The following is a 72,089-nucleotide window of genomic DNA, read 5'->3' on the forward strand; positions in this document are numbered from 1 at the left end:
CAAAACATGAAAGAACCGAAAGGAAAGGGGAACTGGACAAAGCGAAAGGCATGGTTCAATCTTGGAAGGCCAGCTATGAAGGAAATTATTTTGTGGGTGAAAATGCAGTTGATGTTCCCCGATGGGTATGCAGCAAATCTAAAGAGGGGAGCGAGTCTTCAAAAATTGAAAAAAAATTGGTCTAAAAAGTCATGATTGGCACATATGGATTGAGCGGATAATGTCGGTGATGTTGCGTGGCTTCATCCCTAGGGATGAATGGCTAGTACTGGCAGAGCTAAGCTATTTCTTCCGTGTTCTTTGTGCGAAAGAACTATCGCCTAGCCTCCTAGAAGAAATGGAACAGTTGGCATCGGAGTTGATCTGCAAGTTAGAGATGATCTTTCCGCCAAGCTTCTTTAATCCAATGCAACACTTGATTTTGCATCTCCCGACCGAGGCACGATTGGGGGGGCCACGCAAAATCGTTGGTGCTACTCAACTGAGAGGATGCAGAAGACGCTTCGAGCAAAATGTAAAAATAAACATAGAATAGAAGCATCGATGGCGGAGGCATTCATCACAGAGGAGGCAACAAACTTCGTGACAGCACACTACGAAGCCAAAAAACATCATTTGCATAATCCGGAGCCTCGGTACAATGCTGACGAACCTCAAAAGGGTCAATCCAACCTCAGCCTATCTAAAGGGAATCTCGCACCAGCCAGTGGTTGGAAACCAGTAAGGTTGGATGTTGAAGAATGGCGGACCATTTCGTTGTATCTCTTCAACAACCTAACAGAAGTGCGGCCGTACATCGAGTAAGATCTCGGTACATTGTTTCACAACTTCTAATTCCTTTGAACTTCCCTTATTCCTGGATATTTGATGCAGTCGATAAGTCGCCATATTCTCGTATGGAGCATTGATCCAAAAGGATTCCGTCAAAGAGTATGAGCTTCTGGAAAAACAAGGAGCCGAATATCCCGGTTTCATCTCTTGGTTCAAAAAATGGCAATTTCCATTTGACCCTTTCATTTCTTTGGCTAATTTGCAAGTAATGCAACAATCCTTTCGTATTAAACTTGTAGGCTAATTTAGAGATTATGGATGCCGAATTGAGACAAGTAGCTAATGGTTTTGACTATAAGGTCCGTTCATTTGACAAATACGACATCAACGGGCATCGCTTTCGTACCTATGGCGAAGAGCTATCTATGGCTGACCGAAGGTCTACAAATTGTTGTGTCTCTGCTATTAGTGAAGGAGGTATCGAGTATTATGGAAGAGTTGAAGCCATTTATGAACTTGAATTCTATGGTGAAAACCCACCAAACGTCGTAGTCCTCAGATGTTATTGGTTCCAGCCGAGGGAGACTAGAAGGACTCATGAACATATAGGGCTGGTCGAAATCAAACAAAGCACCCATTTGGATGTTCCCGATGTCTATATTACGGCTCAACAGGCAACCCAAGTTTTCTATCCACCGTGGGCCTGTCAAAGTGATCCAAATCTCGGTGGTTGGGACATCGTTTATGAAGTGCCGCCACGTGTTAGACCACCTTCCCCCAATGAAAAGGATTATGAACCTCACATTAACCAAGACACATATGACGAAGGAGAATTCTTCCAAGAAACACGTCTTTCCAAAAAACGTTTCAATAGCCGCTCTACTCCACCCCAGGACATTGAAGTAGACAACGATAGTGAATCCGACTTCACCCCTGAGCCGGAACAAGAAGAGCCAGAAGAAGAAGAAGTTACTGCTGCACATGATGATGGCGTGCTCTTCCACATGATGATGCATTTATTAATGATGATGAGCACGTCATTACCGATAGTGATGATGATGAGCACGTCATTACCGATAGTGATTATTAGGTATTTAAATTTTTACATTGTACTTGATTTATATAGTTATTTGTATGATTGTATGATTTATATAGTTTGTATTTATAATTTTCTTACTTTGTATGATTGTTTCTTATACATAGTGCCATGGTCTTGATGTCCGTGCCGGTCGGCCCTCGCCCGCTTTATGATTCGGATGTGGTAAATTCTCTTTCATAACTATTTGTTGCATTTCGCATTTATGACAATTATGGCCATCAAGTTGACATAGAGATATTTTAATCTAGGAGATATGTGAACCGGAATTTGAAACAGACCCTCTTGCCGAGAAGTTAAATTTAGTTGAAAAAGAAAATGAGTATTTGAAAGAAAAAAATAAAAGAATTGAAGAAGAGAAGATGACATTGGAGTTGTATGTTGCCGATGTCATCGATGATCACAAGATGAAGATGAATGCAATGCGCTTGAAGATAGATGCAATGCGCCTGAAGCTTAAGAAGATTAGAAAATATGGAGCAATTTGAAAAAATGCCACACCTTTCCCAGGACTTTGCTCCTATAGCACATCTTTTTTTTTATTGGATTAAATAGCACACATTTGATTGATTGCTACACAAAATACCACAAACCGATAATTTTCCTCCTTTTCCACATCCAAGCCCACACCTTATATTTGTTAGGACGAATTTGCCCTCAGATCGAAACGATCAACGCAAGGAGACAGAGTGACGAAGCAGTGCGCCGCTGCGGCACCGTGCCTCCTTCCCCAACGCTGCCGCCTCGCCGTGTCTCGTCCGGATAAGCCGCCGCCCCGCCGTGCCTCCTTCCCTGCACCACCACCTCACGATTCCTCCTCCCCCACTTGCCGCCTGTTTGGTTGTTCCAATCCGACCGTCCAGGCGTAGCCGCTCATTGCTCTGCTAGCTGGAGAAGTACTCGCGGTACACGTCCGATGGAGCCTGGTGTAGCTGCTCGTTCCTCTAGCTGCTAGCTTTGTTAGTATATGTCTCAAATACTAGTGACACACACCAGCTTTGTTACTTCTTGATGGCTGTAGTAACTGGTACAAGAAGACATGGATGCTTCTTCATAAGTTCATATGGACGTGATCAAAATTCAGATTGGATGAATGAAACATGTATTGATGTATAGTTGGACGAGGGGACACACGGGATGGATGTATCATGTACATGGCAGAACATACGTATGTGTGGATGCGTCAGGGGAGGAGAAGAAGAAGGACGACTGGACGACGGAATTAAGCACGGTAAGGCGGCGGTGCGCCAGGGAGGAAGCACGGCAAGGTGGTGGTGCTGGGAAGAAGGCATGGCGAGGCGGCAGCGGCGGCGGCTGGGAGGAGGCACATCACTGCGGCAGCGCGGTGCTCTTGTGTCCTGTGTTGTCATTTCATTTTTTGAGAGAAGTTGATCGTTTCATATAAGCTGAGGTAAAATTCGTCCTAACAAATATCAGGAGTGGGCTGGACGTGGAAAGAAAGGAAAAGATATCAATTTGTGATATTTTGTCTAGCTATCAATCAAAGGTGTGCTATTTAATCCAAAAAAAAATGAAAGATGTGCTATAGGAGCAAAGTCTCAGGAAAGGTGTGGCATTTCCTCAAATTGCCCAAAAATATGCCATTGATAATGAGGCTTGGTATCATTATGCCGTTGGATCAATTGTTACCTTAGTTGCGATCTTCATCACATTTGTTGTGATTAGGGTAAGTTTTCTCTAGTGTTTTGCTTTACAAATGGATACTTGGCTTATTTCCTCCTAAATGGCATAATTACCTAAGTTAGATAAAAAAATGAGCTATACTTAGCTTATTCAGTTCATTTATGACATACTTAACATACTTAGGTAAAAAATGGCATGATAATCGTTGTTAGCTCCAAAATGATATAGACTTAGCTTATTTTCCTCGAAAATGACATAATAACCTAACTAAGCTCCAAAATGACCTATTTACCTAGCTTAGCTCTAAAATGACCTACACTTAACATTTTTACCTAACTTAGCAATAAAATGACATTTTTACCTACCTTAGTTAGAAGAAGAAGAAGATAAAGAAGAGGAGAGGAGAAAAAGAAAGAGAAGAAAAAAAACTTTTTCTTCTTCTAAATAGTCTTCTTCTTCTTCTTCTAACTTTCATCTTTCCCAATTTGCAGATTTGCTTTACATGAGGAAGCTTGGATTCATGGAGTGTACTATTCTTCTGGTGCTTCCTTGTTGTTTATGAAAACTTGTTTTGATATGTTGTTGGAAACTTGTTTCTGGTTATGTATATATGGATATATTGGACTTTGTTGACCTATGTTGTTGGATTTGATTAAATATGTTGTTGGACATGCTGTTGGATATGTATGCATGTATATCTGTGTTTGAAACCATGTCTAATTAATGGGATTTAAAAAAACAGGGGATATATAGCCTCTTTGCCGTCCACTAGCAGACGGCAAAGAGATATGTCGTTCGTTAGCAAATGGCAAAGAGGACACGTGGCAGTCACCTGTGCAAACTAGGAACACTGGCTGCCTATTTGGTCAGTTTGTCATCCGCTGGCAGACGGCAAAGTGACCAGCTATGCCGTCTGCCGGCAAACGACAAAGATTCAAACTTCTTTGCCGTCTGCTGGCGGACGGCATATCTGGACACGTGGCGGCTTCCCAGTGCTGCCTAGCTGGGCTCTTTGCCATCTGTCAGTGGACGGCAAAGAGCTTTGACTCTTTGCCATCCACTGGCGGACGGCAAAGAGCGTCGTTAACCCCCTAACAGCTCTCACGCCACCGCACTGCCATCTGCTGTCTTTGCCGTCTGCCGGCCTCGGATGGCGGACGACATAATCCTTTGCTGGCACATGTTCATCCGGATATTTTGCCGTCCGCTAGCGGATGACAAAGAAGTTTGCCGTTCGTGATCTATGCCTTTGCCGTCCGCCATGGCGGACGGGAAAGAAGCTGATTCCGGTAGTGTAAGTCTATGGAGACGACACCGTATGAACTATGGTTTGGCAAGAAACCTAAGTTGTTGTTTCTTAAGATTTGGGGCTACGATGCTTATGTCGATAGGCTTCGGCCAGAAAAGCTTGTACCCAAAGCGGAAAATTGTGTCTTCATAGAATAACAAAAGAAGACGATTGAGTATACCTTCTATATCAGATCTGAGGGCAAAGTTTTTGTCACTATGAACAGGTCCTTTCTCGAGAAAGAGTTTCTCTCGAAAGAATTGAGTGGGAGGAAGATAGAACTTGATGAGGTTGTTGAACCATCACTTCAACCAAAGAGTAGCGCAGCACAGAAAGATGTTTCTGTGGCAACTACGCTAGTTGAAGAGAAAGCTAATGATGATGACCATGAAGCTTCAGATCAAATTACTATCAAACCTCGTAGGTCGACAAGGGTGTGTACAACTTCTGAGTGGTAACCCTGTCTTAAAGGTCATGTTGTTGGACAATGATGAACCTATGAGCTATGGAGAAGCGATGGTGGGCCCGGATTCCAACAAATGGCTAGGAGCCATGAAATCCGAGATAGGATCCATGTATGAGAACAAAATATGGACTTGCCCGATGATCGATAAGCCATTGAGAATAAATGGATCTTTAAGAAGAAGACAGACGTTGATGGTAATATCACCATTTGTGAAGCTTGACTTGTCTCAAAGAAGTTTTCGACAAGTTCAAGGAGTTGACTATGATGAGATTCTCTCAATCATAGCAATGCTAAAGTCTGTTAGAATTATGCTAGCAGTTGCTACATTTTCATTTACAAAATCAAGCAGATGGATGTCAAAACAAAGTTTCCTTAAGGCTGTATGTGATACAACCAGAAGGTTTTGTCAATCCTAAGGATGCTAAAAGGTATGCAAACTCCAGCGGTCCTTCTATGGACTGGAGCAAGCATCTCAGAGTTGGATCATACACTTTGATGAAGGTGATCAAAGCTTTTTGGGTTTATACAAAGTTTGCAAGAAATTTGTATTTACAAGAAAGTGAGTGGGAGCACTACAAAATTTCTGATAGGTATATGTGGATGACATATTGTTGATCGTAAATGATGTAGAATTTATGGAGAGCATAAAGGGTTGTTTGAATGGAGTTTTTCAAAGGAAGACATGTGTAAAACTGCTTACATGTTGGGTATCAAGATCTATAGAGATAGATCAAGACGCCTGATAAGACTTTCATAGAGCACATACCTTGACATGATCTTGAAGGAGTTCAAGATGGATCAATCAAAGGAGTTCTTGCCTGAGTTGTAAGGTGTGAAGTTAAGACTAGAAGCTCGACCATGGCAGAAGAAAGAGAAAGGACGAAAGTCGTCCCCTATGCCTTAGCCATAGGCTCTATACGATATGCCATGCTATGTACCGCGATGTGCCTTGCCATGTGTCTGGCAAGGGGGTATAAGAGTGATCCAGGAGTGGATCATTGGACAACGGTCAAAATTGTCCTTAGGAATTAGGAAATGTTTCTCGATTATGGAGGTGATGAAGAGTTTGACGTAAAGGGTTACGTCGATGCAAGCTTTAACACCTATCTAGATGACTCTGAGTAGCAAACCGGATACGTATAGTGGAGCAACCATTTGTAATAGCTCCAAGTGGAGCATAGTAGCAACATCTACAATATGAAATAGAGATTTGCGAAGAACACACGGATCTGAATGTTGCAGACCCGTTGACTAAAACCTCTCTCGTAAGCATGACATGATCAAACCCTAGAACTCATTGAGTGTTAATCACATGGTGTTGTGAACTAGATTATTGACTCTAGTAAACTCTTCGGGTGTTAGTCACATGGCGATGTGAACTATGAGTGTTGATCACATGGCGATGTGAACTAGATTATTGACTCTAGTGCAAGTGGGAGACTATTGGAAATATGCCCTAGAGGTAATAATAAAATGGTTATTATTATATTTCCTTGTTCATGATAATTGTCTATTGTTCATGCTATAATTGTATTAATCGGAAACCATAATACATGTGTGAATACATAGACCACAACACGTCCCTAGTAAGCCTCTAGTTGACTAGCTCGTTGATCAATAGATGGATATGGTTTCCTGACCATGGACATTGGATGTCGTTGATAACGGGATCACATCATTAGGAGAATGATGTGATGGACAAGACCCAATCCTAAGCATAGCACAAGATCGTGTAGTTCATTTGCTAGAGCTTTTCTAATGTCAAGTATCATTTCCTTAGACCATGAGATTGTGCAACTCCCGGATACCGTAGGAATGCTTTGGGTGTATCAAACGTCACAGCGTAACTAGGTGGCTATAAAGGTGCACTACAGGTATCTCCGAAAGTGTCTGTTCGGTTGGCACGAATCGAGACTGGGATTTGTCGCTCCATATGACGGAGAGGTATCTCTGGGCCCAATCGGTAATGCATCATCATAATGAGCTCAATGTGACTAAGGAGTTAGCCACAGGATCATGCGTTACGGAACGAGTAAAGAGACTCGCCGGTAACGAGATTGAATGAGGTATGGGGATATCGACGATCGAATCTCGGGCAAGTAACATACTGATGGACAAAGGGAATTGTATACGGGATTGATTGAATCCCCGACATCGTGGTTCATTCGATGAGATCATCGTTGAATATGTGGGAGCCAATATGGGTATCCAGATCCCGCTATTGGTTATTGGCCGGAGAGGTGTCTTGGTCATGTCTGCATGGTTCCCGAACTCGTAGGGTCTACACACTTAACATTCGGTGATGCTATAGTTGTTATGGGAAATAGTATGTGGTTACCGAAGGTTGTTCGGAGTCCCGGATGAGATCACGAATGTGACGAGGAACTCTGGAATGGTCCGGAGGTGAAGATCGATATATTGGACGAACGATATTGGAGCCCGGAATTGTTCTGGGAGTACCGGGTGACGACCAGCGTGACCGAAAGGTGTTTCGGAGGCCCCGACAAGCGTTGGGGGGCCTTATGGGCCAAGGGGAGGGCTGTGCGCCCCTCCCACCCCCTCTCACGTAACCTAGAGAGGTGGGGACGCTTCCCCTAGGGCAAGCGCCCCTCCCGGCTTGGGGGGCTAGTTTCCTAGGGGTGGGGGCGCCCAAACCCACCTAGGGTTTCCCATGTGGCCGCCGCCCCTCCCCTAGGGAAACCCTAGGGCGCCTCCTCCTCCCCCTTCCCCCTATATATAGTGAGGGAGAGAGACGGCAGCCGCAACCCCTTTCCTGGCGCAACCCCTCCCTCTTCCAACACCTCCTCCTCCGTAGTGCTTAGCGAAGCTCTGCCGGAGAACCACGAGCCCCACCACCAGCACCACGCCGTCGTGCTGCCGGAGCTCTCCCTCAACTTCTCCTCTCCCCTTGCTAGATCAAGAAGGAGGAGGAGACGTCCCCGGGCTGTACGTGTGTTGAACGCGGAGGCGCCGTCCGTTCGGCGCTTGATCGGATCTTCCGCGATTTGAATCGCCGCAAGTACGACTCCATCAACCGCGTTCTTGTAACGCTTCCGCTTAGCGATCTTCAAGGGTATGAAGATGCACTCCCTCTCTCTCTTTGCTAGCATCTCCTAGATTGATCTTGATGACACGTAGGAAAATTTTGAATTATTACTACGTTCCCCAATAGTAGAACCTCCCCGGCAACGACACCAGAAATTCTTCCTGCTACTTTTCGAGCTTGCATTGATTTTTTCCTTGAAGAGTAAAGGGTGATGCAGCAAAGTAGAGATAAGTATTTCCCTCAGTTTGAGAACCAAGGTATCAATCCAGTAGGAGGTACATGAAAGTCTCCAATCTATGCACCTACACAAATAATCAAACACTTGAACCCAACGCGATAAAGGGGTTGTCAATCCCTTCACGATCACTTGCAAAGGATGAGATCTGATAGAGATGGATATAATAGATTACTAAAACGTAAAACAAAGTAAAAACAAATAAATTGCGGCAAGGTATTTTTTGGTTTATAGATCTGAAAATATATAATGGAAAATAGACCCGGGGGCCATATGTTTCACTAGAGGCTTCTCTCTTGAAAGAAAGCATACGGTGGGTAAACAAATTACTGTCGAGCAATTGACAGAGAAGCGCAAAGTTATGACGATATCCAAGGCAATGATCATGAATATAGGCATCACGTCTGTGTCAAGTAGACCGACTCCCGCCTGCATCTACTACTATTACTCCACACATCGACCGCTATCCAGCATGCATCTAGAGTACTAAGTTCATAAGAACGGAATAACGCCTTAAGATGACATGATGTAGAGGGATAAACTCAAGCAATATGATGAAAACCCCATCTTTTTACCCTTGATAGCAACAATACAATACGTGCCTCGCTACCCTACCATGTCACTGGGTGAGGACACCGCAAGATTGAACCCAAAACTAAGCACCTCTTCCATTGCAAGAAGAACCAATCTAGTTGGCCATACCAAACCGATAATTCGAAGAGAAATACAAAGATACTTGATCATGCATACAAGAATTCATAAAAGACTTAAATAATATTCATAGATAAATCTGATCATAAATCCACAATTCATCGGATCTCGACAAACACACCGCAAAAGAGGATTACATCGGATAGAACTCCAAGAACATCGAGGAGAACATGGGATTGAAGATCATAGAGAGAGAAGAAGCCATCTATCTACTAGCTATAGACCCGTAGGTCTGTGGTAAACTACTCACGCTTCATCGGAAGGGCAATAGAGTTGATGTAGATGCCCTCCGTAATCGAATCCCCCTCCGGCAGGGTGCCGAAAAAAGCCCCAAGATGGGATCTCATGGGAACAGAGGCTTGCGACAGTGGAAACGTTTTTTGGTGGATGCTTTTGGTTGTCTGGGAATATTTGGGAATTTATAGAGCAAAAATTAGGGTTGGAGTAGTCCTGTGGGACCCACAAGCCAAGGGGCGCGCCCTGAGGGCTTGTGGAGCCCTCGGGACTTTTCCGGCCCTCTCTCCAAGCTCCGTGGATGTCTTCTGGTCCAAGAAAAATCATCGCAAAAGTTTTATTCCGTTTGGACTTCGTTTGATATTCCTTTCCTGTAGAACTCAAAAGCAAGAAAAAAACAGAAACTGACATTGGGCTTGAGGTTAATAAGTTAGTCCAAAAAAATATAAAATAACATATTAATGCATATAAAACATCCAAAATAGATAATATACTAGCATGGAACAATAAAGAATTATAGATACGTTGGAGACATATCATGGCCAACGCAATCACGCTGCCGCCCAACGATGTGGAGAACCGGGTCGGAGCATGCTGCCGCGCTGGATGAAAACCGACCCTCTCCGGTGTTATGGACGATCTCGACAACTGGTAGTACGGAGGGCGAACGACCGACGAGCCTGTGCTCGCCGCTGCCATGGTGGCGGCGAAGAGAATGGCCGGCGTGGGTCGGCTAAACCCTAGCATGAGGAGGGCGTGCGTCGTCACTGCCTCTCTGGCCTTGGCGACGATGGCCTTGTTTTCCTTGACGCCGGCCTTGCGCTGCGCGGCCGCGACCTCGAGGGCGAAGTCGGCAACGGCTTTCTTCTCCGCCTGAACGGTCCGCCGGGACCTCCTCTTGGCCGATTCTTTGTCGAGCCACGTGATCTCCGCCGGCGTGAGCTTCGACCGCACTTTCTTCTTCTTCTTCATTGTGGGGTAGGCGGTGGTGGCAGCTGGGTCAACGGGTTTCTTCGGGGCGTCGGCCATGGAGGTGGGAGTGGAGGGGGAGCGCGGGAGGGTTTTTGGGAATGAGAGAGAAAGTAGAAGCGTTGTGTCCCAGACGGGCGAGCCGGTGGAGGACAAGGGCGCGTGTCCCGTCTGTCCGTTTCGACAACTTCTCTCTTCCAACCACCTGATGCCACAAGCCATCCGTAAAGTATAATCTGTATAATCTATCCGTAAGTGTAGCATTATTGCTCATCACACACGCCACTTTCCCCCGAAAGAGCTTCCCATCTGATAAAAGGGGCTGGCTCCACCACCACATATATATTCTTAATTTTACCAAAAACAGCTTAAAGCATCTAAGCATCACATACTGTTGCCAAGATGCAAAGGTGATGTATTTTTGGGACATTAGAGATTCAGTTTCTCACCTTTATGCCACCAAGAGGGCATACATATATAGGACAAAGACTCTTGTCGAGACCAGATCCCTCTTGTTCTCCATCCATCATCGTCGTCACAATCTAGAGAGAGAGAGAGTGACCAGCAGTAGAGAACTAGAGATAGAGAGAGAGCCCATCCGACCATCGACTCCAGTCCTAGAGAGAGAAAAATCCATCGGAGGGGAAGGAAGCAACGAGGGAGGGAGGGAGGGAGGGAGGAAGGAAAGGAAGCAGCTTTAAAAAAGAGTCAAACTCCGTCCGGCTCCCCCACTTTCTCTCTCTACATCGCCCAATCCCCCCGCACCAATCGCCGTCGCGTCACTGCCCCGTCCCCCCCTCCGCGCTCGCTCCTGCTCCCCTCCCCTCCACTCCGCGCCGCTGCCCCGCCTAGGGTTCCGGCCGCCCGATTGGGAAACCCTAGCTCCTCCTCCGGCGCCGGAAGCCGGCGCCTTTCTTCCCTTTTCCGGAAAAATTCTCCGCGGATTCCCGACTTCCGGCCGCCAAAACCCTAGCTTTGGGGTTGGGATCGGGGAATCCGGGCGGCGCGCGCGCGGATCCCGCCCGAATCGGCGGGGAGGCGCCCTGATCCGCCCCTAGGGTTTCGCGGGGGACCCGGCCCATGTTCGCGGCGGCGGCAGCGGCATGCTGCTGCTGACTCGCTGGGCGAGATGCAGAGGTACGCGGGCGCCGGCAACAGCAACAGCTCTGGGTTTAGCGGCGGCCCGGCGTCGGCCGGCGGCAGGGACAGCTCCAGGCTCGATGTCTCGCCCTACGCTCCGCCCAATTACCCCCTGAACCCGAGGTATTAACACGTCCCTGTTCTGCTCTGCCCGTGCAAATTTAGTTGCTTAATCAAACTGGTATCGACAATCGCCTAGTGTTAGCGAGCCGAGGCGCGCCAGTTAGTCTGTGTTCAGTTAGCAGTAGTCTCTCATGGATCACTAATTACTCAGTAAGCTAAAAGGTATGGCGCCGTAGTAATGGCGTTCCGTTAGAGGCATTACTGCGTTCCGTTACTACGCCACGTGTACGCTCGAACTTCCAATAATGAACCCACTGTATGCTATACTTGGAATTTTCAGCGTATGGAAAGAAATGAATAGCTACCCTTTATATGAACTATTATTCTGTCACAACCTAGTGCTGTACAGGCGAAGCTATTTTAATTGAACCAAGTGCAAGCTAAGCCATCGTATTTACTGTCATTTGTCTTTAAGTTGGACTAGCTAGCTCATATTTTGAATAACACTTCACAGTTTCGCGGTATCATTCATTATCTATGGCATTACATTATACTTCAATCTATATTGTTGAACAAAAAAGGAACTGCAGACTCTGTTTGTTGCAAAATGGAGATTTTTGTTTTGCATTGGGGTGAAATAAACCCCCAACCTTCACAGCTAATTTAACTCGAGGAATAAAAAAATGCATCTTTTCCCCCCTAAAAAGGAGAGTCTTTTGTCACTTTTATCCTATACCATAAATTCACATTTTCTAATATAACTACTACCTACGTTCCAAAATCAATTAATTGTTGCCAAAACGTCATATATTTTGGAACGGAGGTAGTAGAACATAGGGTTCTTGATGGCTAGAAAAACAATATGCTGGTGCCAAAATCAATTAATTGTTGCCATGTTTCCGGTGAAGTAAGTTGACACTATTATCCAAATCTGTCATTTGCATTTTCCTGTGCCAGTAATAGATTGTGACCTGTGTTTCCTAATACTACTGTTTTTCAGGCGACAACAACAGCTAGCTCCGTACAGGCTAAAGTGTGACAGGGAACCACTTAACAACAAGTATGTATTAACTTCTGAACCAAAAGCACTTCACTGAAAGAGCCAGAGTATGCTTATTAATTTATTGTCCGCCTCACAGTGGTTGTATTTTGGTTACTTTCTTTGCCCTTAGTTTCAGCATTGACTCATTGTTTGCATATGTGAACACATCTCCATTGCTCTTTTCGGCAACAGATACTAGTTGTTTTGTCTTGTGATATGACTTCACTTAGTCTCACTCAGCAGTCCTCTTCGATATGGCTCTTTTGTAGGCTTGGACCACCTGACTTCTATCCTCAAACACCAAACTGTCCTGAAGAGACGTTAACCAAAGAATATGTACAGTCTGGGTACAAGGAGACTGTTGAAGGAATAGAGGTGCGTTTGGGAATAAAAGCTTTGTATGATGCATTAGGGCCACCCCCTTGCTTATTGAATATTGTCAGGGGTTTACACATAATTATAAATTTACTACATATCTATCGTTCTTGACTGTTATTATTTCTTTGATGGGCTTGATAGGAAGCAAGAGAGATCGTACTTAGTCATATCTCATACTTCTGCAAGCCAGATATCGTTGGAAAATGCAAGGAGGTAAGAAAATTTGGTCGTGGGAGTATCTTGTTTTGCCAGTATGTATAACTAGTTACTGCTAATTTTTTTATGATATGATTTCAGTCCTAACCACTTATGTTTCACCTTTCTGTAACCCAATCAGCACCTGGGTGTTACAGATTTATTTACCTTTTGTACTGTACGAGTTTATACATAGATGATTTGATGATAGGTTGACTGTAAAACAGGAATTATCTTTTGCCCATCTGTTTTCTGTTTGTTTTAGTTCACTAGCCTGAAAAACAAATTGCTATTGTGGATTGTGGATGGTGTAATGGCTAGTTGATCTCTATCATCAATAATGAAATGCTTGTTTGCTCTAGCTGATCATCCATGCATACAATGTTTGATATCGTGGCTTGTTTGCTTCTGTTCTCTTTGGGTGCTGTGTGGAGACGGTAGCATCTAGCGCGCTGTCAGGGTTTGGGGTTCAACTTGGCTGGTTATGCGGAAGGCCAGGCTGGCCTGTCTTCCTTTTGTATTTGAGTTGAATCAGAGATTCTATTAAGTTTACCTTGTTGATCTGTAATGTTTCAAGAACGTGACTTCAATGTGAAGCGCTCAGGGGACGATTCTAGATGCATTATGTGATTGTCAGGGATTACTAGTTGCTAAACCTTTCTCGCTGATGGATAGCACGTGGAACCTTAAAAGCACACCTTTCATTTCTTTGTTACGTTTGTTTCTTTCCTTCTTTGTCCATTTTATGTATTGGATGGAGACTACGGCTACACTTCACACCTTTTGTTGTCCATTGTTTTCTGAAGGCACTAAAGAAACGGTTAAGGGCTATTAATGAATCTCGTGCTCAAAAGAGAAAGGTATCGCGTCATCGCTCTTGATTTGGCTAATTTGCTTCAATGTGGATGTCTGTCAAACTTGATATGTCTTATCTTCTGATATGTCAAACAGACCAATGACTTTCCCTGTTTTCATAGGCTGGCCAAGTTTATGGAGTTCCTCTTTCTGGATCACTGTTGATAAAACCTGGAGTTTATCCGGAGCAAAGACCATGTAATGAAGACTCCCGCAGAAAATGGGCTGAGGTTGGCCGAAATAACCTTCTGTTTATTATTATTAAAATTTCTTTTAAATAGGATGCTGTCAAAAGTTCTGCAATTTGTTATCTATTTCACCAAACACTTTATCTCACTCATCTTTGCATGATGGTTAGGTGTTTTTCTTTAGTTCAGTATTTGCATACCAGTTAATGATGAACTGTATTTCTTTTGCGGAGTTTCTTGGACTTCAAACCTTTATTACCATTTGGCGATTATTATGTTGGTTGGCATAGGCGGTATCTTTGTAGATCTCCCTTGCTGTATCTCATAAAATTTGCATCTAGAAAGGGTGTGAAGGCTAATAGGATGGGAATCTTGATTTGTGGTTTTTACTGGCACCGAGTTTACTTTTGTTACATTGCTGCTGCCATCGCTATGCTTAACTTATTTTTCTTGTTTTTGTGTGCCATTACTCTGCAGGCCCTTGCCCAGCCAAACAAGCGACTGCGTTTGTTATCTGAGCACGTTCCTCATGGTTATCGTAGGAAATCACTTTTTGATGTTCTTACTCGATGTAATGTTCCATTACTAAGGGCAACATGGTTTGTGAAAGTTACATACCTAAATCAGGTTTGCAATTCTTCTGAGCTATCTCATGCTTCCTACCAACTGGCATATATTATATAATTGTAACAAAGTCCTGTTGTAGCCACAGGTTCGACCAACATCCAGCAGTATCTCAACTGGTGCTTCTGATAATCAACGATCTAACCAGTGGACAAAGGATGTTGTTGAATATTTGCAACAGCTTCTGGACGAATCTAGTCTAAAAGAGGCACATCCGTCTTTTAAAGAACAGCCGTCAGCAGGGCTTATTTCTGGAGCAACTCAAGTAAAATTGAAACATGAAGCGCCCTCAGCTGGTGGAGACACTGAAGAGCCCTTGGTGCACTTCAAATGGTGGTATATGGTTCGCCTTGTCCAATGGCATCTAACGGAAGAATTGCTAGTTCCCTCGGTACTTATTGAATGGTTATGTTACCAACTTCAGGTACTTTTGTTGCATTGAAAGAGTGATTCGTCATATTCCATGATGTTTCAGTTCCCTTGACAGTGTTTTTTTTCTCGTTAATGATTTGCTTCTACCCTCCACCAGGAGAGAGATTCAGTTGAGGCCTTGGAGCTTCTTTTGCCTATTGTACTTGGCTTGGTTGAGACCATCACTCTCTCACAAACATATGTGCGCATGTTCGTGGAAATTCTGGTTAGACGTCTGAGTGATGCTTCTGCTGTCGATAATCCAAAAAGGTCATCTATCAATTCTGTTATAGCTGAGTTACTGCGATACATGGTACTTGCGGTGCCAGATACATTTGTTTCTTTGGACTGCTTTCCTCTTCCTTCATTTGTGGCCCCTGATGTATATGGTAGAGGTGCTTTGCTGAAGATAACTGGTGGTGGTGAAATGTCTAGTTCTAAGAGGCGGGATGTGTACCGGTATCTGTCCTGTGGTTATGCTGTCTGTTCAATTCAGAGACGAGCATCTGATCTGGCAACTCTTGCCAGTCCTAATGTCCATGCACGTGGTGCAGCGAAAGTGGTACAGGCTTTGGACAAGGCTCTTGTCACAGGAAATTTGACAATGGCGTATTCTTCTCTCTTTAATGATCTATCTGATGCATTAATGGAAGAAAGGTGGATTAAAGAAGTCAGTCCTTGCTTGCAGTCTTCTCTAATGTGGATTGGGACTGTTGAGTTATCCCTAATCTGTTCCATATTTTTTCTTTGTGAATGGGCAACATGTGATTATCGTGATTGCCGTACATCTCCCAGTCAGAATGTAAAATTTACAGGAAGAAGAGATTCATCTCAGATACATCTGGCGGTGTCTATCTTGAAAAGCAAAATGACTGAGATGAATAAACTGTCTCGGTCTAAGAGTAGCAGTCGCATTGCAATGAATAATATCGGTAAAGGTTCTTCGCTGAATGATGTTTCAGTGGCTGCAACTAAGGTGGGTGATTCTTCTGGATTGAGAAGTAATGGAAAAAATGAGGAGGAGAAGAAGGAAAGGAAGGATATCTTTGAAAGTCCTGGTCCATTGCATGACATCATTGTGTGTTGGCTGGATCAACACGAGGTTAGCAGTGCTGCAGGTTTTAAACGTGTGGATGTTCTCATCATAGAGCTTATTCGCAGCGGTGTATTTTATCCTCAAGCTTATGTAAGGCAGCTAATTATTAGTGGAGTAACCGATAAGAATGGTACTCTGCTAGATATGGAAAGGAAAAGGAGGCACCACAGAATTTTAAAGCAGCTTCCTGGGTCGTCTTTATTTGATATTCTCGAGGAAGATGTAGTTGCTGAAGAGCAACAATTGCATGAGCTGATGTCAACATATTCCAGTGAGCGACGCCTTGTGCTTTCTGAACTTTCGAGTGGTCAGTCATTTGATGCAAATAACAGGGGTGAGTATACTTCAAGTTCCTACCTCCGGATTCCATCAGGAGGTACTATTCACGGCGGTGTGCCTGAACAAGTAGAAGATGTGAAAGTTCTGGTGTCGAGCCTGTTGTGCTTTATATATCCTCACTCGGCAGAATCAGAACAAAATGAAACTAAAATGAACTTTCAAGGATCGTCTACTTCAACACTGACACAAGTTGATACCGGAGAAGCAAAAAATGGCTGTGAGGATTGTATGAGGATTAATGGACAAAAGGTGGATGAGAGAACCTCTCCTTTCTTCCCATTGATTCAGTCAGACGAGGAGGATGTTTGGTGGGTGAGGAAAGGGACAGAGCTACAGGAATCTTTTAAGGCTGAACCTGCACTGAAGTCTATTAAACAAACTTCTAGAGGTAGAGCTAAAGTGGTTCGCAAAACACAGAATCTTGCACAGCTTGCGACTGCTAAAATTGAAGGCAGTCAGGGGGAGGCATCTACAAGTCATCTTTGCGAGAGCAAGCTGAGCTGTCCTCACCATAAACCTAGCACTGATGGTGACAGTGGCAAAGATGCTGATCACACGAGGATGACAAATCTGGCTGAAGTTGGGAAGTCATTGAAGAAACTTAGATTGCTTGAAAGGCGATCCATCTCTGTGTGGTTGTTGAAATCAGTAAGGCAACTTGTTGAAGGAAATGAAACGACAGCTTGCAAAGCTAGCAATTCCATAAGCTCCTTTTCCTCTCAGCCTGATGACAAAACTGTGTCCAAATGGAGGCTAGGCGATGAAGAACTGATGTCAATTCTCTATATACTGGACACATGCTGTGATTTAGCCTCTGCTGCAAGGTTCCTTGTATGGTTGCTAGCAAAAATTCGTGGAGGAATGGGTACACTTGGTCAAGTTGGGAGAAGTGCGGCACATATGAAGAACAGAGATAACCAAGTTTGTCAGGTCGGTGAGGCATTTGTGTTCTCATCCTTGCTTAGGTAAGTTTCTCCTAATGTTGATTCCATTAGTCTCAGTTTAAACAAACATGAAGCAGGCAACATGGGAATAGAAGATAATGAAATTTTAGTCACTAGTATAGAGGATAATGCATCACCTTCTGTTTTGTTGTATACGCATCTATCTGAAACGAAAACGTGGCCTAAATTGTGGTGATTTCACGTGTGTTTTGCCTTATCGAGTTCCATGGCATGAAGGTTTACGAGAAATGACCAATACTTGTGTGATGTCTGCAGTCTGTCCTCATATATCCACCACCATTTATCTATCAAAAGTAGGCACTGTTTTGTTTCTATGTGCTGATATGCTCTACAATTTAGTAAGAATTACTTATGTTTCTGGTTTTATATGTAGACATGCTCAGTGTTTTTTTTAAGTTCCTTGACTAGAAGGTAGCGAGAGAGATGGTCATCTGTGATGAACGGATGTTTCAACTTAGCTATATACTGCTATATTGATTTTTTTTTCTGATGGCTCCACTATGTAATCCTTACAGGTACGAGAACATACTTCTTGCAACTGATCTCTTGCCTGAAGTCCTCAATGCTTCAACGAACAGAAATTTTGTGTTAGGAACTGCAAGGCATCCTGCACCAGCAGCTTTTCCTTATACCCGGTATTTTTTGAGGAAATATAGGGATGTGGCTAGTGTGGTTAGGTGGGAGAAAAATTTTAGGACCACATGTGACCAGCGACTGCTAGCTGATCTTGATAATGGTCGGTCGATTGATGGTGATTTTGTTTCCTCTTCGGGAGTCTTAGGAGGTGAAGAGATTGATGATCAAGTCCGTCAAAAGCTTAGCGGAAGGGGTTCAAGAATTATTCCAAATATGAAGGAGATAGTGCAGCGGCAAGCTGAAGAGATTCAACGCAATTTGAAGGAAAAGAAAATTCCTGCAGCACCCAAGAGTCCCTCTTTTGAGAAGGAAGACAGTTATCAAATTGCACATGACACTGTTTTGGGCTTAGTAGAATGTATCAGGCAAAACGGAGGAGCAACTCCAGATGGAGACCCTTCAGCAGTTGCTTCTGCTGTTTCTGCAGTTGTTGTGAATGCCGGGCATGTCATAGCTAAACATTTGGATTTTGCAGGGGGTAACTATCATGGAGTTGCTTCTATTGGTAATTCATTAAGCTTTGTTCGGCACACTTTGCACATCCACATAAATTCTCTCTGCTTACTGAAAGAAGCTCTTGGGGATCGCTTCAGTCGGGTTTTTGAAGTAGCTCTGGCTGTTGAAGCTTCTTCAGCTGTTACAGCAGCTTTTGCTCCTCCTAAGGTCCAGCGCAATCAGTTTCAACCATCTTCTGAGACTCATGATGCCTATGGAAATCATACAAATGAACCTCTAAGTACCACAGGGAAAGGCTTTGTTGGGAGGGCTGGAAAAGTAGCCGCTGCTATCTCTGCGCTTGTTGTGGGTGCTGTTGTTCATGGAGCTGTCAGTCTTGAGCGGATGATTGCTGTCCTGAAAATAAAAGATGGCCTGGAAATTCAGCAGGTCCTAAGAGGTTTGAGACCTAGCACTAATGGTGCGTCCCGTTCTGCTGTAACCTTTAAGATGGATAATTCAATAGAGGTTTTGGTTCACTGGTTTAGGATTCTATTGGGGAACTGTAGAACCGTCTATGATGGGCTTATTGCAGACATTCTTGGCGAGTCCTATGTTCTTGCACTATTGAGATTGCAGCAGAAGCTTCCTTTGAGTGTGGTATTTCCTCCAGCCTATTCAGTTTTTGCAATAGTACGTTGGAGGCAGTATATCCTTAGCCGTGAAGACATGCAGGTTTATCAGTCTATTGCAAATGCAATAAATGACATCACTAGGCATCAACCTTTTCGTGATATTTGCTTTCGTAATACACATCAGCTGTATGATCTTCTGGCTGCTGATGTTGGTGATTCGGAGTTTGCTGCAATGCTTGAAACACATTGCTCTGACAAGAATGTGAGGCAGCTATTCATGCCTCTCCGTGGCCGTCTTTTTCTGAATGCCCTTGTTGATTGTAAAACGCCAGCAGTTATTCAGGTGGATGGTTCGGAACCTGGTGAGGCAAAAGAGAATGAGTTAAAACTCCTATCGGAGAGGCTTGTTCAGTCCCTAGATACCCTCCAACCTGCAAAGTTCCATTGGCAATGGGTTGAGTTGAGGCTTCTTTTAGATGAACAGGCTCTTGCAGAAAAACTTGATAAAGCTGAAAAAAGTAAGATACCCATGCCGATACTGATGACACTTGCAGACGGACTTCGGAAGCTGTCCCCTAATTCTGAGAGCTTTACACTATCTGAAAGCGAGAAAGGGTTTACTGAAATCATCCTGTCGAGATTAGTTGCCAGACCTGATGCTGCTCCTCTCTACTCTGAAGTTGTCCACCTTCTTGGGAAGCTACAGGAGTCACTTGTCGTGGATGTCAAATGGATCCTTCAAGGGCAAGATGCTGTTCTGGGACGCAAGTCCACAAGACAGCAGCTTCTTACTATTGCTACACGAAGAGGTGTTCCAATAAAGGCACAGGTTTGGAAACCATGGGGATGGTCCAGCTTGCTTACTGATGTAATGGCTAACAGAAGTGCCAAGAGGAAATTGGAAGCAGCTCCAATCGAGGAAGGAGAAGTTGTGGATGACCCCGCCGATGCCAAAAGGCCAAGCAAAAGTACCCCAAATAATGTGGATAGAAGCGTTGAAGCCATCAGATCTAATATTAATAAATATGTAACTGAGAAGGCCTTTGCTGAATTTATGTTGCCATGCATCGACAGGAGTTCGCCTGAATTTCGCAGTATATTTGCTGGTGAATTGATCAAACAGATGGGAACTGTCAGTGAACACATCAAAGCAATATCACGAAATGGTGCCAAACATGTTGGTTTAGTTCCTTCAGGAAATGATGTTTCATCGAACAAATCCAGTGGCCGTAAAGGAATTCGAGGTGGAAGTCCAAATATTGGCAGGCGAGTCACGGTGGGTAATGATCCAACTCCTCCTTCAGCATCTGCTCTGCAGGCAATAGTGTGGCTGCGCCTCCAATTTATCATCAGGTTGCTTCAAGTAATCCTGGCAGATAGGTAAGGATTGAAAAACAATATAGTTATGTTTGAAGTTTAATTTTGCTCGGAGATTTTCCTGATATTAGTTTTTCAATTGATTAACATCTATTGAAAAACATCATTGCTTAGTTTTAAATTCTTAGTGTGACGTGTATTTCATGTACTAGATCACTAGCATGCTTAGGTAGTGTGAAACATCTCTATTCTTTTGATACTTTAGGGCATTGCTGTCCCTCAAGTGCAACTTGTGACTATTTCTTTTAATATACTAATGACTACTCTTGTATTTTCATGTTCTTACTAAAAACTCTAGGGGCATGAGGCATACACTTGCTCCTGCGATACTAAGCCTGCTTGCGGCACGCATAATCTATGAAGATGCAGATTCGCCCCTTCCTCCTGCCAGTTTGATTGCCTCGAGACGGGAAGTCGACTCTTTGCTGGAACCTCCCATGGATGTCCTGCTTGATCGCCCAAGCGAGAGTCTTTTCGAGAGGCTTTTATGTGTTTTCCATGCGCTGCTTGGCAATTGCAAACCAAGTTGGATGAAGTCGAAGCCAGTTTCCAAGCCAACCGTCAGAGCCTCACGAGATATCCCTGCATTTGATAATGAAGCGGCTGTGGCCTTGCAGGTCAGTCCAGTGCTTGAATCGATAACCGCTGCTACTTGCTTTCTTGTTGCGTCATGTGCTATATATAATAATGTCTTGTTTCCTTCAGAATATGCCACAAGTTGTTAATATGCACTTACTGAATTGTGTTTCTCTGCCACTTTTTACTTCCCCACTGTCAATAATGCTAACTTTCTTTTGCAGTCTGCTTTGGACCATATGGAGTTGCCTGGAGCGATCAGGCGAAGGATCCAAGCGGCGATGCCGATTCTCCCACCAGCTCGACACCCTAGTATACAAAGCCAGCCTCCCCAGCTGTCCTTGGCTGCACTGTCACCACTCCAGAGCACTCCATCTACATCAGGTCCTCAACAGAAAAGCACTTCTCACAGTTGGGTCCCCACCAACATCTCGAGCAGAAGCAAGGCGGTGTTGCCTCCCCAAGACCCCGAGATGGAGGTAGACCCCTGGACCTTGCTCGAGGACGGCACCAGCTGCCCCGCCACATCATCAGGAAGCAACAGTGCCAGTGGCATCGCCCCCGACCACTCCAACCTGAAGGCGTGCAGCTGGCTCAAGGGCGCGGTGAGGGTGCGGAGGACGGAGCTGACATACATCGGGTCTCTGGACGACGACAGCTGACGCACAGCCATGCCGGCACAGCGAGGGCGACCTGTTCTCGCACCAGACCGAACTCTTCTCCAGTGTACAAGAGGGTGGAAACCGCCGCCTTATGTGGCGGCCCCGTGTAGAATACCGACCGACCTTGCCCCTGTTTTGTTGCTAGGGCGCCTCGCAGGAGCGACGGTGTACATAGTGGGGGACATTAGTCCGCTCCGCGAGCAGCGGGCCCTGTCTGTGTAGCTTAATTAATTATCCAGGTTTAGGAGGGATGATGTTGGTGATGCACCTTAGCTGATTCGCCGAAAAGGCTCATATATTCTTTGGTCTGGTTGTGGTGCAAGTTGCTCTGCTGCTGCTGCTTTTAACTGAGATGGTTTGACCTGTTGATATATGAGCCTTTGTGATTTTGCCTTGATAGATAGTTAAAGAAACAGTCTTGCTAAATCTTAATCGATTGAGACTTGGGTCTTAGACTAGCTATATATGTGAGACTTTACATTAAAATCCATGCAAAAAAATTCTTCTTACTTTTTTTTTGCATGTCATGTCACTTGATTGAGTCTTGGTTGAATCTCAGTCGACTGAGAGCTAGCTACACCCTTAAAGAAATGCTAGATGAAAAAGCCTGCTTTGCAGAAATTGTGATGTCTGGGCCACCGTGCCGTACCAATGTGATAAGTCATTTATATGTACATTTCTACAAGGGCTGTCCAAATAATGTGAGAGACGATATTAAAGATCTTTTTGTACGCGCTTAATGAATCTCTTGACTAGAAATATTTCAAGGACCAAGCTAGGGGCTGGGTGCAGGCTGGATGGAGCAGATGCTATCCACTAGAAAATACCTTGGAATGCTCGTTAAACGAGTCACCTAGGCAATACTGACATATTTTGTGCCCTTCTTGAAGGTACTGTGCGGCATTTGCTAATGCTTTAAGCCGAGGCTATTGGTAGGGTAGCAAACGTGGATACACAAGCCGTGCTTAACATGCATCCAATGCTCTGCTCTTGAGGATAACATGCTACTTGACATCTGTAACTTGTGGATTCTTATCAACACGGCGAATCTTATTGGCACCCTCATGTCAAGTTCATTAACTAGTTCCACGGTACCAATCGAGTCAAGCGCAACCCCAAATACCGTGTTGGGTCTCGTGTGTCCATAATACGACCGGCCCATGTTAAGCACTACAAGTTCAAGTGTCACGCATATTGAACAAACCTTTGCGTGAAAAAGTGAACCTTGTCCTTTACACGCATCCATGAAATGCTCTGCTCTTGAGGATAACATGCTACTTGACACCTGTAACTTGTGGATTCTTATCGACACGGTGAACCTTATTGGCGCCCCCATATCAAGTTCATTAACTAGTCCCACGATACCAATCGAGTCAAGCGCAATCCTAAATACTCTCTCGACACACATGTGTCCAATCAAGTCATGTCCACGACTCATGCGGCCATCCTACTGGGAAAATTAAAATGAATCCAAGACGAGGATGCACGTCCATGCGGTTCCTACTCGACTCTTATGCTCCCCTGCTCATCAAATTTCCTTTGTGATTGCCTTGATAGATAGTTAAAGAAATGGTAGACGAAAAAACCTTGCTTTGCAAAAAATTCAGGAACCACCGATGCTTTGTGGATTCAAACCAACCATAGCATTGGAGGGTGGGAAAAGTCCATCAGTGGCGGGCAAGGCTCTCAAGGCCACTCGCATGTGTGTATTATGTTGTATGTGGTTACTTGGCCTCTTGACTCGGTTGAGTATGTTAAGGCTGAGTAACTCTGTGCTTGTGAGGTGAGATTGTCCAATTAATTTGGTTTACACAAATGACAAGAAAACTCATTTACAAATAGATCAAGGGGTGTGTATATACCGGAGCACTCCCCTTATGTTGTGCCGAGTGATATTGTCTTTGACGATATTATGATCTATCTTCGAAAAAAATCAACATTTATGTATGATCCTGGTCGTCGCTACAATGTCCAGAACGGCAGGTTCATGCAGAGGCGAACATGAAGAAGTTGGAGGGAGATAGCATAGACTTAGATTATGCCATAACATAGGTGATAGTTTAGCAATACAATCTAAGTTTTCAGTATCCGGTACCTTGTTATTTCAAGAAACACTTGTGAGTACAATACTATGTTCTGTTCCCTTAAACATTCAATTAAGACGGGCATTAATTGAGGAACGGTGGGATAGATGGCTGCACTTAGTGCGTAGGTTGATGGAGGTCAACCTGTCTAATGAGCCAGATGTATTCCGATGGAAACTCTTGTTTTAGGCGTGTTCGCGGTCAAATCTATGTATGTGGACTTGATTAATACTGGACCAATATCTCCAGAGCTATTCATATTCGGAAAACAAATGTGCTTTTAAAAAATGTGGTTTGTGCATAAGGAAGTGATTCTGACTAAGTACACTTTGGCAAAACGTAGGTGGGATGGGAGTAAACGGTGTTGCTTTTGTGATCACAAGAAAATGATTCAACATTTGTTTCTTAAATTCCATTAGCCAGGTTATTGTGGCGAACAATACATGTGTCCTTTAACGTTTCTCCACCCACTAGTATCTCCAATTTGTTTAGCAATTGGTTAGGTTGGGTTGAGCCTAATATAGTGGCTTGAATTCGTGTGGAAGTTTGTGCATTACCTTGGGCTATTTCAAACTGTAGGAATGATGTTGTATTTAACCGGACAAATATCACAAATTTTTTCCAGGTTATCTACCGGGCATCCGGATGGATCCGTACGTCGTCATTACTGCACCGTGCGGAGTGCGGGGGAGAGGGAGTATATAGCCTTTGAGTGTAATGTATAGAAGACGGTAGGTGGGATGGGAGTATATAGCCTTTGATATTTTTGTACTTTCTTGCCTATGTTCATGTACTTGAGAGTTGAGACGTTACTCATATTTTGATACTACGTTCAGTCAAAAAATAACTGTATGCATCACTTATGCTTATGCAGAGGCTGAGGGTATTCATCTTTTTTAAAAGAATTGGTGACGTGATACAGAATGGGGGAGATGTTTTCTCTTAACGTCCAAAAAAGACCCAGGACTTGTGCCCGCATTTTATTTTGGCTTTCGGTTTTAAAGTTTTATACCTTTTAAACAAAAATCTAAATTAAGTTTTGTTTTTATATTTGTATTTCTCGTGACCAACGCTTTCAAATAAGATTCATTTTGAATATATTTGGATGACTTTTGAAAGATATGTTAAGTTTCACTGCTTGAACTTAGTACCAGCGACCAATAAAAATCCATTATTTTGCGTCTACGACTGACAGAAAAAAATCTTAAAATTATATCCCTAAAACTGGTTAAAACTTGGCATGTCAGATGCAAAATGTTGAAACTTAAAATTTACAGTGCCTTCAGCGGGATTGAACTACTGCGCGAATGGCAAAGCAAAACGAGCGGGCAGCGGACTAGGCAGGTGGGTGCCCCTCGCACTTGCGTGCCCCTGCTGTTGAATACATAATCTGTGCATGTATATTGTCTTATGTATATTAGGCCCACCTCTCTAGTTTGTTGTATAAATTGAGGTAGAGGCCCCACCTTGTATTCATATATATATATATATATATATATATATATATATATATATATATATATATATATATATATATATATAGTGCACATTGCACCGAATCAATACATCGTGCAATTACATCATCATACATGGTATCAGTTTTCGGATTCTAAAACCCTAGCTTCCGCCCGCGCCGCCGCCGCGCCTTTGCCCTAGCGCCGTCGCCGCACTACCCTACTGCCGCCGCCGCGCACCTCCTACACCTGCTGCCGCCGCACTCTTAGCCGCCGCCGCAACCCTAGCTGCCTGCTGCCGCCGCAACCCTAGCCGCCATGCTGCAACCTAGCCGCCATTGCAACCTCATCATGTCTTCCGTCACCTCCTCCGCCTCCAACCCCTTCGCCGATGCCAACCCTCCCGACGTCGCCGGCATCTGCAACCTCAACATCTACAAGTGGCTTCCGGTTCGTCTTGCTCAGACGGACTCCTCCTACTATGCATGGAAGACCTACTTCTCCCTTGTGTTCCAGGAGTACAACCTCCTTGATCACATGGATGGTTCCGTTGACTCAAGCCTCGTGCCCGCGCATCATGAGTGGTCCACCATTGACGCCACGCTCATCCGATGGTTGTTCCTCACCATCTCGCCGGACCTGTTTCATACGGTTGTGCAAGACGGTGATGATGCCAACGCCGTTTGGACTAAGCTGAACAAACTCTTCACCCACAATCGTCTCCAATGCCACGTTTTTTTCCAGCAAGAGTTCTTCGGGTGCCACCAAGATAACTCTTCCGTCGACGATTACTGTCATCATCTCAAGAACCTTGCTGATGAGCTCCACGACATTGGCACGAAGATCAATGATGATCTCCTTCTCAACACGCTCACTGCCGGCCTCAACAAGGACTTTGGCAACGCCGCGAGGAATCTCATGCTCATCCCCGAGCCCTCCTTCGCCAAGTTTGTGGCTTCTCTCCGGTTGGAGGAGAGCCGGATGAAACAAGTGAAGACCCCGGCCATGCATACCGCACTAGCCGCCGACACCACTCATGGTGGCCCTCCACCACCACCCACCGCTCCTCAACAGTAGCGGGCTCCCGCGCCCTGCTACCTCTTGAGCACTGTGTTGGTTTTCCCTTGAAGAGGAAAGGGTGATGCAGCAAAGTAGCGTAAGTATTTACCTCGGTTTTTGAGAACCAAGGTATCAATCCAGTAGGAGACCACGCGCGAGTCACCTCGTACCTACACAAACAAATAAGAATCTCGCAACCAACGCGATAAAGGGGTTGTCAATCCCTTCACAACCACTTGCAAGAGTGAGATCTGATAGAGATAATAATTATAATAATAAGATAAATATTTTTGGTATTTTTATGATATAGATTGAAAGTAAAGATTGCAAAATAAAATAGATTGGAAACTTGTATGATGGAGAATAGACCCCGGGGCCATAGGTTTCACTAGTGGCTTCTCTCAAGATAGCATAAGTATTATGGTAGGTGAACAAATTACTGTCGAGCAATTGATAGAAAAGCGAATAATTATGAGAATATCTAGGTATGATCATGTATATAGGCATCACGTCCGTGACAAGTAGACCGACTCCTGCCTGCATCTACTACTATTACTCCACACATCGACCGCTATCCAGCATGCATCTAGAGTATTAAGTTCATAAGAACAGAGTAACGCCTTAAGTAACATGCCATGATGTAGAGGGATAAACTCATGCAATATGATATAAACCCCATCTTTTTATCCTCGATGGCAACAATACAATACGTGTCATTTCCCTTTCTGTCACTGGGATCGAGCACCGCAAGATTGAACCGAAAGCTAAGCACTTCTCCCATTGCAAGAAAGATCAATATAGTAGGCCAAACCAAACTGATAATTCGAAGAGACTTGCAAAGATAAACCAATCATACATAAAAGAATTCAGAGAAGATTCAAATATTGTTCATAGATAAACTTGATCATAAACCTACAATTCATCGGATCTCGACAAACACACCACAAAAGAAGATTACATCGAATATATCTCCAAGAGAATCGAGGAGAACTTTGTATTGAGATCCAAAGAGAGAGAAGAAGCCATCTAGCTACTAGCTATGGACCCGAAGGTCTGAAGTAAACTACTCACACATCATCAGAGGGGCCATGGAGTTGATGTAGAGGCCCTCTGTGATCAATGCCCCCTCCGGCGGAGCTCCGGAAAAGGCCCCAAGATGGGATCTCTTGGGTACAGAAGGTTGCGGCGGTGGAAATAGAGTTTCGTGGTTCTCCTGGATGTTTGCGGGGTATATGGATATATATAGGAGGAAGAAGTAGGTTGGTGGAGCAACGAAGGGCCCACGAGGGTGGAGGGCGCGCCCAGGGGGGTAGGCGCGCCCCTCTGCCTCGTGGGCTCCTCGATTGTTTCTTGACGTCCACTCCAAGTCTCCTGGATCACGTTTGTTCCAACAATCACGCTTTCGAAGGTTTCATTCCGTTTGGACTCCATTTGATATTCCTTTTCTGCGAAACACTGAAATAGGTAAAAAAACAACAATTTGGGCTGGGCTTCCGGTTAATAGGCTAGTCCCAAAAATAATATAAAAGTGTAAAATAAAGCCTGTTATCATCCAAAACAGATAATATAATAGCATGGAACAATCAAAAATTATAGATACGTTGGAGACGTATCAAGCATCCCCAATCTTAATTCCTGCTCATCCTCGAGTAGGTAAATGATAAAAACAGAATTTTTGATGTGGAATGCTTCCTAACATATTTCTCAGTGTAATTTTATTCATTGTGGCATGAATGTTCAGATCCGAAAGATTCAAGATAAAAGTTTAATATTGACATAAAAATAATAATACTTCAAGTATACTGACTAAGCAATCATGTCTTCTCAAAATAACATGGCCAAAGAAAGTTCATCCCTACAAATCATATAGTTTGGTCATGCTCCATTTTCGTCACACAAGAATGCTCTCATCATGCACAACCCCGATGACAAGCCAAGAAATTGTTTCATACTTTAGTAATCTCAAACTTTTTTCAACTTTCACGCAATACATGAGCGCGAGCCATGGATATAGCACTATGGGTGGAATAGAATATAATGAAGGGGGTTATGTGGACAAGACAAAAAAGAGAAAGTCTCACATCGACGTGGCTAATCAATGGGCTAGGGAGATGCCCATCAATTGATGTCAATGCAAGGAGTAGGGATTGCCATGTAACGGATGCACTAGAGCTATAAATGTATGAAAACTCAACAAAAGAATCTAAGTGGGTGTGCATCCAACTTGCTTGCTCACGAAGACCTAGGGCACTTGAGGAGACCCATTGTTGGAATATACAAGCCAAGTTCTATAATGAAAAATTCCCACTAGTATATGAAAATGACAAAACAAGAGACTCTCTATCATAAAGATCATGGTGCTACTTTGAAGCACAAGTGTGGAAAAAGGATAATAGCATTGCCCCCTTTTTTTGGGCCTTCTCTTTTTTTATTTGGCCTTTCTCTTTTTTTGGGACAATGCTCTATTAATGATGATCATCACACTTCTATTTATTTACAACTCAATGATTACAACTCGATACTAGAACAAGATATGACTCTATATGAATGCCTCCGGCGGTGTACCGGGATGTGCAATGACTCATGAGTGACATGTATGAAAGAATTATGAACGGTGGCTTTGCCACAAATACGATGTCAACTACATGATCATGCAAAGCAATATGAGAATGATGATGCGTGTCATAATAAACGGAACGGTGGAAAGTTGCATGAAAATATATCTCGGAATGGCTATGGAAATGCCATAATAGGTAGGCATAGTGGCTGTTTTGAGGAAGATATAAGGAGGTTTATGTCTGATAGAGCATATAGTATCACGAGGTTTGGATGCACCAGCGAAGTTTGCACCAACTCTCAAGGTGAGAAAGGGCAATGCACGGTACCGAAGAGGCTAGCAATGATGGAAGAGTGAGAGTGCGTATATAATCCATGGACTCAACATTAGTCATAAAGAACTCACATACTTATTGCAAAAATCTAGAAGTCATCAAAAACCAAGTATTACGCGCATGCTCCTAGGGGGATATATTGGTAGGAAAAGACCATCGCTCGTTCCCGACCGCCACTCATAAGGAAGACAATCAAATAACACCTCATGTTTCAAATTTGTTACACAAGTTTACCATACGTGCATGCTATGGGACTTGAAAACTTCAACACAAGTATTTCTCAAATTAACAACTACTCCACTAGCACAACTTTGATATCACTATCTCCATATCTCAAAACAATCATCAAGTATCAAACTTCTCTTAGTATTCAATGCACTTATATGAAAGTTTTTTATTATGCCTAAAAGAAAATTGCCATGTTGTTTGAAAGGACTCTCAAAATAATATAAGTGAAGCATGAGAGATCAATTATTTATATAAAATAAAACCACCACCATGCTCTAAAAGATATAAGTGAAGCACTAGAGCAAAAACTATATAGCTCAAAAGATATAAGTGAAGCACATAGAGTATTCTAATAAATTCCAATTCATGTGTGTCTCTCTCAAAAGGTGTGTAAAACAAGTATGATTGTGGTAAACTAAAAATCAAAGACTCAAACCATACAAGACGCTCCAAGCAAAACACATATCATGTGGCGAATAGAAATATAGCTCCAAGTAAAGTTACCGATGAACGAAGACAAAAGAGGGGATGCCTTCCGGGGCATCCCCAAGCTTAGGATTTTTGGTGTCCTTGGATTTACCTTGGGGTGCCTTGGGCATACCCAAGCTTAGGCTCTTGCCACTCCTTGTTCCTTAATCCATCAAATCTTTACCCAAAACTTGAAAACTTCACAACACAAAACTTAACAAGAAAATCTCGTGAGCTCCGTTAGCGAAAGAAAACAAAACACCATTTCAAGGTACTGTAATGAACTCATTATTTATTTATATTGGTGTTAAACCTAATGTATTCCAACTTCTCTATGGTTTATAAACTCTATTACTAGCCATAGATTCATCAAAATAAGCAAACAACACAGGAAAAACAGAATATGTCAAAAACAGAACAGTCTGTAGTAATCTGTAACTAACGCAAACTTCTGTAACCCCAAAAATTCTAAAATAAATTTATGGACGTGAGGAATTTATATATTAATCATCTCAAAAATAATTAACTAAATATCACTCTCCAATAAAAAATGGCTGCAATTCTCGTGAGTGCTAAAGTTTCTGTTTTTTACAGCAAGATTAAAAAGACTTTCCCCAAGTCTTCCCAACGGTTCTACTTGGCACAAACACTAATTAAACACAAAAAACACAACCAAAACAAAGGCTAGATAAATTATTTATTGAATAACAACAAGGAAAAATATTGGGTTGGCTCCCAATAAGCGCTTTTCTTTAAAGCCTTATAGCTAGGCATTGATAATTTTAATGATGCTCACATGAAAGACAAGAATTGAAGCACAAAGAGAGCATCATAAAACACGTGACAAACACATATAAGTCTAACATACTTCCTATGCATAGGAATCTTATAGGCAAACAAATTATCAAGGCAAGCAAAAACTAGCATATGCAAGGAAGTGGAAAGAAACAATAGCAATCTCAACATAACGAGAGGTGATTTAGTAACATGAAAATTTCTACAATCATATTTTCCTCTATCATAATAATTACATGTAGGATCATAATCAAATTCAACAATATAGCTATCACAAAACATATTCTTAACACGATCCACATGTATGCAAAGTTGACACTCTTCCAAAATAGTGGGATTAACATTAACTAAAGTCATGACCTCTCCAAACCCACTTTTATCCAAAATTTCATAAGATTGAACATTCTCCAAATATGTGGGATCTAAAGTTGACACTCTTTCAAACCCACTTTCAATATTATTGAAAACATTATTATCAATCTCATATTCATCATGGGGCTTAAATACATTTTCAAGATCAAAAGAAGAATCACCCCAATCATGATCATTGCAACAAGTAGTAGACATAACAAAACTAGCATCCCCAAGCTTAGGGTTTTGCACATTATAAGCACAATTGACATTAATAGAATTTATACTATCATCATTGCAATCATGCTTTTTATTCAAAGATCCATCGTGAATCACTCCATAAAGTACTTCATCATAATTTTCAGATTCACGAATTTCAAGCAAAACTTCATAAAGATAATCTAGTGCACAAAACTCACTAGCAATCGGTTCATCATAATTGGATCTCTTAAAAAGATTAGCAAACGAATGAGGATCCATAGATCTTAGGTTCTCTGTTTAGCAATAAATAAACAACTATTCCAACCAAACAAGCAAACAAGCCAAGTAATACATCGAAGCAAATGAAGAGACGAACAGAAGAAGGGCGAATAAAATGGCAAGGGTGAAGTGGGGGAGAGGAAAACAAGAGGAAAATGACAAATAATGTAATGCGAGGGATAAGAGTTTGTGATGGGTACTTGGTATGTCTTGACTTGTGCGTAGACTCCCCGGCAACGGCGCTATAAATCCTTCTTGCTACCTCTTGAGCACTGCGTTGGTTTTCCCTTGAAGAGGAAAGGGTGATGCAGCAAAGTAGCGTAAGTATTTCCCTCAGTTTTTGAGAACCAAGGTATCAATCCAGTAGGAGACCACGCGCGAGTCACCTCGTACCTACACAAACAAATAAGAACCTCGCAACCAACGCAATAAAGGGGTTGTCAATCCCTTCACGGCCACTTGCAAGAGTGAGATCTGATAGAGATAATAATAATAAGATAAATATTTTTGGTATTTTAATGATATAGATTGAAAGTAAAGATTGCAAAATAAAATAGATTGGAAACTTGTATGATGGAGAATAGACCCGAGGGCCATGGGTTTCACTAATGGCTTCTCTCAAGATAGCATAAGTATTACGGTGGGTGAACAAATTACTGTCGAGCAATTGATAGAAAAGCGAATAATTATGGGAATATCTAGGTATGATCATGTATATAGGCATCACGCCCGTGACAAGTAGACCGACTCCTGCCTGCATCTACTACTATTACTCCACACATGGACCGCTATCCAGCATGCATCTAGAGTATTAAGTTCATAAGAAAAAAGTAACGCCTTAAGCAAGATGACATGATGTAGAGGGATAAACTCATGCAATATGATATAAACCCCATATTTTTATCCTCAATGGCAACAATACAATACGTGTCATTTCCCTTTCTGTCACTGGGATCGAGCACTGCAAGATTGAACCCAAAGCTAAGCACTTCTCCCATTGCAAGAAAGATCAATCTAGTAGGCCAAACCAAACTGATAATTCGAAGAGACTTGCAAAGATAAACCAATCATACATAAAAGAATTCAGAGAAGATTCAAATATTGTTCATAGATAAACTTGATCATAAACCCACAATTCATCGGATCTCGACAAACACACCGCAAAAGAAGATTACATCGAATAGATCTCCAAGAGAATCGAGGAGAACTTTGTATTGAGATCCAAAGAGAGATAAGAAGCCATCTTGCTACTAGATATGGACCCGAAGGTCTGAAGTAAGCTACTCACACATCATCGGAGGGGCCATGGAGTTGATGTAGAGGCCCTCCGTGATCAATGCCCCCTCCAGCGGAGCTCCGGAAAAGGCCCCAAGATGAGATCTCTTGGGTACAGAAGGTTGTGTCGGTGGAAATAGGGTTTCGTGGTGCTCCTGGATGTTTGCGGGGTATATGGCACTACTAGGAAAAGGGCTAAAGATGAAATTGACACTAATGGCGCACCAGAGAAGTGGTGTGCCACTACTATATACTAATGGCGCACCATGTGGAGATGCGCCATTAGTATGGAAGACACTAATGGCGCACCAGGCACACGGTGCACCACTAGTAACAAAATGTTTTTTTTCATTTTTTCAAACATACTAATGGCGCACCAGCCATAGAGTGCGCCACTACTGTATTTTTTTTTACTTTTTTGCAAAACTACTAATGGCGCACCGTTGCATAGTGTGCCATTACTAGTTTAAACTAGTAATGACGCACTATGCCACGGTGCACCATTAGTATATTTTTTTTTTACTTTTTTGCAAAACTACTAATGGCGCATGTCTGTGTGGTGCGCCATTAGTATGTTGGGTTACTAATGGCGCATGGCTGTGTGGTGCGCCATTAGTAACCTGAGACCAGTTGATATTTTTGGACAGCCACACCTACACACTCACTTTCCCCACTTCATTCCCCCACCTCCTTCTCTAAGCTTGTCGGCTGCCTCCTCCTCCTCACCTCATTTGCACCATAGATTCATCAAAATTAAGTGTTGAAATTACCTTTTTTTGATAGGTAAGTAAGGGGAAAGCTATCTTCATGTTGTAGATCTACTTTTTTTCTCCCTAGCTCGCTCCAACAACGTGCACATGCACTTTTTGTGGCCTAGCTAGATCTATGTATGTTTGTGGTGTTGCATATGTTTGTGGTGTTGCATATATGTTTGTGTTTGCAGGTACCGGTATTTGAAATGCGATAGTTGCCAATATTTTGCCGGAATGTTGATTCATTTCCGTTTCAGCGAGAATTTTGGCACTATGCATTCTTTTTGGTCCTATTTTTAGGGAAAGTCATGCCAAATTTTTTCTTGGTTCTAAAATATCGTTTTGCTCTACCCCGCAGGCGACCATAGTCTGCACGATGACCGAAGGCATCGCGAATAGGTTTTTGAGCTCCGCGAAGGCCGAGATGCTTCAAAAGAACGAGACAGAGATAAGATGTCCGTGTCGAAGATGCAAGCTGAAGAGCCTTATTGCGGACCCGAATTCCGGGCAGGTGTGGGCCCACCTGCTCTTGCGTGGTTTCATGGATGGCTATCGGTGGCAAGGTGATGAAGATGACTATGAAGTCATCCATGGGGGCCGGACAAGAAATGAGGAAGGGCAGCAAGACAACCACCGCGGCTCGGGCGGGCGAGAAGACGAAGAATCTCCAGGACATGATCACGACGGTGATGCTGTACACAGTCATCATGTAGAAGATGCCGGACATGATGATGAGGAATATGCCAGAGCAGACGAAGGGCATGATCATGAAGATCTAGATGCCGGAGGAGCAGACGATGATGGACCATCGATGGGCTGGGTGCAGGACCCTCATATTCAAGAGCTGCTTCTCAAGCAGACGGATAACGCAAGAGCTGCCGCCCGAGAGAAAGCCAAGCTGGATCAACTGGAGATAGACGCGGTTACTCCATTGTATGAAGGATGCAAACCCGAGGATACCCGCCTGAAAGTAACGCTCATGGCTTTGGAGATGAAGGTAAAACACAAAATGACCGACGCATGCTTCGACGAGAACATGTCATTTTGGCACGAACGTCTTCCCAAGGGGAACAAGTGCCCGACCAGTTTTGAGGAGGCGAAGAAAGTCGTGTGTCCTCTGGATTTACTGCACGTGAAATACCATGTGTGCATGAACAATTGCATCATTTATCGGGGCGAGCACGCGGAGTCTACCATATGTCCGGTGTGCGGCATCACTCGATACAAGAAGAGGAACAAAGCTCCTCGAAAAGTGGTGTGGTACTTTCCGATCACTCCTCGTCTGCAGCGGTATTTCGCGGACCCTAAGGTAGCAAAGCTCCTGCGTTGGCACGCGGATAGGGAGGAGAAGAAGCGAGAAGATGACACAAATGATCCGGAGATAAATAAAAAAGACAAGATGCTGAGTCACCCTAAGGATGGGAGCCAATGGCAAGCGTTGAACTTCGAACACCCAGAATTTGGTAAGGATCCAAGGAACATCGTGCTGGGCGTGAGCACCGATGGAGTCAATCTGTTTGGCATCCAGAGAAGCACACATAGCACCTGGCCTGTGTTTGTGTGGATGTACAACCTTCCCCCCTGGTTGTGCATGAAGAGGAAGTACATTCACATGAGTATGCTAATTGAAGGGCCGAAACAACCAGTGAACGACATCAATCTGTATCTGGGGCTGCTGAAAGAGGAGCTAGACACGCTGTGGAAAACGCCAGCCAATACGTGGGACGCCGCAGAGAAAGAATATTTCCCTATGAGAGCCGCACTGCTCACAACGGTGCATGACTATCTCGGTTACGGATATCTCGCGGGGCAGGTGGTCCACGGATTTTTTGGATGCGTCAGGTGCATGGATGACACAACGTATCGCCAGCTAGATAGAAATCCCGGGTCTTCGAAAACCGTGTTCATGGGACATCGAAGGTGGCTTCGCGACGATGACCCGTGGAGGAAATGCAAGGATCTGTTCAATGGTGAAACCGAACTCCGAAGACGCCCGCGTACGAGGAGAGGCGAGGAAATAGACGGGCTGTTGAAAAATTGGAAAGATTGCCCACTGCCGGGAAAGAAGCAAAAGGCGCCAGAGCCGGGAAAGAAGCGAAAGGCGCCAGAGCCGCTGCTGAAGGTATGGAAAACAAGGTCTGTTTTCTGGGACTTGCCGTACTGGAAGATCCACCGTGTGCCTCACAGCCTTGATGCCATGCATATCACGAAGAACGTGTGTGAAAGTCTGCTTGGTACCCTGCTCAACATGCCGGAGAGGACCAAAGATGGGCCGAAAGCAAGGGCAGACTTGAAATCAATGGGCATCAGGCAGGAGCTTCACGCTAATGATGATGATGATGATGAGGCGAAGCAGGACACAGAAAGTCGTCGCAAAGGCAAAAAGGCCAAGAAGACCGGAAATGACTACCCTCCCGCGTGCTTCACTCTAAGTCAGGAGGAGATCGAGCAGTTTTTCACCTGCCTCATAGGAGTAAAACTTCCTTACGGTTACGCGGGGAAGATAAGCAGATACCTAGACCCAGCGAAGCAGAAGTTCAGCGGGATGAAGTCTCACGACTGTCACGTGCTGATGACGCAGATACTTCCAGTTGCAATTCGTGGGATCATGGACGTGCACGTCCGTGAAACACTATTTGGCCTATGCAACTTTTTCGATGTCATCTCTCGAAAGTCGGTTGGCGTAAGGCAACTCAGAAGGCTACAGGAAGAGATCGTGGTGATACTATGCGAGCTTGAGATGTACTTCCCGCCCGCATTCTTCGATGTTATGGTGCATCTGCTGGTCCATATCGTGGAGGATATCATCCAACTCGGGCCGACGTTCCTGCACAGCATGATGCCATTCGAAAGGATGAATGGTGTCATCAAAGGATACGTTCGCAACATGTCACGTCCAGAGGGAAGTATAGCCAGGGGCTTTCTGACCGAAGAGTGCATCTCCTACTGCACGAATTATCTAGGCATTGAGAACCCCGTTGGTCTGCCCGTCAACAGGCACCTCGGCAGGCTCGCTAGATGGGGTCACCATGAGGGTCGCCGCGAAATGCATGTCGACTTCGAGGGTCGACTCGCCGACTTTGAAAGAGCAAACCTAGTCGCGCTACAACACATAGACGTGGTCGATCCTTGGGTGGTAGAGCACAAAACCTTTATTGAGAAGACGTACAATGATCGAGGCCAACAGAGGACGGACGGAGATATAATCAAAGATCACAACTCATGTTTCACGCGTTGGTTCAAGCAGAAGCTTCTGTCGTACCCTTTAGATGAGGATTCTTCCGCGGAAGAACAACTCATATTCGCCTTGTCACAGGGCGCCGAGCACAACCTGATGACCTATGAGGCGTACGATATCAACGGCTACACATTCTACACCGAGGACAAGGACATGAAGAGCGATGGTTATCAGAACTCCGGGGTAACAATGGAATCCTACACCGGTAACGACAAGGACAGATACTACGGAAGGATCGAGGAGATCTGGGAGCTGAGCTACGCTGGAGAGAAGGTCCCGATGTTCCGTGTCAGATGGGCCAAGAGCGTCCTAAAAGAAGACCGGTATTTCACCACCATGGTTATACCCGAAGCCAAATCCAAGACCGCGGGCGCAAATGTCACCGCGAAAAATGAGCCATGGGTACTGGCTTCCCAAGTGGACCAATGCTTCTTCATTACCGACCCGTCAAAGCCCAGTCGTGTTGTCGTGAGGAGAGACAAAAGGAGGATCATCGGAATGGATGGAGTAGCCAATGAGAAAGACTTCGACAAGTACGGCGACCCGAAGATCGAACATGACAACGACGATGAAGTAGTAGCAGCATACACCAAAAGAAGAAGCAGGACCACCCTACCTAAAGGACGTCCGTTCCACAGAAGAACTCCATTTGCGAAAAAGAAGGGAAAGAAGATTATGAACAGATAGCTAGCTAAGATCGAGTGTATTTAAATCGTAGTCTTCATTTCTCGGTTGTATTTCATGGGCACTTTTTGATATCATGAATATTTTTAAATTTCATGGGCACTTTTTGAATTCATGAATATTTTTTAAAATTTGATGATATTTTTTCATATTCAATATGATAAAATATTGAATATTCCCCCTCCATCTCGATCTTGATTCCCCCTCCATCTCGATCTCGATGCCCCTTTATCTCGATCGCTATCCCCCTCCATCTCGATCTCGATCCCACCTGCACCCTCCCCCGCTAGCTCCACCGCCGCCGACGACCCACCGCACCCTCCCCCGCTCCACCGCCGACGACGAGCACCCCCCGCACCCTCCCCCGCTCCACCACCGCCGACGAGCACCCCCCGCACCCTCCCCCGCTCCACCACCGCCGACGAGCACCCCCCGCACCCTCCCCCGCTCCCCGGTGAGCTCCGCCTCCTCTCCCCTCTTCATTTTAAAAAAAATAATAATAAAAAAGTGTAGACTACAATTGTTGTTAAACAACAATTATTACTGTTTTTATAAAAAATATTACTGTTTCATATTCATATTCATTTTCTAAAAAATTATTACATGCAACAAAAAATAAAAATAAATTACTTATGGCGCACCTCTGGCTGGTGCGCCATTGCTATATATAAAAAAAGATTACTAATGGCCCACCTCTGCCTGGTGCGCCATTGCTATGTAAAAAAAGATTACTAATGGTGCACCGACCGCGGGTGCGCCATTAGTAAGATTGCCCCCTAGCTAATCCCCTCCCTCTCGCCAGATCCCCTTCGTCCCTCTCCCTCGCCAGATCCACTTCCCCCCGCTGCCCGACCCACGCCGCCGCCGCCCCCGCGCCTCTATCTCCGTCGCCGCCCCCAGTCAGCCCCTGCCCTGCCCCCCATCACCGTCCGCTCCCAATCCACCCCCTCCCTCGCCTTCATCACACCCACCCACCCCTTCCTCGCCTTCCCAGCCCTCGAAACCCTAGAAACCCGTGACGCTCCACCGCGCCTTCTCCGCTCGAGCTCCACCGTGCGAGGCGACAGGCAAGGCGGCGGGCAGAATCTGCTTCAACACCGGGCCGGGGAGCCGCGGAACCAGGGCGCGATGGCGCTTGACCCCTCCACCCCCTCCACCTCTTCTTCCTTGGGTCGCCACTGTCTTCCTCAACTCCGGCCACCTCTGTTGCTACTAAGCTGTCGCAGGGCCTCCTTGCGCCTCCCCAGTGAGCTCCGCCTCCTCTCCCCTCTTCCTTCTCGCAAACACTCTGTTTGTCCAGCAAATCGGCGATGGACAAAAGCAGCGATGGCCCCGGAGTTGAGTTCAGTTAGTAGAACTAGCGCTAGTTCCTTCCATGATCCTGTAGGCCGAGAGGTGGGTCTCTGGTGAAGCTGGAATTGCAGAAGCTTTCACCCGAGTTAGCCTGAATGTGATGTGGTCGATGTTGAGATGTCTCCTCTATGTAGTCTGTAGGTTGTTCTACTTTTAGGTACCGTGGGCTGTGAAGTGAACTTGCCGGGTTTAACCATCTGACCTCTTATGTATATATTAGTATCTAAGATCAGCAGACATTAGTCAATTTGTGCGCCTGGTTAGTGAATTGTGGAGTTGACCCGGTTAATGCTTTGCTCTGTGATGCAAGATGTTAGGCTCTGGCACTTTACATAGTTTCTTTGTGAAATCCCTAACTATGAGTCTTGCTAGCGATCTAATTGTGATAATCCTACTCACATCCCCACTTGCAGCAGAGGCAGGCAATGCCTCTATATGCTCTGTTTTACTGCCTAGCTAGAGCACAAACCTAGCCCCGGTTGTGTATTCCCAATTGCTAGTGGTCTAACTGATGTTTCCCTAGTTGGGTGAGACTGACTTGGCTCTTTCTTGGAGGAGACAGATCAAACAAGTGTTATCAGTTTTTGTTTGATCTTCAAAGAGTGTTGTGACTTGGCTCTTAATCAAAAGAGTGTTGTCAGTTTTTGTTTGAACTTTGTTTGACTGGAGGAAATTACTCTTAAATGCTAGTCCTATTCTGGTGGAGATTTTTCTTGTCCTGAGTTACACTGAAGATATTTTTCTGATAATATTATAAAAACTGCCTGGTGTGTGTTCAACTTGTATCTTCTAGCTTAAGTTTAACTTGTCCTGAGTTACACTCAAGTTATAATGTGTTTAACTTGTAGCTTCTAGCTTAAGTGAGTAGCCAGTACTGTAGTCAGTAGCTTAACTTGTTTAAGTACTGCTAGTTAGTTGTACTGATATTAAATGATGCCTGAAATGATGTATCATGTATCTTTAGCATGATCTGTTTCAGATAATAAATGATGCTTGAAATGAATTCTTGTGTAAGTGAAGGCTTGCTATGTTGTTGCAGCCAGCTATTTTCTGTTTCCTCATTTGGATTACTCAGTTATTTAGTTTATTATTACTCGGGAAAAGTACTGTGAGAAAAAAATGATTATCTGCATTGCATTGTTAAATGTTGTACTTGGGCACAATACCTTTTCATCCATCATTTACACTGTGAATCCAATACCAGTTGCCCATGTTGATTATTTCACTTCAAACAGGCCACCTAGTGGCACAAAGCTCCATCAGAAACATAATCAAAGATGGCCATGCCATGCTTGGCAGTAGCAGAAGTGACATGGAGCAGTGTAGTGGCATGGCCATTGACCTGTGGCTGGCATCTAGACACCACACACATACATACAGAGGCACATTGACTATTACTATGGCAAGTACTGTGTCAAGTACTCCATGTGTTTTTTTTGGCAGTTTATCATGAAATTGCAGGTACCCCGAGAGGCCCTTGAGTTTGCCGGAATGTCGATTAACTTCCGTTCCGGCAAATTCGGGTACTCCATATGTCCTATTTTCAGCAAAGGTCATGCTGAAATTTTCCGTGAATTTTAGCATGACTTTGCTAAAAATAGGACATATGGGGTACTTGCGACTAATGCATGGGCCGGGGTATCTTAGTACTTAGTTAAGTAGGATCAACTGCCCCGTTATTCTTGCTGCATTAAACCATAGGTGGCAATAGAGCCAAGTGATTAGGCCCAACTTAGAATTCTCCTTAGCATCGATAAACCCTAGATGATAAACCCAACATAGGTGGCAATAGAGCCAAGTGATTAGTGCCAAGTGATTAGGCCCAACCTAGGGTACCGTGGCTTAGGCTTTTAGGGTGCCTCGGCATCGACAAACCCTAAATGATAAAAGCTTAGCTTTTAGGATGCCTCGGTGTTGACAAACCCTAATGATGAGACCATGATCTTGTTCCTTGACAATAACCAACTTTTTGACCAAACTTTTTTCCTATTTAGAGCGAAACATGGCCCACAACGATGAGGCCGGCGGTTCAGGCGGCAAGCAATTCTAGGAGCTGTCCCAGGAGTTGGAGGAAGAACCTCACCGCTATGAGGACGCCGCGGAAGACACCGATCCTGACTACACAACCCCTAGTGGCGTCAGGGATGACACCACTGATGATGGCTCCATGGATGCCACCACTGATGATGGCGGCGCACGCACAGATGTCAGCCAACCGAAGAGGCAACGGAAGGACCGGCGCCCGAACGTGCTCGGCACCGTCAGGGAGGAATTTACTGAAGTGAACTCCGATGGGCATCCAACGGCGCCCAAACACGTAGTCAAGGGGTACTCGGTTCAGCTCGGGTGCATTCTCTGGAGCACCGCCTCGATCAACACCGAGAACCTAAGGCATAAGGACCGAGGGAATTTGCGCAAACTCCTCTTCACGAACCTGCACGAACGATACAAGTTCCCCGCTGAGTTCGCAAACACACGCCTCTCAGGGAATAAAGTGAACGGTGCCGCCCTCACGGCGATGAGCACTGCCCTGTCTACTTGGAAAAGCATGGTGAAGGAAATGATTGACAAAGGTGATAGTTATGAGAAGATCAAGGCAAAATATCCTTTGATTAGCGAAGATGACTACAAGGAGTTCAAGATCAAGTGCAAGAGCCTCGCAACCTCCGAATCAAGTTAGTGGGGGAAAGAAATGCGGCAGTTGAACATAGGGGTCCACCAACTCGGTCCCGGCGGTTACAGAGTGGCAGAGCCTATATGGGACAAGGAGGACGCGGAGAGTGTCGAGCAAGGCCTACCGCCCCGCTTTGAGAAATACCGTGACAAGCAGACCAGGAACTTTCTTAGGGCCCGGTACAAGGAGGACCCGGTAACAAAGGAGCTTACCACGGATCCGAAGACCAAGGCACTTGAGCTTGTTCTGGTAAGGAATACACCCCCGCATAATTAGCGCCATATGGTTGCGTTCTAATTAATCCCCAATATTTGTAAATGGTTCACGTTCCTTCCGCATGACAAAGAAAGCAGTAGCGCGGGGTCGTCTCAGAGCTCCCCTTTCGACACCCCTTTGAATAGGGCGTTGAACGTAATGAAAAACAAGGATAAGCTCAGCAAGCCAACGTCAGCTGGTCGTGTGGCCGGCAAAGGCTTGTCCACAAAATGGTCGTCATACTATACCGCTGGTGGGCGAAAGGAGAAAAAGACCAGCTCGGAAAGCCAGTCGCGCGAGGTTGAAGCACTCAAGGCGCAAGTGGCGTGGATTCTGGAGATGGTCCAAGAGCAAGTGCAACAACAACTGGGATCGACACTCACCGGCATTATGCCTACCTTGATTCATGGGATAACGACGTGGATTGCGGGTGGCCAACAGGGGCCGCCCCCGATTCCCAGCTTCACGGCCAGCAACTCGCACAACGCGCAGGCAGCGCCATTGGTGTCTCTGGCGGCGGCGGAATTGGTGTCTACGGCGGCGGCGCCATTGGTGTCTCTGGCGGCGGCGGTATTGGTGTCTCCGACGCCGGCATTGGAGCTTAATGCACCCGGGTGTACGCCGGCCGGCACCTCGCCAGCAAGCGGCCCCTCCGTCAGTTGCACGCCCGCCGTTGGCGGTGTCTCAACATTAGCCGAGCTCGACGGCATCACGGTAACTAAGCCTCTCGACCGAGGATTTCATCTCCTTGCCTTTGACTGGGCAACCCTGACGCCCTACATGTTTTCGCAGGGCACCGCCGACGTTCCTTGCACTCTCCTGCACTTCGTGGGTGGCTAGTTGGTCGATGTCGCCAAGGGCAGAATCGTTCAACCGGGCAACCCCGTGTTCCACGGTAATCCGATGCCACCCACAATGTATAGGGTTGAAGTGGTTCGGGTGCTGCCAGGCTGCGACGAGCTGTTACCTCCGATTCGACCCGCTGGGGCCAAACAAAGAAGATGAGATGACCCTCAGCGCCTGTGTAAGTTGGCCCCTGCTTTGGCCGAAGAGCCAGATTCGTTTGGGGGCGGGGGACACCACCCCACAGACAAGACCGCCAGTCGTGCCGGCGCTAAGCCATGGCAAGAATGCCGCAACGCTACTGGACATGCTGGACATCCCTATAGCACAGGATCCAGACATGCATATGGCACAAGATCCGGACGACGACGACAATGGTACATTTACCAACGTCGATAAGTACTTTGCCGAACATGGGTACGATGAATAGTTCTGTCGGCCTCCTTCTCAAGAAACCAACCAAGACGACCGCGATCTAGCTGGTACGTCGGAGAAACCCAGTTGCAACAGGCGTCGTCTGGCATTCAGTTCTCAGGAGACGCCTCCAGCTGCCGCCTTCATCGAGCCTCAGATAGCTGAGGTGCGAAATATTATCAGCCCCAACACGCTCAAGAAGGCGGTCTTTGAGCAAAACTCGGTCCCATTACAACAGATCAAGAAGAAGAGCCAGAAACGGCAGACTAAAAAGGGCGCCGGTGCGAGCCAGCCGGCACCGAGTACGATCCGTGCTCAGGACGGGCCACCTTCACCTAAGGATATCTCGAGGAGGGTGCATGTGGCGGGTAGGGCGATGCTACCGACAAATATGCTCAATGCTGCAACCGGTGCTATGCGGAGTCTGCACGACAGTGTTCTTTCTTTGGAGAAGCGGCGTCTAAGAGAGAATGATGTGGCATACCCGGTTTTCATGGCCAAGGTGCCAGCGGGAAAGGGCTTTGTGTATGGCGACATCGGGGGTACGATCGTCCTGCGGTTTGATGACATCTTTGCTATGTTTAACCTTCATCCGCTGCACTACACCTTCGTTCGGCTGTTTTTGCTGAGTATGGAGATGCGGATCATTAGAGACAAGACCCCGGACATCGTGATCGTCGACCCCTTCTACATGCGTGCCAAGCTCTTGAGCAGCGCTGGGGACCGCCAAGTCGCGAGTTCACACCTCGAAGGCGTCATTCTGGCAAACCCAGATAAGGATAACTTCCTTGTGGCTTACTTTCCCGAGTAAGTCATCCCTTAACCGCCCCGTAACATATGATTTCTTACATTTCGATCGTTCTTTTTTCTTCTAACATTCCATGTTCTGTGCAGTGACACACATTGCACACTCATCCTCTTAAGCCTGAAATATTCCGTGGCCACGTATTTCGACCCGAACCGTAACTCCAAGATAGATTACACAAATATCAAGAAAGTTCTTGATGATGTTCTCCCCGGCTACGCCAAATCTAGAGGCACCTTCACCAGGGCAGTTCGTAAGTACGGCAAGCACGTGTTCGCCCACAATACGACGTTTTGCTGCGTCAAGCAGCCGCCTGGTGGTCAGAAGGATGCCTACTACGCCCTCCATCACATGCGGGCGATCGTAAGGGACCATCATCACCTTCTGCTACCAAATAATCGCCGCGAGCTTGTCGGCAATCCAGGACGCGGACATCAGACAAGAATTCTTTCGCATCTAGTCGGAGTTTGCGGACATCATCCATCAAGATGTCCTTCATACCTCGGGGCAGTTCTTCCTCAGATATCAACCGTCCAACATTGAGATAGACGGAATGCTACAAATGCAGGCTGACAACGCCCGCGATTTCATGACCATCAAGATAGACGACGGCTTCATCCACGCTCCTATCCATGAGTCGAGTCGAAAGTAGTGATGTGTAGTTCTGAAACATTGATTGGCTCATGTTGTAATTAAACTTTAATGAATTGTATGTCTCTTTGGTTTGGACAGTCGTTCAACTTAGATGTAATCGATGCTATTTATTAGTAGGACCATGAATCGTGCTATTAATGTCATGTCTTGCTTTTCTCTTCTGATCCTTTTGTTGCATACTTATATATTGCTTATGTATGTATTGTCTGTTGTTTGGCTTGTGCATAGAGATGCCGTCGTATGTCATGTACAAGGGTAAGGTTCCCGGAGTCTATGACGACTGGGAGGAGTGTCGGAGATAGGTTCACCATTTCAGCGGTAACAGTTGCAAAGGGTAGACCACTAGGGTGGAGGCGGAATCTAGATACGCTCGCCATCTAGCGGGAGAGAGGAGGGAGCGTTGGAGGAACCGGATGAAGACCAGTTTCATCGCGATGATGCTCATCGTGATGACCGCAGCTCTCTTCTATGTGATGGTAGTTTAGATGATCGATATCGACTTGTAATGTGAAGACAAACTCGATACTCGCGGTCTCGAGACTTGTAATGTTTTATCTTTGTTCGGTCTTTTGAGTTCGGAGACTAATATGATGAATTGTATTCGGAGACTAATCTTCTATTGTATTCGATGAATCTGCTGTTGCTGTGTGCTACTGTCTATATTCTGTCAAATAATATATTTTGTAACCTGTGCAAAAATTAGAAAAGTAAAAAAAATAAAACCTAATATTCATACTAATGGCGCATCACTACAGAGTGCGCCATTAGTATGCCAAAGTATACTAATGGCGCATCACCAAACAGTGCGCCATTAGTATGCCAAGTATACTAATGGTGCATCCATCCGCAATGCGCCAATAGTGTGCCAAAGCACATGGTTAAATATGGCCCCTGGGAGGCATACTAATGGCGCATGGTGTTATATACAATGGCGCACTAGGTGGTGCGCCATTAGTATACCAGATACTAATGGCGCACCAGTGGTGCGCCATTAGTAATAAATACTAGTGGCGTGATACTAATGGTGCACCAGTGATGCGCCATTAGTAGGCAAAACTGGTGCACCATTAGTAGGCCTTTTCCTAGTAGTGTGGATATATATAGGAGGAAGAAGTAGGTCGGTGGAGCAACGAGGGGCCCACGAGGGTGGAGGGCGCGCCCAGGGGGTAGGCGCGCCCCTACCTCCTGGCCTCCTTGATTGTTTCTTGACGTCCACTCCAAGTCTCCCAGATCACGTTTGTTCCAAAAATCACGCTTCCGAAGGTTTCATTCCGTTTGATATTCCTTTTCTGCGAAACATTGAAATAGGCAAAAAAAACAACAATTTGGGATGGGCCTCCGGTTAATAGGTTAGTCCCAAAAATATTATAAAAGTGTAAAATAAAGCCCGCTATCATCCAAAACAGATAATATAATAGCATGGAACAATAAAAAATTATAGATACATTGGAGACGTATCACGCCCTACTTGCCGGAGTAGCAGCAGCCGCTGGTGCCCCTCTCGCCGGCTCCCTACGGCGTGCCCTCCCCCCAGCCACCACCCGCGCCTCCTACTGATCGCCGTAGGGGCGGTCTGTGCGCTGGCCACAAGCAGCAGTAGCAGCCCACCGGCAGCGCCCCTCGTCAGCAGCAGCAACCCCTTCCGCCTTGGGCTGGTGGCTACAACCCATGGACAGGCGTTGTCGGTGTCAAAACCGGCGGATCTCGGGTAGGGGGTCCCGAACTGTGCGTCTAAGGCGGATGGTAATAGGAGGTAGGGGACACGATGTTTTACCCAGGTTCGGGCCCTCTTGATGGAGGTAAAACCCTACGTCCTGCTTGATTATTCTTGATAATATGAGTAGTACAAGAGTTGATCTACCACGAGATCGGAGAGGCTAAACCCTAGAAGCTAGCCTATGGTATGATTGTATGTTGTCCTTGAAGGAAATATGCCCTAGAGGCAATAATAATGTTATTATTTTATTTCCTTATATCATGATAAATGTTTATTATTCATGCTAGAATTGTATTATCTGGAAACATAATACTTGTGTGAATACATAGACAAACCAAACGTCACTAGTATGCCTCTACTTGACTAGCTCGTTAATCGAAGATGGTTATGTTTCCTAACCATAGACATGTGTTGTCATTTGATTAATGGGATCACATCATTAGGAGAATGATGTGATTGACATGACCCATTCCATTAGCTTAGCACCCGATCGTTTAGTATGTTGCTATTACTTTCTTCATGACTTATACATGTTCCTATGACTATGAGATTATGCAACTCCCGTTTACCGGAGGAACACTTTGTGTGCTACCAAACGTCACAACGTAACTGGGTGATTATAAAGGAGCTCTACAGGTGTCTCCAAAGGTGAATGTTGGGTTGGCGTATTTCGAGATTAGGATTTGTCACTCCGATTGTCGGAGAGGTATCTCTGGGCCCTCTCGGTAATGCACATCACATAAGCCTTGCAAGCATTACAACTAATGAGTTAGTTGCAAGATAATGTATTACGAAACGAGTAAAGAGACTTGCCGGTAACGAGATTGAACTAGGTATTGAGATACCGACGATCGAATCTCGGGCAAGTAACATACCGATGACAAAGGGAACAACATATGTTGTTATGCGGTCTGACCGATAAAGATCTTCGTAGAATATGTAGGAGCCAATATGAGCATCCAGGTTCCACTATTGGTTATTGACCGGAGACGTGTCTCGGTCATGTCTACATTGTTCTCGAACCCATAGGGTCCGCACGCTTAAGGTTTCGATGACAGTTATATTATGAGTTTATAAGTTTTGATGTACCGAAGTTAGTTCGGAGTCCTGGATGTGATCACGGACATGACGAGGAGTCTCGAAATGTTCGAGACATAAATATTGATATATTGTACGGCTATATTCGGACACCGGAAGTGTTCCGGGTGATTTCGGAGAAAACCGGAGAGCCGGAGGGTTACCGGAACCCCCCCGGGAGAAGTAATGGGCCATATGGGCCTTAGTGGAGAGAGAGAGGGGCAGCCAATGGTGGGCCGCACGCCTCCTCCCCTGGTCCGAATTGGACTAGGAGAGGGGGGGCGGCTCCTCCCTTTCCTTCTCCCTCCCCACTTCTTTCCCCCTCCTAGTAGGAGTCCTACTCCTACTAGGAGGACTCCTTCTTGGCGCGCCATAGGGGCCGGCCGGCCTCCTCCCCTTGATCCTTTATATACGGGGGCAGGGGGCACCCCTAGACACAAGTTGATCCACGTGATCATATTCTTAGCCGTGTGCGGTGCCCCCTTCCACCATAATCCTCGATAATATTGTAGCGGTGGTTAGGCGAAGCCCTGCGACGGTAGTACATCAAGATCATCACCACGCCGTCGTGCTGACGGAACTCTTCCCCGACACTTTGCTGGATCGGAGTCCGGGGATCGTCATCGAGCTGAACGTGTGCTAGAACTCGGAGGTGCCGTAGTTTCGGTGCTTGATCGGTCGGGCCGTGAAGACGTACGACTACATCAACCGCGTTGTGCTAACGCTTCCGCTATCGGTCTACAAGGGTACGTAGATCACACTCTTCCCTCGTTGCTATGCATCACCATGATCTTGCGTGTGCGTAGGAATTTTTTTGAAATTACTACGTTCCCCAACAGTGGTATCAGAGCCTAGGTTTTATGTGTTGATGTTATATGCACGAGTAGAACACAAGTGAGTTGTGGGCGATATAAGTCATACTGCTTACCAGCATGTCATACTTTGGTTCGGCGGTATTGTTGGACGAAGCGGCCCGGACCGACATTACGCGTACGCTTACACGAGACCGGTTCTCCCGACGTGCTTTGCACAACGGTGGCTAGCGAGTGACAGTTTCTCCAACTTTAGTTGAACCGAGTGTGGCTACGCCCGGTCCTTGCGAAGGTTAAAACAGCACCAACTTGACAAACTATCGTTGTGGTTTTGATGCGTAGGTAAGATTGGTTCTTGCTTAAGCCCGTAGAAGCCACGTAAAACTTGCAACAACAAAGTAGAGGACGTCTAACTTGTTTTTGCAGGGCATGTTGTGATGTGATATGGTCAAGACATGATGCTGAATTTTATTGTATGAGATGATCATGTTTTGTAACCAAGTTATCGGCAACTGGCAGGAGCCATATGGTTGTCGCTTTATTGTATGCAATGCAATTGCGCTGTAATGCTTTACTTTATCACTAAACGGTAGCGATAGTCGTGGAAGCATATAATTGGCGAGACGACAACGATGCTACGATGGTGATCAAGGTGTCGCGCCGGTGACGATGGTGATCACAACGGTGCTTCGAAGATGGAGATCACAAGCACAAGATGATGATGGCCATATCATATCACTTATATTGATTGCATGTGATGTTTATCTTTTATGCATCTTATCTTGCTTTGATTGACGGTAGCATTTTAAGATGATCTCTCACTAATTATCAAGAAGTGTTCTCCCTGAGTATGCACCGTTGTGAAAGTTCTTCGTGCTGAGACACCACGTGATGATCGGGTGTGATAGGCTCTACGTTCAAATACAACGGGTGCAAAACAGTTGCACACGTAGAATACTCAGGTTATACTTGATGAGCCAAGCATATACAGATATGGCCTCGGAACACAGAGTCCGAAAGGTCGAGCATGAATCATATAGTAGATATGATCAACATAGCGATGTTCACCAATGAAACTGCTCCATCTCACGTGATGATCGGACATGGTTTAGTTGATTTGGATCACGTAATCACTTAGAGGATTAGAGGGGTGTCTGTCTAAGTGGGAGTTCTTTAGTAATATGATTAATTGAACCTAAATTTATCATGAACTTAGTACCTGATAGTATCTTGCTTGTTTATGTTTGATTGTAGATAGATAGCCCGTGCTGTTGTTCCATTGAATTTTAATGCGTTCCTTGAGAAAGCAAAGTTGAAAGATGATGGTAGCAATTACACGGACTAGGTCCGTAACTTGAGGATTATCCTCATTGCTGCACAGAAGAATTACGTCCTGGAAGCACCGTTGGGTGCCAGGCCTGCTGCTGGAGCAACACCAGATGTTATGAACATCTGGCAGAGCAAAGCTGATGACTACTCGATAGTTCAATGTGCCATGCTTTACGGCTTAGAATCGGGACTTCAACGACGTTTTGAACGTCATGGAGCATATGAGATGTTCCAGGAGTTGAAGTTAATATTTCAAGCAAATGCCCGGATTGAGAGATATGAAGTCTCCAATAAATTCTATAGCTGCAAGATGGAGGAGAACAGTTCTGTTAGTGAGCATATACTCAAAATGTCTGGGTATAATAATCACTTGATTCAATTGGGAGTTAATCTTCCAGATGATTGCGTCATTGACAGAATTCTCCAATCACTACCACCAAGCTACAAGAGCTTTGTGATGAACTATAATATGCAAGGGATGAATAAGACTATTCCCGAGCTCTTCGCAATGCTGAAAGCTGCGGAGGTAGAAATCAAGAAGGATCATCAAGTGTTGATGGTCAACAAGACCACTAGTTTCAAGAAAAAGGGCAAAGGGAAGAAGAAGGGGAACTTCAAAAAGAACAGCAAGCAAGTTGCTACTCAAGAGAAGAAACCCAAACCTGGACCTAAGCTTGAAACAGAGTGCTTCTACTGCAAGCAGACTGGTCACTGGAAGCGGAACTGCCCCAAGTATTTGGCGGATAAGAAGGATGGCAAGGTGAACAAAGGTATATGTGATATACATGTTATTGATGTGTACCTTACTAATGCTCGCAGTAGCACCTGGGTATTTGATACTGGTTCTGTTGCTAATATTTGCAACTCGAAACAGGGACTACGGATTAAGCGAAGATTGGCTAAGGACGAGGTGACGATGCGCGTGGGAAATGGTTCCAAAGTCGATGTGATCGCAGTCGGCATGCTACCTCTACATCTACCTTCAGGATTAGTATTAGACCTAAATAATTGTTATTTGGTGCCAGCGTTAAGCATGAACATTATATCTGGATCTTGTTTGATGCGAGACGGTTATTCATTTAAATCAGAGAATAATGGTTGTTCTATTTATATGAGTAATATCTTTTATGGTCATGCACCCTTAAAGAGTGGTCTATTCTTATTAAATCTCGATAGTAGTGACACACATATTCATAGTGTTGAAGCCAAAAGATGCAGAGTTGATAATGATAGTGCAACTTATTTGTGGCACTGCCGTTTGGGTCATATCGATGTAAAGCGCATGAAGAAACTCCATACTGATGGGCGTTTGGAACCACTTGATTATGAATCACTTGGTACTTGCGAACCGTGCCTTATGGGTAAGATGACAAAAACACCGTTCTCCGGTACTATGGAGAGAGCAACAGATTTGTTGGAAATCATACATACAGATGTATGTGGTCCGATGAATGTTGAGGCTCGTGGCGGATATCGTTATTTTCTCACCTTCACAGATGACTTAAGCAGATATGGGTATATCTACTTAATGAAACATAAGTCTGAAATGTTTGAAAAGTTCAAAGAATTTCAGAGTGAAGTTGAAAATCATCGTAACAAGAAAATAAAATTCCTACGATCTGATCGTGGAGGAGAATATTTGAGTTACGAGTTTGGTGTACATTTGAAACAATGTGGAATAGTTTCGCAACTCACGCCACCCGGAACACCACAGCGTAATGGTGTGTCCGAACGTCGTAATCGTACTTTACTAGATATGGTACGATCTATGATGTCTCTTACTGATTTACCGCTATCGTTTTGGGGATATGCTCTAGAGACGTCCGCATTCACGTTAAATAGGGCACCATCAAAATCCGTTGAGACGACGCCTTATGAACTGTGGTTTGGTAAGAAACCAAAGTTGTCATTTCTGAAAGTTTGGGGCTGCGATGCTTATGTGAAAAAGCTTCAACCTGATAAGCTCGAACCTAAATCGGAGAAATGTGTCTTCATAGGATATCCAAAGGAAACTATTGGATACACCTTCTATCATAGATCCGAAGGCAAGACTTTTGTTGCTAAATTCGGAAACTTTCTGGAGAAGGAGTTTCTCTCGAAAGAAGTGAGTGGGAGGAAAGTAGAACTTGACGAGGTAACTGTACCTGCTCCCTTATTGGAAAGTAGTACATCACAGAAACCTGTTTCTGTGACACCTACACCAATTAGTGAGGAAGCTAATGATAATGATCATGAAACTTCAGAACAAGATACTACTGAACCTCGTAGATCAACCAGAGTAAGATCCGCGCCAGAGTGGTACGGTAGTCCTGTTCTGGAAGTCATGCAACTAGATCATGATGAACCTACGAACTATGAAGAAGCGATGGTGAGCCCAGATTCCGCAAAATGGCTTGAAGACATGAAATATGAGATGGGATCCATGTATGAGAACAAAGTATGGACTTTGGTTGACTTGCCCAATGATCGGCAAGCAATTGAGAATAAATGGATCTTCAAGAAGAAGACTGACGCTGACGTTAATATTACTATCTACAAAGCTCGACTTGTCACAAAAGGTTTTCGGCAAGTTCAAGGGATTGACTACGATGAGACCTTCTCACCCGCAGCGATGCTTAAGTCTGTCCGAATCATGTTAGCAATTGCCGCATATTATGATTATGAAATTTGGCAAATGGATGTCAAAACTGCATTCCTGAATGGATTTCTGCAAGAAGAGTTGTATATGATGCAGCCGGAAGGTTTTGTCGATCCAAAGGGAGCTAACAAAGTGTGCAAGCTCCAGCGATCCATTTATGGACTGGTGCAAGCCTCTTGGAGTTGGAATAAACGCTTTGATAGTGTGATCAAAGCATTTGGTTTTATACAGACTTTTGGAGAAGCCTATATTTACAAGAAAGTGAGTGGGAGCTCTGTAGCATTTCTGATATTATATGTAGATGACATATTACTAATCGGAAATGATATAGAATTTCTGGATAGCATAAAAGGATACTTGAATAAAAGTTTTTCAATGAAAGTCCTCGGTGAAGCTACCTACATATTGGGCATCAAGATCTATAGAGACAGATCGAGACGCTTAATTGGACTTTCACAAAGCACATACCTTGACAAAGTTTTGAAAAAGTTCAAAATGGATCAAGCAAATAAAGGATTCTTGCCTGTGTTACAAGGTGTGAAATTGAGTAAGACTCAAAGTCCGACCAATTCAGAAGATAGAGAGAAAATGAAAGATGTTCCCTATGCTTCAGCCATAGGCTCTATCATGTATGCAATGCTGTGTACCAGACCTGATGTGTGCCTTGCTATAAGTTTAGCAGGGAGGTACCAAAGTAATCCAGGAGTGGATCACTGGACAGCGGTCAAGAACATCCTGAAATACCTGAAAAGGACTAAGGATATGTTTCTCATATATGGAGGTGACAAAGAGCTCATCGTAAATGGTTACGTTGATGCAAGCTTTGACACTGATCCGGACGATTCTAAATCGCAAACCGGATACGTGTTTCCATTAAACGGTGGAGCTGTTAGTTGGTGCAGTTCTAAACAAAGCGTTGTTGCGGGATCTACATGTGAAGCGGAGTACATAGCTGCTTCGGAAGCAGCAAACGACGGAGTCTGGATGAAGGAGTTCATATCTGATCTAGGTGTCATACCTAGTGCATCGGGTCCAATGAAAATCTTTTGTGACAATACTGGTGCAATTGCCTTGGCAAAGGAATCCAGATTTCACAAGAGAACCAAGCACATCAAGAGATGCTTCAATTCCATCCGGGATCTAGTCCAGGTGGGAGACATAGAGATTTGCAGGATACATACATATCTGAATGTAGCAGACCCATTGACTAAGCCTCTTCCACGAGCAAAACATGATCAGCACCAAAGCTCCATGGGTGTTAGAATCATTACTGTGTAATCTAGATTATTGACTCTAGTGCAAGTGGGAGACTGAAGGAAATATGCCCTAGAGGCAATAATAATGTTATTATTTTATTTCCTTATATCATGATAAATGTTTATTATTCATGCTAGAATTGTATTATCCGGAAACATAATACTTGTGTGAATACATAGACAAACCAAACGTCACTAGTATGCCTCTACTTGACTAGCTCGTTAATCGAAGATGGTTATGTTTCCTAACCATAGACATGTGTTGTCATTTGATTAATGGGATCACATCATTAGGAGAATGATGTGATTGACATGACCCATTCCATTAGCTTAGCACCCGATCGTTTAGTATGTTGCTATTACTTTCTTCATGACTTATACATGTTCCTATGACTATGAGATTATGCAACTCCCTTTACCGGAGGAACACTTTGTGTGCTACCAAACGTCACAACGTAACTGGGTGATTATATAGGAGCTCTACAGGTGTCTCCAAAGGTGAATGTTGGGTTGGCGTATTTCGAGATTAGGATTTGTCACTCCGATTGTCGGAGAGGTATCTCTGGGCCCTCTCGGTAATGCACATCACATAAGCCTTGCAAGCATTACAACTAATGAGTTAGTTGCAAGATAATGTATTACGAAACGAGTAAAGAGACTTGCCGGTAACGAAATTGAACTAGGTATTGAGATACCAACGATCGAATCTCGGGCAAGTAACATACCGATGACAAAGGGAACAACATATGTTGTTATGCGGTCTAACCGATAAAGATCTTCATAGAATATGTAGGAGCCAATATGAGCATCCAGGTTCCGCTATTGGTTATTGACCGGAGACGTGTCTCGATCATGTCTACATTGTTCTCGAACCCGTAGGGTCCGCACGCTTAAGGTTTCGATGACAGTTATATTATGAGTTTATAAGTTTTGATGTACCGAAGTTAGTTCGGAGTCCCGGATGTGATCACGGACATGACGAGGAGTCTAGAAATGGTCGAGACATAAAGATTGATATATTGGACGGCTATATTCGGACACCGGAAGTGTTCCGGGTGATTTCGGAGAAAACCGGAGAGCCGGAGGGTTACCGGAACCCCCCCGGGAGAAGTAATGGGCCATATGGGCCTTAGTGGAGAGAGAGAGAGGGGCAGCCAAAGGTGGGTCGCACGCCTCCTCCCCCCTGGTCCAAATTGGACTAGGAGAGGGGGGCGGCTCCCCCCTTTCCTTCTCCCTCCCCACTTCTTTCCCCCTCCTAGTAGGAGTCCTACTCCTACTAGGAGGAGGACTCCTCATTGGTGCACCATAGGGGCCGGCCGGCCTCCTCCCCTTGATCCTTTATATACGGGGGCAGGGGGCACCCCTCGACACAAGTTGATCCACGTGATCATATTCTTAGCCGTGTGCGGTGCCCCCTTCCACCATAATCCTCGATAATATTGTAGTGGTGCTTAGGCGAAGCCCTGCGACGGTAGTACATCAAGATCATCACCACGCCGTCGTGCTGACGGAACTCTTCCCCGACACTTTGCTGGATCGGAGTCTGGGGATCGTCATCGAGCTGAACGTGTGCTAGAACTCGGAGGTGCCATAGTTTCAGTTCTTGATCGGTCGGGCCGTGAAGACGTACAACTACATCAACCGCGTTGTGCTAACGCTTCCGCTGTCGGTCTACAAGGGTACGTAGATCACACTCTTCCCTCGTTGCTATGCATCACCATGATCTTGCGTGTGCGTAGGAATTTTTTTGAAATTACTACGTTCCCCAACAGTCCTACGGACTAAAGCCCTTCGGTTTATATAGACACTGGAGAAGGCTAGGGTTACACAAACTCGGTTACAAAGGAGGAGATATACATATCCGTATTGCCTAGCTTGCCTTCCACGCCAAGTAGAGTCCCATCCGGACACGGGACGAAGTCTTCAATCTCGTATCTTCATAGTCCAACAGTCCGGCCAAAGTATATAGTCCGGCTGTTTGGAGACCCCCTAATCCAGGACTCCCTCAGTAGCCCCTGAACCAGGCTTCAATGACGATGAGTTCGGCGCGCAGTGTTGTCTTCGGCATTGCAAGGCGGGTTCCCCTCCGAATACACCACGGAAGAGTTTGAATACAAGGATAGTGTCCGTCCCTGCAAAATAAGTTCCACATACCACCATAGAGAGAATAATATTTCCACAAATCTAATCTGCTGACATGTTTCGGTGGCATGACATCGCGCCACGGCCAGGTAATTATTTGAACCGTTTTTCTTTAACCAGCCCCGCACATAACGCGAGGCGGTTTCTTGACACGTCTTGTCAAAAAAGAGATCGTGTTCCCTTTATTACGGGATTCTCATTAATACGGACGTGGGTACCCAACCATGCCTAGGACTCCTAGATTTTAGGCAAGTCCCAAACGGCCACGAGGAGGACGCTTGATATTCACCCTCTTTATAAAGGGACAAGGCTTTTATTTTTTTCCCTCCCGTGCTCAATCGAATCCTTCCCCCGCCTCGAGTTCTAACACCCAAAGCCCAGGTCAGGTGCTTTGGATCTTCAATCATGTCTAGATCCAGCCTTCAAGGCCAGTGGATGCCTTCCTCCGTCACGAAGGAGGATATCAAGAAGTTGAGGGAGGCCAGATATCTGACCGCTAAAATTTCGCATAGGCTGCCCGCCCGAGGGCAGGTCGTCCCTACTCCCGAACCCAACGAGAGCGTTGTGTTCGTCTCCCACTTCCTCCGAGGACTAGACCTCGCTCTGGATCCCTTTGTTAGGGGTCTTATGTTCTATTGCGGGCTAGATTTTCACGATCTGGCCCCGGATTCCCTTCTTCACATCTCGTCATTTATTGTCGTTTGTGAGGCCTTCCTCCGCATTACCCCTCACTTCGGCCTGTGGCTCAAGACCTTCGATGTGAAGCCAAAGATGGTCGAGGGGTAGTATGTAGCGTGCGGAGGTGCTCTAATAAGCAAAATTTCTAACGCTCCATGGCCAAAGGGTTCCTTTCCAGAGGTATCCGGATTGTGGCAACAGGAGTGGTTTTACGTCACAGCTCCCCAAAGTGCCAAGTGGGTAGCTGCCCCCACCTTTCGCTCGGGCCCTCCACCACAACTGATGTCATGGATCAGCAGGGGGCTGAGCTGGGGTCCAGCCAAGGACGTGCCAATACTACATAGCCGTATCCGAGATCTCTTCGAGGGAGATTTTAGTCTAGTTATGGTAATGCAAGTTATGCTGGTTCGTCGGGTCCAGCCTTGCAAACGCCGGCCCCTTCGCATGTGGGAATTCAACCCGGAAGGACCGCGCACTATTCAGAATTTCCTCGGCATGACGCACAAGGAGATGTACAAATCGTTCTTCAGACCCCAAATAGAGTGTCGGGACACTACCGAGGACGTGGGCCTGAGCAGCAACCGCACCGCTGCCCAAGTAAGTAATCCCATGGCCGAACACGCTGTCCTTTTACTTATCATGACATCATTCTGAAGAATCGCTCTTTGAGTAGGACTGGATAACAAAGGCGAAGATGATCCGGTGTTTGGCCCCCCTTCTTGAAGGCTTGGACAATCCGGTGCTGGAAAAGGTGCTCGAGCCAGCACCTTGCCTGGTGCCCTCAAAGGAAGATGAAGGGGGGAATAAAGAGGGCAAAAGCGGGCCTCCATCGCTACCTATTCCAACCGAGGGAATGAGTGCCTCTGCGAGGGAGGATAACCAAGGGGAAGAATCTGACATTCTCTCTCCCCGGGGAAGGAAGAGGACTACCTCTGAAGATCCGGAAACCAAGGTTTCCAAACGGGAGAAGAAATCTCCGCCAGAGGGTCCTGCCTCAGAGGGTGTTCTTGCCGCACAATGTCCGCACGGGGATCAGCCCTCTAACGAGCTGTAAGTAATCAAAAAGTACTTAATAGTGAAGATATCCTACCTTACTTCTGAGGAAAATGACCGAAGCATTTATCTTGCAGTTCGGATCTTAGCCCTTCTCAGCAGAGCTCGTCTTCAGGGGATCTTCTTCCAGAGATGATGGAGAGCGAAATGCCTCCCCCTGCCACACCGCCTCACGAGGCGGGCGACCCCGAGGTGTCGTCGCGGAGGGTTTCTCCTGATCCGGCAAGGCCAGAAGGTAATCCTATGGCCACCCGAAGTCCCCAGTATCTGGCTCTTGAAGAGAGCAATCAAAAGAGTCCGACACCATCTGGTATGCGGTCGGACGTACTGAGGGATCTGCTAGAGCGAGCGACTATCTCAGAAGAGCACCGTACGTTGATGGGTACGGTGATTGAAAGGATTTCGTCCGCCGAAAGCGGGTTGCATGAAGCCTTTATGAGTCTACTGACGGGTTTTGAGGTACGTGAAATGATGTGCATTTTTGATAGTACCGCACATTTTTAGGTGTGCCTTGTGTAGATAGTAGCCCCTGAGACTCTGGTTGTCGTCGAGGACGGCGGCAAACAGAGGATCATAGTCCCAGGTAATAACCAGACCGCCTTTATGTGCAGGTGGTTGAAGCTCCGGTGGCTAGCCGGACTGATGGGTTTGCCGAACTAAAGCGGCAACTGGATGCAGCAAATGCCAACATCGTGCTTGTTAACAAGCGGCTTGACAAGGCACAGTGTAGGTGATTTTTCTGGTGAATGTCACAAAGTAAGAGCAGCATGATGCCAGTATCTTTAATATGTTGTGACTGCAGACGGAGCTGCCACCATGGAGACCCTTTGGGCGGAGCTTGCCCGAGCCAAGGAGCAAGCAAGGAGTAGTAATGCGGCCGCTTTAAAGGCGGCCGAAGAGTTAAGGGCCGAACAGGCCTCACATTGCGAGAGCAAAGAAAAAGTTGCCAAGATGGCCGTGGAGTTAAAAGATGCTGCTGACCGTTACCGGCTTCTTGAAGAAGAAAACTGGGTGAAGGCGACGGACCTGGAGAAGGCCCGGGTGGCTGCCAAGGAGGCCTGCTCCAAAATTAGAGCGACGAAGGAGGAGCTAAATCAAGCTACGGATATCGTTTCCGGGAAGCCCTTCTTGTTGCGGACTAAGTTCGGAGATCCGAAATATGCTCCTCTGGACCGGCTATGGAGTTCTGCAGATGAGTACATGGATTTGGCTGCAAGTGCTGCAGATGCGACCGAGTACTTCAAGGATCAGAAGGGTCCTGAAGTGGAGAAGCTGTTCTGGTCACAGTTTCACGCTTCAGTCCATCCGCTGTTGCTGAATGAGCGATTGACTGGTTGGGCCGAGCTCCATAGATTGTCCGGACTGGCCATGAGGTCCGTTGTGGATCATTTGTGGCCAGGAGGGCCAAGGCTGAATAGCTACTTTAGCTTAGTGCAACAATTCCTTGGCGTTGTGCCACGCATCGATGATGTGAAGAGGTCGGCGTGCATAGAAGGCTCGCGGATGGCCCTTGCCCGTGTCAAAACATACTGGGCGGAGATGGATGCCACCACTGTTGCGGCACGGGGTTCGGCCATATAGGCCGAGTGGCTGCCGAGCACTACTTTGAAGAGGTTCTTGAAGGCGCTTGTTCAATAGAGGCTCAGTGCTCAAAGAATATTATGTTTGAGTGACATGTATTCCCATTGTAAAAACAATGTTTTATTGAATTTATCAAGGTCGTATTTATACTTTTGCCCAAAAGTGCTATGATGCCTCCTGTGCGGCCGTTTATGTATATATGTATATAACCTGAAAGATTGCAGTCGTCGGCTTCGGCCCCCACGCATATAATGCGGGGGTGTTCGCAGAAGACGCATGTTCACACTTGATCCAACGTCTTGGTCCGTTAAGGAGGTGATAGCGTAGCGAACTAGGCAACCGGCCTATAATGCTTTAATACTTTCACTTAGCCAGAGGGGTTTGACAGTGGGGCTACTATATAGCCCCTGGTGGCTCCACACTCATCCAAATTCAGGGTGCGTACATGCCTGGCCGGGAAACGGCCCTTCGTTAAAGCGGAGGAATCCCGAAGATTCCGCTAGGTCATCGAGTGGTTGACCAGTCTCACGCTATATCATGACAGTCAGTTTTCGGCTTTCTCTACTGAGGTGCTCGTCCGTGTGAACCAGGGCACAATCGCAGTAGTTCTCCTGGTGCCGCCTTAGCCGATAGAGCGGAACGTAAGGCAGAAAAACACAGGAGCCGGGCAAACCCAACATTTGACCAAAGACATGATTCGGAGCTGATGCATATAAGGCCAAACTCGCGACGCCGAACACTCCCTAAGGTATTCGGTCTTTATGGTGGAAACCGGGCTTAAGCAGTGCCCTTTGTAATAAGCTCCTGGTATCCAGGTACGTGCAATGTTCTGACGTGGCCACATGCCAATACGTCAGCATCCTTCTCAATTGTACTGAGAATCCGGGGGATGTGTATCAACAAGAGACAGTAAAAAAGGTTTACGCAGGGTCTTAATCTAAAAAGAATCCTTGGAACGGGTCCCTGCTGCACGTCTGCGCCTGTGTCTCCGTTGTGCCGTATCCTGGACGGGTGTAGCACGATGGTCATCTGTAAAAGAGAGGAACTTAGTTGAAAAGTTGTCGTGCAAAAAGGTAGGTTAAATAAACTATGTACAGTTCAAGATGAGTAAAGTTGAGCCTGATTGCCACTTGTTTGCGTGCGTTGAGCCCCTTGTATTGTAATAGGGGTATAGCCATCAAACCTGTATCAATTACGTATAACTGCGCCGGACCCGTCTAACCGCGTCCGTGGTCTTAACGACCTGTCAGATGCTTTAGTTGGTGAGGCTGTTTAGTGTGTGGCTGCCAAGGCAGCCGTACGGTCTTCCGCGCGCAAGGAGCGCTCAATATTTCCATTTACTGTAATGATGCCGCGTGGACTGGGCATCTTAAGCATGAGAGAAGCATAATGCGGTATTGTGTTAAAGCGAGCGAAAACTTCGCGTCCGAGTAGTGCTTGACAGCCACTTTGGAATGGAGCGATGCGGAAGGTCAAGTTTTCGCTGCGGAAGTTATCGGGAAAGTCGAATATAACCTCCAGTAGCAAGGAGCCCGTGCAATGGGCTTCTGGGCCTGGCGTTACTCCTTTAAAGGTAGTATTGCTATGGCTAATTTTTACTGGGTCTATCCCCATGTTGCGGACTGTGTCCTGATATATCAGGTTTAAACTGCTACCGCCGTCCATCAGGACTCGTGTGAAGTGGCATTCGTCAATTATTGGGTCTAATACCAAGGCAGCCCATCCTGCACGCCGGATACTTGCCGAGTAATCCCGATGGTCAAAGGTGATTGGTTGGTACGACCAGCGGCAGAACTCCACGGTCATAGGCCCTGGGGCATGTGTCTCTGGGAGTGCCGCATTTTTTCTCCCCTTTATCACGTGTAACACGTTGACTATTTTGACTTCTGGTGGGAATTTCTTCTGTTCCCCAGTGCTTTGCTTGCGAGGCTCATCCTCGTCTTCGCTTGGTGTATCCTACTCCTCATGTTCGGCGTTGAGCTTGACGGACTGCTTGAAGACCCAACATTCTCTATGGGTATGGTTTGCAGGTTTATCGAGGGTGCTATGGATCTGACATATTTGGTCCAGAATCTTGTTTAGGCTGGACAGTTCGTCTCTGTTGCCTTTGGGGGGGGCGGCTTTTGCTGACCTGGCCGAGAGCTTTTGAATCCGGCGTTTACCGCCATGCTCTTCGGGCTGTCTTCTTTATTCCGGCGCTTGTTTTTGCTGCGTCGTGATTTCCCGTTTCCGTACCTGACTTTGGATGTACTTGGGTCACTGGTGCTGCATCGGGCCAACCAGCTGTCCTCGCCCGCACAAAAGCGGGTCATGAGGCTTGTTAATGCTGCCATTGTTCTCGGCTTTTCTTGGCCGAGGTGTCTGGCAAGCCATTCGTCTCGAACGCTGTGCTTGAAGGCTGCTAAGGCTTCTGCAGACTATTTGGTTTATCGGGGGTGCTATGGATCTGACTATTTCGGGCTGACTCTCCGGGCTGTTGAGTTATATGACTCAAATCGTCTGCATCCGGTGGTCGGACATAAGTCCCTTGAAAATTTGCCCGAAAAGCGTCTTCGAGCTCTTCCCAGCTTCCAATGGAGTTTTTGGGGAGGCTTTTAAGCCAGTGCCGAGCTGGCCCTTTGAGCTTGAGGGGTAAGTACTTGATGGCATGGAGATCGTCTCCTCGAGCCATGTGGATATGGAGGATGTAGTCCTCAATCCATACCCCAGGGTCTGTCGTTCCGTCGTACGCCTCTATGTTTACGGGTTTGAATCCCTCTGGAAATTCATGGTCCAGCACCTCATCGGTGAAACATAGGGGGTGTGCGGCACCCTGTATTTGGGTGTACCATGGTGTTCGGATGTTTGTTGTGTTGCATTGCATGCTGGAGCGCGCTTGCGTGGCCCGTATATGGATCTGGTTGCGCCGTCCTTTTGATGCGAGCCCTCGCGTGGATCACGTACTGGTTTATGTGCGGCGTCGTTTGCCGCTCTATGTTGGTCACGAGGTCGTCTATCTGGCCGGATGGACGTTTTGCTTTTTAATTGCGGGGGATCTAAGGCCTCCTCATCGAATCCAGGTAGCAACTTTCGCTTCGGGTAGCTCTTGGTGTGGCGATTACCGCCGTACTTCGCTGTAGTGTTGAGTACTTCACTCCATCTGATTCTGAGTGTGTCTTGTGCAGTCTTGAGCCTTTGCTTCTGCTTTTTCAGACTCCTCGCAGTGGCAACAAGCCTTTGATGGGCATTCTGTTGCTCCGGGTGCTTGTCCGGTGTGATGTCGTCCGGACTGTTATCTTCGACGGAGTCGGGTTGTTCGGTTTGATTCTCCGTGTTGTCGTGGTCGGGCGATGGTTCACCCTGCTCTAACGCTGGGTCTATATGATCGTTGTTTCTGCCGAGGCGGGATTTGGAGCGGCGCCTACGCTGCCGCTTTGACTGCTTCTCGAGGGAACAACCCTTCGCTGCGTCCTTCCATTCCTCGTCGTCGTTTTCTTTGGGTGTGTCCACCATGTATACGTCATATGATGAAGTGGGCGTCCAGTGCCCTGTGGGCAGTGGTTCCTGTTCGTCTCCTGCATCGTCGTCCATACCGTCGATGTCTTCGGAGTCAAAGTCGAGCATGTCGGTCGAATCGTCGACAGTGGCTACTAAGTGGGTGGTGGGTGGGCGGCGAATTTCTTCATCATCCGCATCCCAATCCTGCCCAACATAGTTCGGCCAGGACTCTCCTGATAGGGAGAGAGACCTTAATGAGTTCAGTATGTCGCCGAAAGGCGAGTGCTGAAAGATATCCGCGGAGGTGAACTCCATGATCGGCGCCCGGTCAGATTCGACAGGCACGGGCGCAGGCGGTTCGGAGTCCGTGGCCGGGGAAGAATCCGGTAGTTCGGCGTCACGGCTCCCGTGAAGGGTGAGGTCGATCCTCGGCTCGATCGCCGCTGAGAATGCGGCCTCCGTGGCGGGGTCTATCCACCTGTCCATGGATGGCGCAATTGGCTCCGAATTGAGGGTCGGGGCGGTTGGCGGTGCGGTCTCATGAACACTGTCCGATGGTAGAGCTAAATCATGCTCATCGCGACCGTGCAGCTCACTCGGCAAGGGCTCGAATCCGTCGAAGATCAAGTCTCCACGGATGTCGACCGTGTAGTTTAAGATTCCAAACCTGACCTGGTGGCCAGGGGCGTAACTCTCGATCTGCTCCAGATGGCCAAGCGAGTTGGCCCGCAGTGCGAAGCCGCCGAATACAAAGATCTGTCCGAGGAGAAAAGTCTCACCCTGGACTGCATCACTATCGATGATCGAAGGATCCATCAAGCCTAACGGTGACGACATAGAGGAACTCTCAATGAAAGCACCAATGTCGGTGTCAAAACCGGCGGATCTCGGGTAGGGGGTCCCGAACTGTGCGTCTAAGGCGGATGGTAACAGGAGGCAGGGGACATGATGTTTTACCCAGGTCCGGGCCCTCTTGATGGAGGTAAAACCCTACGTCCTGCTTGATTATTCTTGATAATATGAGTAGTACAAGAGTTGATCTACCACGAGATCGGAGAGGCTAAACCCTAGAAGCTAGCCTATGGTATGATTGTATGTTGTCTTACGGACTAAAGCCCTTTGGTTTATATAGACACCGGAGGAGGCTAGGGTTACACAAAGTCGGTTACAAAGGAGGAGATATACATATCCGTATTGCCTAGCTTGCCTTCCACGCCAAGTAGAGTCCCATCCGGACACGGGACGAAGTCTTCAATCTCGTATCTTCATAGTCCAACAGTCCGGCCACAGGATATAGTCCGGCTGTCCGGAGACCCCCTAATCCAGGACTCCCTCAGGCGTCGTCCATGCATACAACATGCCGGTCCCTCAGGCACCAGCACCGAGTCTTCCCGTACCGCGTACCCCGGCTCATCAGGCATATTATGTCGCATCGCAGCCGTATGGAGGGTACCCCCCAGCACACATCGGCGGAGAATTCCCTTCTTCTGCACCGTAGCTGACAGACACATACAACTTCCCCATGGTGTCTCCATCACTGCCGCGCTGCCTCCGACACCATGGGACCTGGCGCTTCTTGCCGCGCTGCACACCGCTCCTTCGCCCAACAACTATACCAGCGGTGGCGACTGGTACATGGACACTGGGGCTACTGCTCACATGTTCGCTCATCCTGGTAATCTTAACTCCTTTTATCCCGTCACCAGCGCCACCTGCTGATGAGGACATGCACCTAGGGTAGGGTTCTAGGCCTGACCTATATGCCCCACCAAGGACATTACACAAGATGCCATTGTCGGTGTCAAAACCGGCCGATCTCGTGTAGGGGTCCCAAACTATGCGTCTGAGGATCGAGGGTAACAAGGGACAAGTGGGAAACAATGTTTACCCAGGTTCAGGCCCTCTTAATGGAGGTAAAGCCCTACATCCTACTTGATTCTATTTGATGAGTATAGGGGTTACAAGAGTTGATCTACCTCGAGATCGTAATGGCTAAACCCTAGCTGTCTAGCCTATGTGAATTCTGATAGCCTCTATGGACTAAACCCTCCGGTTTATATACACACCAGAGGGGCCTAGGTTTGTACAGAGTCGGTTTATGGGGGAAGGAAACAACATATCCGGACAACAATCTTGCCGTCCACGCATATAGGAGTCCTACCCGGACACGGGGAAAGTCTTCTGCTTGTATCTTCACGGCCCATCAGTCTGGCCCATATCGAATAGCTCAGACACCCGAGGACCCACTAATCCAGACCTCCCTCAGTAGCCCCCAAACTGGCATTCAAATGACGATGCAGTATCCGGCTTATGTCTTCAGCTTTTGCAAGGTTGGTTCTTCATTATACATTGGGTGGATAATAGTCCGGCCCTGGATTCCTTGCTCTACCTTTATGACTCCTTCTCCGTCGCCTCGATTTCCATGTGTTGGACGAATGCGAACGGTCCATAATAATTTTTATCAAAAATAAAACCTCCGGCCACATGGGGACGACGCTTATATAAAGAGGTTAGATCCCCAAGTGCCATCCACATCGTGCAGAAAACATCAAGACTAGCCACTTCAAAACTTCAAAAACATGGCTAACGCCCAGGCTCTTGTTCGCGCCCCCATGGACCTCAAGAGGGCAATTGACAGAGCTGTTCAGTGTCTCATCTTCAGTTGAGTCGACTCTAGACACAGGGATATCTCCCCCTCACAGATCTAGTCTCTGTACGAGCGGGAAAGGCTTCGATCAGCAACGATGTACTGGCTGAAAATTTCCCCAACCCCAATGAGGAGAGGGTGTGCTTCATTTCTTTCCTCTTGCGGGGCTTAAGATTTCCAATCTATCCCTTCCTCAGGGGTCTATTGGAGTTTTACGGCATCCAGCTGCACAACCTTACCCCAGGTTCGATTCTACACATCACAGGCTTCGTTGCTCTCTGCGAACTGTTTCTGGGCTGCGAGGCCCATTTCGAACTATGGAGGAAGTTCTTTTGCCTCGTCCCCCGCCATCGAGGGGGCTCTATATTTGAAGTGGTCGGCACCGAAGTATGGTGTATAGCCGGATCAGGCTATCCTATTGGAACTCCCAAAGATGTATCTCCCGAATTGGTCTTCAGAGTGCTTTATATTGATGATGTCCCACTTCCGGACCCAGTTCGGCGCGGCCTCCCCGAATTTTCTAGTGCTCCTCTGAAGAATTTTCTAGTGCTCCTGTAAAGAATTGACGTCCCCGAAGTCCCAAGGAGGAAGACAATGCGGAAATAAAAAGGTTGGTCAACAAGGTCAGATTACTAGCTCATACCGAGCTCTCAAAAATCAAAGTCATGGCCATTGCAATAAAATGATGTATCCAGCCTCTTCAGTCCATAGTAACTCCTTTATGGTGCTACAATGGAGAAGATGACGCATCTCTTTACAGACGTAAGGGTCCGGACACCCCGGCGGAACTGGCCATGATCCTGGCCGATCTATATAAGGGGGAAAAACAAGACTTCCTCCGTTTAAACTGCCGAGAAGGTTATTCCATGTACAACCCCATTGAATGGGTAAGATTTTGATTATTAGTGCTGCTTTGACTGCTATCGTGGCACACTAATCAAAATTGTTTTTTGTTGTCTTAAAATAGTCATGGAGGAAGATGATCGAGGACATTCACTTACCCGCCCCACAGCCAGAGGATCATAATCGTGCCGAAGACCCTGTCTTCTGCAAGGATCCGAATAAATACATAGAGTTCGATGATGGAGTATTTTATCAGGCGAGCCTTGACGGCTCGGAAGTGGCTATCATGGTGAATTACCCGCGCCTTTAACCCTTCTCCATTGTAAGTATTCAAAGAGCTTTCTCAGAAAGAGGTCCCTACTTGCACTTTATGCATTATACTAAACTGTACTTCATAGGATCGGCGCTCGTCAGGCCGCACTCCCTCAAGAGCGGCCTCTACGCAGGGTAATTGTTCAAAACAAAAGGAAATCGGGAGTGTTGTAGAGCCCCCTTCGTCTTCAAAGAGCTATGTCTGTTGATATGTGCCAAAGCATGAGCTCGGATTGTTAAATTTCCCTTCTACCTTTGTTTCAGGAGGAGCACGCGACAGATAGTGGGAAAACGCCCTGCTAGCCGAATGTCAGCCAATTCGGCGCCAGACTCATCAACCAGGACGACGGTTGATGTAGTGCCAGATCCGCCTCCTCATGAGGATTCGGATGACGTATCCGTCACGAATTCCGAGGTGGGCATCGTAATGAATCACCGTCGACTGAAAGAGGCCATGCACGCTCCAGCTTTTTCTGACTAGGAATTTATCGCACTCAGCGCCGTGGATGCATATATCTGAGCTGCTCGAGATGGACTTGCTGGAGTTACCGAACTGTTCTCAAAGGATATGGAGGTAAGAGTTTATGTGAATTTAATAGATATATGCCAGTAGCCCCCGAGACTTGAAGCGGTGAGGCCAACCGATTTAAGGATCGATATGACCTGCAGGTTCTCAAGGAGAAGAACAGTGCGCTGTCCCAGGAACTGAAAACAAACCAGACACAGCTGAATGCCGTCACCACAGAACTTGCAGAGGTGAAAAAGGCCACAATGACCACTGGTGAGAATAATAAACATGAGGAGGAAAAAGACAAATAATCCGAAGAGATAAAGAGCTTAAAGGCTCAAGTATCGGCCGCACGAAAAGAGAATGAGAAGTTGAAAGGCGGCATATTCGGTATGACTTTTAGAACCATCAGAGAGACTCATATTATTCCATTATTCGAAATGTCCTAACTCTATTGCTACAGGTCTACTAACTGGTCGTCCTGAATAATAAGTATCTGGATTTCGAGGCGACGTGCTTAAGGAGCTGTCCGTGGTGCATGAGCGGGCCCGGAAAGCCATGAGAAGTATGGCCAAGGCTTTATGGCTATCCGATATCCCTCCAGAACATATGGAAGGTTTGGCGAGGCTGTTCAAAGGTGCTCGGCGCCACTTTGAGCTATGGAAGGCGTCTGCATGTCATGAAGGCGCACGAGAAGCCTGGGCGAAGGTGAAAACATGCTATACCAAGCCAGATCCGAACCATATGGCCCGAGTTGGGCCGCAGGGACCAGACGGGAAAGAGATTCTGGTTAACTTGGTGTATGACCAAGTAATGATAGCTGCGAAGTATTCGCAAGAAGACTATAGTTTAGACAGTCTTATAGATGGTATAGATAAGGAGTAGGCATTTGATTCAATGTATCCATGTACTTTATGATCAACCTTATCTCCAGCCGAACATGTCAAAAATTTGTCATCGCAGGCCTTCGGCTTTAACCTCCGAACCAGGAAGGTAGAGTGTTTCTGGATATTATGTAGGAGTGGAAAAAATATGCACTATGGGAAACCAGGCAATCCGGCCATATTGCTCAAACAGACCAATTTTTGTTCAAGGAGTTATGTTATATTACTTATTTATCGTAAGGAACATCTTCCAAGGAAACTAGTTCCATTAGGGGTTCCTTTCCTTGGGTTGGCATGCTTAATTACGCATGCCTAGGCTTTGATCCGAATTACGGGGAGCCAACCCCATATATTTTCCCTTATGAGAAGAGTTACAGAAATGTATACATTATGTCATTGCTTGCCGACCAGTTATTCCCTTAAGAACGCTAGCTTTCGGCTTCACCCGTCTGAGGTACAGGTCCGGATTACCCAGTTGTAACAATCGCAGAGGTGCTCCCTTTACACCCTAGCCGAACAATCAGGAGCGTATGGTATAAACACAGGAGCAAGGCAACCCAGCTTGGCAAAAACTTAAGTCATAGAGGTGCATATAATGGCAAAAAGTGTATATGACAAATGACATATTTAATGTAAGCTCCAAGCTTTTAATAATAAGCTTCGTCAAAGAAGCCACCCAGTCATAGTGGGTTGTATACATTTAAAGATGTGTACCCCTAATAGTTCGGCATATCCGAACATACACTGGGAAGGATATTGGAAAAAGGTAAGAGGAGAGAAAGAGAGGGAAAACAAAAGGACGAAGAATAGGATGTGGCCGAATTATGCGTAGAATCATTGGAGCCGAGCAACGTTCCAAGGGTTCGGCTCGAGGCGATTGTACAATGCATTACGAAGGCGATAGGCTCCTCCTGTAAGAACTTCATCTATGATGAAGGGGCCCTCCCATTTTGGTTTGAGCTTATCCTTCTTCTTCTCGAGGAGGCGTAGAACAAGTTCGTCGACATTATAAGTCTTGGGCCGCACTTCTCTGCTTTGGTATCTCCTAGCCTGTTGTTGATAAAATGTGGAACGGGCTCGTGTGATATCGCGCTCCTCTTCAAGGTCGTCCAGGTCGTCCTGCCGATCGAGCTCAGCCTCTCTCTCTTCATACATGCGTACTCGAGGTGAGTCATGAATAATGTCGCAGGGCAAGACAGCTTCTGCGTCGTACACCATGAAAAAGGGTGTGTATTCTGTCGTGCGGTTAAGCGTAGTCCACAACCCGCAGAGCACGGAATCGAGTTCCTCAAACCAATGCTTATCTGACCCCTGCAGGGAGCGCACCAGTCTGGGCTTAATGCTGCTCATTATTAGGCCGTTGGCCCGTTCGACCTGATCGTTAGTTTGAGTGTGGTAGACAGATGCATAATCGAGCTTAATGCCCAAGTTAGCACACCCGTTTTTTTACCTCATCGGCTGTGAAATTGGAGCCATTATCAGTGATGATGTTGTGTGGGACACCATAACGGTGTACCACGCCAGATATAAAGTCGATCACTGGCCCTGCTTCAGCCCTTTTCACTGGTTTGGCCCCTATCCACTTAGTGAATTTGTCCACCATGACCAGTAAATATTTCTTTTTATGGCTCCCCCCTTTAAGGGGTCTGACCATGTCTAGCCCCCAGACCGCAAAAGGCCACATGATAGGGATTGTTCGTAGGGCAATGGGAGGCATGTGATTTTGATTGGCGAAGAGCTGGCATCCTATGCAACATTGCACAAGGGCTTGTGTGTCTGCTCGGGCTGTCGGCCAGAAGAAACCTGTCTGGAAGGCCTTGCTTACAAGGGCCCGAGCTGCGGCGTGATGGCCGCCCAGACCAACATGTATTTCAGCCAAGAGTTGTCATCCCTCCTCTTCGAAGATGCACCTTTGGAGGACTCTAGTGGTACTTTTCTTGTACAGTTCGCCTTCATGAACTTTATAGGCCTTAGAACAACGAACTATGCGACGGGCCTCATTTTGATCATCAGGAAGTTCCTGCCTATTAAGGTAGGCTAGGAAGGGTTCGGTCCATAGATCAATAACGGCCATGATTTCATGAGCAGAGGGTGTTACTTCGGTATCCGAACCCCCGATGATACTTGTATCTTGTTCGGCTGCCGGGGGTGGTATGAGGGCCGGACTATTTTTTTTTTGCTCTCGTCCTGGCACACCATGGATGGATTAAAGAGCCTTTCCATAAAGGTATTAGGCAGGATGGGATCGCACTTGGCACCCATTCGAGCAAGGACGTCCACTGCCTAGTTACTGTCTCGAGCAACATGATGAAACTCGAGCCCCTCGAATCGAGCTGATATTTTTAGTACGCCGTTTCGATATGCCGCCATTTTGGGATCTTTTGCATCGAACTCTCCATTTATCTGGGATATGGCGAGGTTTGAATCACCTCGCACCTCTAGGTGTTGTATGCCCATCGAGACAGCCATTCGGATACCATGTAGGAGTGCCTCGTATTCGGCTGCGTTGTTGGAGTCCGTATACATGATCTAAAGCACATACCGGACTGTGTCCCCTGTTGGGGATGTCAAGATGACACCGGCTCCCAGTCCGGCTAACATTTTATAGCCATCGAAGTACATGATCCAGTTGGAGTATGTATTGTACTCTTTAGGGAGCTCGGCTTCTGTCCACTCGACGACAAAGTCGGTCAGCACCTGAGATTTAATAGCTCGGCGCGGCTTGTATGTTATTTCAAATGGTAAGAGCTCGATGGCCCATTTGGCTATGCGGCCGATGGCATCCCGATTATTTATGATGTCATTGAGTGGTACTTCGGATGCCACCGTGATCAAACACTCTTGAAAATAGTGTCACAGCTATCGGGATGCCATAAAGACCGCATAAGCTATCTTCTGATAGTGAGGGTATCGAGATTTTCATGGTGTAAGGACCGCTGATACATAGTATATTGGTTTCTGGATGGGGAATTTGTGTCCCTCTTCCTCTCGCTCGATGACGAGTACGACGCTCACTACCTAGTGAGTCGTGGATATATAGAGCAACATAGGCTCGCTAACACCTGGGGCCGCTAGGATTGGGTTGCCTGCTAACAAGGTTTTTATTTCTTCCAATCTGGCTATAGCCACGACCGTCCATTCAAAGTGGTCGGTGGATCGGAGCAGTTGATAAAGTGGTAACGCCTTTTCTCCCAATCTAAAGAAGAAGCGGCTCAAGGCTGCCACGCACCCTGCTAGTTTTTGGACCTGCTTTAAGTCTGTTTGCATGACCAAGTGAGGGCTCGGATTTTGGCTGGGTTTGCTTTGATTCTTCTACTAGAAACAATGAACCCGAGCAATTTTCCGGCTGGAACACTGAAAACACATTTTTCCGGATTAAGCCGTATGTCATATATTTGGACGTTGTCAAATGTGAGGCAGAGATCGTCCACCAGTGATTCGACGTGTTTAGTCTTGATGACCACGTCGTCCACATATGCATCCACTGTCTTGCCGATTTGTTTTTCTAGACATGTTTGAATCATGCGTTGGTAAGTGGCACCGACGTTTTTAAGCCCGAAGGGCATAGTGTTGAAACAAAAAGGCCCGTATGGGGTAATAAATGCCATTGCGGCCTGGTCGGACCCCTTCATCTTAATCTGATGGTATCTAGAGTAAGCATCAAGGAAACACAATGAGTCATGTCCGCGGTTGCATCAATAATTTGGTCAATGCGGGGCAGCGGGAAAGGGTCCTTAGGGCAAGCCTTATTGAGGTCTTTGAAATCGACACAAAGTCACCATGATTTATCCTTCTTCTGCACCATGACCAAGTTGGCTAGCCAGTCCGGGTGCTTGATTTCTCTGATGAACCCGGCCTCGAGCAGTTTGGCTAGCTCCTCCCCCCTAGCTTGTTGTTTAGGTTCGGAAAAGCGCCGCAACATTTGCTTGACTGGTTTGAACCCCTTGATTATATTGAGACTATGTTCGGCCAGCTTGCGTGGAATTTCGGGCATGTTCGAAGGGTGCCAGGCAAAGATGTCCCAATTTCCCCGCAGGATCGCCCATAGGGCGGCATCGACCGTCGGATCCAGCTGTGCTCCAATGGACGCTGTTTGTTAGGATCCGTCGGGTGCACTTGAAATTTAACTATTTCATCTGCTGGTTTTAAAGAGGTTGATTTGGGCCTCTTATTGAGGATCACATCATCTTTGTCCACCATGGACCGCAGGGTGGTTAGTTGTTTGGCCGCGAGGGCTTTGGATAGTGCCTCGAGGACCAAGGATGCAGTTTTGTTTTCAGCGCAGAGTGTTGTTTCTGGAT

At 46.1% G+C, this 72,089-nt stretch overlaps 2 protein-coding genes across 4 annotated transcripts; both read left to right on the plus strand.

The window, feature by feature from the left end:
* The first annotated feature begins 11,130 nt into the window (after window positions 1-11,130).
* On the plus strand, window positions 11,131-22,448 carry CCT (RNA polymerase II transcription mediator). Of its 3 annotated transcripts, none has more exons than XM_048676964.2 (12): window positions 11,131-11,723; window positions 12,664-12,723; window positions 12,975-13,080; window positions 13,225-13,296; window positions 14,085-14,138; window positions 14,256-14,363; window positions 14,799-14,948; window positions 15,028-15,369; window positions 15,475-17,756; window positions 18,272-20,842; window positions 21,138-21,456; window positions 21,640-22,448. In XM_048676964.2, exons 1-12 carry the CDS (start codon window positions 11,590-11,592, stop codon window positions 22,075-22,077), a joined length of 6,636 nt encoding a protein of 2,211 aa, XP_048532921.2. In that variant the 5' UTR covers window positions 11,131-11,589; the 3' UTR covers window positions 22,078-22,448. The 3 variants fall into 3 exon arrangements, with proteins under 3 accessions (XP_048532921.2, XP_087378425.1, XP_048532922.2); XM_048676965.2 differs by having other exon boundaries at window positions 11,132-11,723; window positions 15,034-15,369; XM_087522299.1 differs by lacking the exon at window positions 14,085-14,138.
* A 3,485-nt stretch (window positions 22,449-25,933) lies between these two features.
* On the plus strand, window positions 25,934-26,692 carry LOC147973927 (uncharacterized). The gene has a single exon (XM_087524841.1). The coding sequence runs from the start codon at window positions 25,934-25,936 to the stop codon at window positions 26,690-26,692; it is 759 nt and encodes a 252-aa protein (XP_087380967.1).
* Window positions 26,693-72,089: the final 45,397 nt, after the last annotated feature.

The sequence above is a fragment of the Triticum urartu genome, chromosome 5A (genome assembly GCF_056163025.1).
Source record: "Triticum urartu cultivar PI428250 chromosome 5A, HENAU_Tu73, whole genome shotgun sequence".
NCBI lineage: Eukaryota > Viridiplantae > Streptophyta > Magnoliopsida > Poales > Poaceae > Triticum > Triticum urartu.

Bases quoted from the DNA above. Each gene is read 5' to 3' on its own strand.
- CCT (XM_048676964.2), top strand. From the start codon at position 11,590: ATGCAGAGGTACGCGGGCGCCGGCAACAGCAACAGCTCTGGGTTTAGC. The intron at 14,949-15,027 runs GTTTGCAATTCT...GTCCTGTTGTAG, and splicing joins AAGTTACATACCTAAATCAG to CCACAGGTTCGACCAACATC. The intron at 15,370-15,474 runs GTACTTTTGTTG...ACCCTCCACCAG, and splicing joins GGTTATGTTACCAACTTCAG to GAGAGAGATTCAGTTGAGGC.
- LOC147973927 (XM_087524841.1), top strand. From the start codon at position 25,934: ATGCTGCAACCTAGCCGCCATTGCAACCTCATCATGTCTTCCGTCACC.